Source organism: Lactuca serriola, chromosome 5, assembly GCF_051521515.1.
Source record: "Lactuca serriola cultivar US96UC23 chromosome 5, Lser_US96UC23_V15, whole genome shotgun sequence".
NCBI lineage: Eukaryota > Viridiplantae > Streptophyta > Magnoliopsida > Asterales > Asteraceae > Lactuca > Lactuca serriola.
In genome coordinates this window covers 78190521-78262609 of record NC_136412.1, presented here as the reverse complement: position 1 = coordinate 78262609, position 72089 = coordinate 78190521, and positions in this window count along the sequence as shown.

The window sequence follows — 72089 nt, the reverse complement described above, 5'->3', positions numbered from 1 at the left end:
AAGGCATAAGGATTCCAATCCAAAACCTCCATTGATTCACCAAAAAGCTTGGGTAAAGGGACACTCTGGACCTCCAAGGGTCCAGATCTATGGTCTAAATCGCTTAAGGGGCCAAGGGGGCTCTGGATCTAGCCACAAAAGGGTTCAATAAACCCTAAATCAAATAAACATCAACATAGAAGAGGATAGCTCGAAGATATTACCACAATAATGATGCTCTGGACTCCAAACTCTCAGAAAATGGCTCCCCTTGCTTTCCCTTTAGCTGATCCTCCCTTTCCCTTGCAAGATGACACCTCCAAGATCAATAATGGCCTCCTACTTTGCTCCAAACGCTCACACTCGATTAGGGTTTCACTCAAGGGACTGGTGAGCACAAATGACGGCCATAAGGCCCTTTAAATAGGTCCCAAACCCGAGAAATTAGGGTTTCATTAAACAGCGCGGACTCGCCGAGTCCATACCTTGGACTCGCCGAGTCCAGGCGCGAACCCGCGTCCAAATCGCGATCCTACTCGGCGAGTCTGAGCTCCAACTCGCCGAGTACCTTCACAAAACAACAAAAACTAAAAGCATAGAAGATACCTGGAAATCCGGGCTGTTACAATTCTCCCCCACTAGAACTAGACTTCGCCCTCGAAGTCTCGCTCTATAAATAGCTCCGGATGCTGCTCACGCATCTCACGCTCCAGCTCCCAGGTCATCTCTGATCCTTTCCGATGTTGCCACTGAATCAACACCAAGGGTACCTCCTTGTTCCTCAGAACCTTGATCTTCCGATCTCTGATGGCCACCGGCCTCTCGGCATAATTCAGGCTCGCATCCACCTGAATATCCTCTAATGGAACCACTGCCGACTCATCGGGTATACACTTTCTCAGCTGTGACACATGAAAAGTGTCGTGAATCTGCCCCAACTCTGCTGGCAGATCCAAACGATAGGCTACCCGGCCTACCCTCGCAACCACACGGAATGGACCAATATATCGGGGCCCCAATTTGCCCCTCTTCCTGAATCGAATCACCCCTTTCCAAGGAGAGACCTTCAGGAGAACGAGATCACCGACCTGAAACTCAAGCTCGGATCGACGTCTATCTACATAACTCTTCTGTCGGCTCTGGGCGGTCAACAATCTCTGTCTGACCTACTGAATCTGCTCGGTCGTCTAAAGCACGATCTCTGTACTACCCATCACTCTCTGCCCAACCTCACCCCAGCAAATGGGTGTCCGACACCTCCTCCCATACAACAGCTCAAAGGAGCATACCAATGCTCGAATGATGGCTGTTGTTGTAAGAGAATTCTGCCAAGGGTAAATACGCATCCCAACTACCCCCGAAGTCCAACACACATGCGCGAAGCATATCCTTAAGCGTCTGGATTGTCCGCTCACTCTGACCGTCTGTCTGGGGATGATATACGGTACTAAAATGCAGTTTAGTACCCAACTCCTCATGAAATTTCTTCCAGAATCTAGAAGTGAAACGCACATCACGGTCCGAAACAATCGAGATCGGCACCCCATGCTGAGATACCACTTCTCTCACATACACCTCCGCTAATTTCTCCGCTGAAGAACTCTCACTGATGGCAAGGAAGTGAGCGCTCTTCGTCAACCTGTCCACAATCACCCAAATTGCATCAACTCCTCTGGCAGTCCTCGGCAATTTGGTGATGAAATCCATAGTGATCTGTTCCCACTTCCACTCGGGAACCTCCAATGGCTGCAACTTGACATGCGGCCTCTGGTGCTCGGCCTTAACCCTACGGCAGGTCAAGCACCTCTCAACAAACCATGCGACGTCTCTCTTCATACAGGGCCACCAATACTCCTTTCTCAAATCCAAATATATCTTCGTAGCCCCGGGATGAATCGAAAATTTCGTCCGATGCGCTTCCTCCATCAAAGTAGCACGCGTACCGCCCACAAACGGTACCCAAATCCGACCCTGAAAAGTCATAAGCCCTCGACCATCCGTAACGAACTCTGAAACCAAACCAACAACCCGTTCCCTCTTCTGCATCTCCGGTCGCACAGCCTCGACCTGTGCCCCACGAATGGCATCCAGTACCGGAGCGATCACGGTCAATCTCAAACATACATTCCGCAGTGGAGTGCTCTCCGCCCTGCGGCTCAACGCATCGGCTACCACATTGGCCTTGCCTGGGCGGTACAGGATCTCACAATCATAATCCTTGACCACATCCAACCACCTCCTCTACCGCATATTTAGGTTGGGTTGATCCATCAAGTACCTCAAACTCTTATGGTCCGTGTATATCGTACACCGAACCTCATACAAGTAGTGACGCCAAATCTTGAGGGCGAACACTACTGCCCCCAACTCTAGATCATGGGTGGGATATCTCGTCTCATGAGGCTTCAGCTGCCTCGATGCATATGCTATCACATGCCCCCTCTGCATCAGCACCGCTCCCAGCCCCAAAATCGATGTATCACAATATACTACAAAATCCTCCATCCCTTCCGGGAGAGCTAATACTGGGGCTTCGCACAACCTTTGGCGAAGTGTCTCAAAGGAGGTCTGCTGCTCGGGACCCCATGAGAATGCAACACCCTTCCGGGTCAATCTGGTGAGTGGCACTGCGATCTTGGAGAAATCCTTGATAAATTTCCGATAATACCCTGCCAACCCAAGGAAACTCCTGATCTCAGAGGGTGACTTTGGCACCTCCCAACTCATCACCGCCTCAACCTTGGCCGGATCGACCAATATCCCTTCCTGATTAACAAGATGCCCTAGGAACTGGACCTCCCGCAACCAGAAATCACACTTGGAGAACTTTGCATAAAGCTTCTCCGATCTCAAAACCCCAAGGAACTCCCTCAAATGCTCATCATGCTAATCTCTAGATCTCGAATACACCAATATATCATCGATAAATACAATCACCGACTGATCCAACATCGGCCTGCATACCCTGTTCATGAGATCCATGAACACAGCCGGGGCATTGGTGAGCCCAAAAGGCATCACCACAAACTCATAATGCCCATATCACGTCCTGAATGTTGTCTTTTGGACGTCCTCATCCCGCACTCTCACCTGATGATATCCCGACCTCAAATCAATCTTGGAGAACCAAGATGCTCCCTACAACTGGTCGAATAAATCGTCAATCCTCGGTAACGGGTAACGGTTCTTGACCGTCAGCTTGTTCAACTCCCGGTAGTCTATGCACATCCGGTGTGAACCATCCTTCTTCTTGACGAACAAAATAGATGCTCCCCACGGCGAGCTGCTTGGCCGAATAAATCCCTTCCCCAACAACTCCTGAAGCTGCGAGGATAACTCTTGCATCTCTGGAGGTGCAAGGCGATAAGGCACCTTAGCGATAGGCGCGGCCCCCGGAACCAATTCGATACTGAACTCCACTTGCCTCACAGGAGGCGCACCCGACAACTCCTCGGGAAAAACATCTGGGAACTCACGCACCACCGGAACTTCCTCAACTGAACTCGGCCTCTCGGAAGCCACCCGCGTATCCATCACATACGCCACATAACCCTTACAGCCCTGCTGTAGGCACTGCCTCGCCCCAGCGGCCGAACAAAAAGCTGATCCCGAACGTGTACCCTCGCCGTACACTGAAAGAACTCCCCCACTAGGGTCTCGTATGGTCACCAGCTGACGCTCGCAATCGATAACTGCGCCGAATCGGCTCAACCAGTCCATGCCCACAATGACACAGACATCACCCATCGCAATAGGAACCAGATCAATCGGAAACTCAACCCCGAAAATCTCTAACACACATCCCCGGAGAACCTCCGAGGCACAAATCACTCTCTCGTCAGCTATAGAAACTCTCAGAGGCCGACTCAACGGCTCACAGCTAACACTGATATGCTGACTAAAGGCCAAAGATACAAAAGACCGACTCGCACCCGAGTCAAATAACACTAAAGCAGGTACAGAGTTCACAAGGAAAGTACCTACACATAACATAACATAAACATAATATCTCAACATCAAAATAAATACATGAAATAAAGCATACCTGCCACAACATCAGGCGCAACGCGGACCTCCTCCGCAGTCAACTAGAAAGCTCTCCCATGAGCCCTCGGGGCCTCGGCCTTCACTGGTCGAATCTCAGTAGCCCTGGCAGCAGGTGCAGATCCCTGATGAAGCTGAGGGCACTCGACCTTCCGATGGCCGGTCTGGTTGCAATGAAAGCAAACCATAAACCCCTTGGGGCAATCCCTAGCGATGTGCCCCTCCTTGCCACACTTGTAGCAAGCACCTGATCGACATGTCCCCTCGTGACCCTTGCCGCACTTTCCGCAAGTGCGGCCCTTCGGACTTAGTCCGCTTGGCTGCCGGCTGAGACTGAGTCGGCCGCCGATCCACCCGTTGAGATTCGGCCTCCTCCCTGGCCTGGGTCTCTAACTCGATCTCGCGCTTCCTGGCATTCGCCTGAAGCTCAGCAAAGGTATGATACGTTGAGTTCGACACGAACTCCCGGATATCCCTCCTCAACACACCCAAATACCGGCTCATCCGAGCCTGCTCCGTGGACACCTGCTCGGGGCAGAACATCGCCCTCTCATGAAACTTCCGCGTGATCACCGTAACTGAATCATTATCCTGCTTGAGGGTCAAGAACTCCTGAACCAACCATTCCCTCTCCACCGGGGGAACGTACTCGTCTCTGAACATAGAGGTAAACCTCTCCCACGTCACAGCTGAAATCTCTGCCAAAGTGAAGTTTGCCGTCACGAACTTCCACCAATCCTTCACTCCCAGACGGAGCTGGTTCAAGGCGAACCGTACTCTCAGATGCTCCGGACATGAACAAGTATAGAAGCATCCCTCGATATCAACAATCCATCTCATCGCAGCGATCAGATCCTGCGTCCCGTCAAACTCAGGTGGCTTCGTGTTGCTGAACTCCCGAAACAGCAATGAGTCACCTTCCTGTGGTCTGGCAGCGGCCACAGCTGCGGTAGCTGCAGCGGCTGCAGCCTCAGTCAACGCGGCGTACCGCTCATCAAAGATCTCCATCAAAGTGGTCTTAATAGACCCAAACATCTCCGGAATCTCAGCCCGGATCGCTGCAGCCACCTCCTCATGAATCATCTGACGAATATCCTCTTCGTTCACACTGCTCGTACTCGGTCTGTGGCGTGATCCAACCATGATGCCTCTGAAATACAACATAGAATTATCAGAGACCTTATCGAGCATAATCGCACCCGATAACGCAACCCTACTCAGTTTCCGATACCCAGGGGTTTTTACTTGGGTCGCCCACTGACCCGGTGCCTTCGGTTGTACGCGCCCAATACTACCGACCACACCGCATCAGCATTCATCCCAAGTCCTCCTCCCCAAACCCCGGATCCTGAGTACTCTACTCTTGTTATGCACTAACCACCCGCTCGCTCACAAAGCATCTCATAGCAACAAACTTCCCTAGACTAAGGCATTATAAATCAGGCCACTCTAGTCCTATCATGAATACCTAGTCTTCTAGCATGCATAACAATTCATATCATATCATATCTCTTAACACATCATTGTAAGGGTATTTTGGGGATCTTTACCATTCGGGCGCTGGCTGATCGTACACACTGCTTCATTTTTGTTTACCACAAAATCCTTTATAAAAAATTTATGCCTTTATTTTTAAAAGTTTTCCTCAAATCCTCGGTTTGAGTTCAGTTACGCCCGAAGGTGTACCCGAATCCCTCAAACCTAGGCTCTGATACCAAATTGTTACAACGGAAATTTTACAACAAATTTGTCATTTCTAAAAATGTATTTTCATCCAAGACAAGGCATAAATATCCAACATATCATGTCATAATACAATCATATAAATCCCAAGATCATAAATCATCCCTCAGTGTGTACAGATCACGCCGGCGCCTTCCCACGGTCCTCGCTAGTACCTGAAACACATACACAACAACTGTAAGCATAAATGCTTAGTGAGTTCCCCAAAATACAACTTACGCACATACGCCTTTCCAGGCCCCGACCTTCCGGTCCATGTGTCTCAGGGGACTTCCGTCCCGACTAGGTAAACCTTCCGGTCCTACCTACGTCAACCTTACGGTCCACATCACAACGCCTTCCGGCCCATAACATATTCACCTTCCGGCCCATAACATAATGCCTTCCGGCCCATATCAAGCATATCATACTTAGCACATATAACAATTAACTTTTCACATATAGCACATACGTCTCATAACATATCCGACCTTCCGGTCACACAGTCAAAACCCTTCCGGGTACAGTATAGTGAGAAGACTCACCTCGCGAATATCGATAGCTAGCAAATCCTGGAATCACACGTGCTCGATCCTCCGAGCTACAATCACCCTATGTCATCATACGACTCTTATTAACATTTTTTTACCACTAAGGTTGACTACCCTTTATAAGTCAACACTGGTCAACTCTGGTCAATGGTCAACTTTGACCGGACTCGGCGAGTGCACTAAGGCGACTCGGCGAGTCTAGACACTTTCACCAACTCTCTAGGATTCCCTTTTTACACGTCTAGTATCCCCCCTGACTCGACGATTTCCACCTGGCAGAATCGCAGGGCCACCCCGACTCAACTCGCCGAGTCTCAAGAACAACTCGGCGAGTCCCAGTTCGACTCAGTCCACCTGACCACCCCCTCTAACTCGCCCTGACTCACTGAGTCAACTTATGACTCGACTGGACCACTCACTGGCCGATCTAAGGGCAATCTTCAAGCTACTCGTCGAGTCTGCTCATCGGACTCGGCGAGTCCATGCCATGCAATCACTCAAACTCGCTTCTAAGGTCAGATCTGCTCCAACAATTCATAGATCTGACCTTCCTAGACTGATTCAACACGTAAAGTCCTTATCTTGGTGTTCATAACACACCCCATGGCTCATAAATGGCATTTTGACTTAAGGCATAAGGATTCCAATCCAAAACCTCCATTGATTCACCAAAAAGCTTGGGTAAAGGGACACTCTGGACCTCCAAGGGTCCAGATCTATGGTCTAAATCGCTTAAGGGGCCAAGGGGGCTCTGGATCTAGCCACAAAAGGGTTCAATAAACCCTAAATCAAATAAACATCAACATAGAAGAGGATAGCTCGAAGATATTACCACAATAATGATGCTCTGGACTCCAAACTCTCAGAAAATGGCTCCCCTTGCTTTCCCTTTAGCTGATCCTCCCTTTCCCTTGCAAGATGACACCTCCAAGATCAATAATGGCCTCCTACTTTGCTCCAAACGCTCACACTCGATTAGGGTTTCACTCAAGGGACTGGTGAGCACAAATGACGGCCATAAGGCCCTTTAAATAGGTCCCAAACCCAAGAAATTAGGGTTTCATTAAACAGCGCGGACTCGCCGAGTCCAGGCGCGAACCCGCGTCCAAATCGCGATCCTACTTGGCGAGTCTGAGCTCCAACTCGCTGAGTACCCTCACAAAACAACAAAAACTGAAAGCATAGAAGATACCTGGAAATCCGGGCTGTTACAATTAAACCACCCAGTATTTTAAATGTCTAAAATCAACCCTTATACTATTATAATATTAATAGTTTATATATATATATATATATATATATATATATATATATATATATAAGAGTAAGTCAGTCTTACCGTTAGTAGGACTCATTCACGAAGTTGGTCTATAAGGGGGAGGGGGGGTATAAGGTTACTGCCTATAAAATGATATTTTAATGGGTGTCCACTCTCAACCACCGCCTCCTTGACTGGTGGAGGGTCGTTAGCCGAACAGGTAGGACGGGACATTAATTCTCCCTTCATTAAAAGTATAATGATAAATATACAGTAACTAAACTTTATTAAATTCCCAATCTTGGTTACATTAGGAGAATGTGAATTTGGTGCTAACCCATGAAATTACACTTTGAACCTTGTTAAGTCATTAGTGGAGCGTGTGTGGTTAACCGACACACTAATCTGAGACTGACAAGTGTGGTAAAGGGTAGCTTGATGTTAATCATAGATCAATGGAGCGTGTGCGGTTAACCGACACATTGATTAGGTGGTTGTAACATTGGGTGTACCAAGTTAATTTGCATGGTTATTCACTCCTTGTTTGTGATCATTGACATTCCAATCACAAACTTGAAGGGCACAATCGAGATTTAAACATGTCATTGAAAAGTTCAATGAATCTCAAATGATCCAGGAGTTTCAATTCACTTAAGACCTAAAATTCTTTTTCATTTTTTGTGGTGGAAATTGGTAAATCGTCATATACCTACCATCAAATATTTTGTAGCTTGGATTACAGCATCCCTCTTCCAAGTTATAAAATATTGTGTTGGGTCCTAGCCTTAATATCTCATATTGGGTGTTATATTAAGGATTTAAATCAACTAACTTGAATTTCTCCCATTGTAGATGTCTAGTTCAGACAACTATGATCTTCCCAAATCCCTTAGAATAAGCTTTCCTAATGAAGATGATGTCTCGCGATTGGAACATGGAAATCATACTTCTCTTCCTCTACCTCCTCCAATTATTCTCCCTAACCCACAAGTTCTTGAAAATTTAAAGGACACTCAATCCCTTGGCAAGCCATGTCTATATGTTCTCACATCTTGGAGATGAAATCACATATTGACAGGCTGGGAGAGCTGGGTGTCGAAGTCTCGAGGAAGATGGTTGTTGACTTGGTTCTTTAGTCACTCCCTGATGACAGATCATGACATGACCCTTATCGATCTTACCTAATTTTCTTGTTGCTGCTGAATCAACAAAGATTTGGAGCACTAGTAAAGCAAATTTGATTGGAAGATCTACTTCCCATATATATCCATGGACATTGAAAATGGTAACATTAGAAGTCCAGAAAATCTTTCTCTTCCTAATGGGAAGGGGTCGGCCATGGTCAAGTAGTTTGACCCAATGGTAAAGAGAAATGCTTAGTCTTAGATAGTCTCGTGTACCATTCCCAAATATTCTATATGTTTCTTTTGCTAAAATAAGGGGCATTGGTTGCGAAGCCGCCCTATTTACCTGAAAGTTCATAAAAATGGTAAAGTCAAAAAGTTTGACTCTACTTCGAGGAAAGTCCACTATCTAACTCTATTAAGTTCCAATTTAGAGATTCTTATTACATGATGTGACTAGGTCGCATTTTGCTGTTTTGAAGAATCAAAGAAAAAAGAGGAAGCTTAAAGGAAGAATATGCTGATTCTGATCGCGAAGATGGATTTCGATTGCATGGTTCGATGATCAGAATTTTGAGTTGCTGCTTAAGAGTTATGATAGATTGCTTAGGAATAAATAACAGCATTGTTTTCATTTGTAATTGCATTGTAAGGAAAAGTTCTTCCGCAAATTTTATAAATAAAGGAAAAGTTTTTTATTTTTATTTATTTTAAATATCCTTACAATGACATTTGTGAAAAAATTGTTGTTTATATGATTCCATTGATAACAATATTGGAAAATGGATTTGATTCTTTCATTTGTGGTAATGTCATAATTTACCAAATAAGGAAATGTTCTCATCACCCAAGTTTCAATTGGATAGAAACTTGGAATCATGCAATTTGTATTGTATGATGAATGAGAATCTTCATCTTTAGGAAATTAAGACTCATTCCTTGTTCACATGTATATGTGATTCAAGTGAAGGGCTAAGGGATTGAGTACACATTCTTGTGCACTGGTCAAGGTCCACCACAAAGATCGATAAGACTATTCGTCATGACTTACTAAAGTTTGGTAAATATGGTTATACTTATAAGATTAAGTATAATTCTGAAACACTGGAAAAGTTTCAATGTATGGCAGAACGAATGAGAAGAATCAAATCAGGCAGAAAGATAAAAGTTTCTCAAATCTGAAAAGATGGGAGAGTACTTGAGTGATATAGTCTTAAGAAAGGTTTATAACACTCCTCAAATGTAGAGTAAAATGTTTCTTACTTTTAGACATTTGAAATTGGTAAATTGTGATGTTTTGGATAAAACAAAGACCAACTAAGACCAATTGTGTGAAGTATTTATTTTGATAAGAATCTACACTAACTCTTGAATATTTGTTTTATTAAGGAATGGTTATTGACAAGAGAATATTATATGTCAAGAGGTCAGTGGGAGTCTTAAAGATCTTGAAAAACTTTCAAGAACTAATCAAGAATAAAGCATGTTGTTTATCACTAGCACACGACTTGAGGTTTATAACCTATCGTGTTGACGAATGCTTATTTATGTGCTTAGTGCAGTTAAAAGTTGACTATGCATGTGAGTTCTATGAGTTCTCAATTGTTTTCATAACAATCTGGAAGCAATGGAAGGCCCTTGTGTTGCCAAGTGGCAAGAAGTTAAGATTGCACAAGTTCAGTCCATATGAGTTTGGATTTGTCACTAACCTTGTCTTGTGATTATGGTTTTGACAAATTCACATGGATAGGAACAAATACATCATAAAAATATAAGTGTCATAAGGTTTCTCTCCGATTCACGAAAATGATGGTGAGGAAACGCTTTCACTAAGTAGATTTTAAATAGTTAACAATTGTGATATTTTCATTTCTCCAATTCAATTATGATTACAGTATCCCTTTTCATAATTTGAAAGTACAGTTAGAAACAGAGCGAATACGAAAGTACAGTTAGAAACAGAGCGAATACGAAAGTACAGCTAGGAACAGAGCGAATACAAAAGTACAACTAGGAATAATACGAATACGAATACGAATACGAATACGAATACGAATACGAATAGGAATACGAATACAAATACGAATACGAATACGAATAGGAATAGGAATACGAATACGAATACGAATACGAATACGAATACGAATACGAATACGAATACGAATACGAATACGAATACGAATACGAATACGAATACGAATGCGAATACGAATAGGAATAGGAATAGGAATAGGAATAGGAATAGGAATAGGAATAGGAATACGAATACGAATATGAATACGAATACGAATATGAATACAAATACGAATACGAATACGAATACGAATACAAATACGAATACGAATACGAATACGGATACGAAAGCACACTTTTGGATTCATTCCAGTGTAGGATAACTAGGATATCAGAATACCTAGCTAATACAACAAGTATGCTAGATACTTGTACATTACATTTGGATTCAATAACTGAACTTTACATTTAGGAAAATAAGGGTTTTTCCTGGGATAACAAACTGTTCTTAACTAGACCGTGTAACTAATGGATAACTAAACTAAAACTTATAAGAAAATATGGGATTTTCTTGGATAATAAAATTTTTCGAAAAACCAAAGGAAACTTGTACATTTTCAGAAAACAAACCTCTTATGAACTCACCAGCTTTATGCTGATTTTCAAACTGCTTGCATTCTCAGGTCCATATTAGACAGGTTCCCGCGATCTTTTGGAGAAGTCGGAGCGCTTATCAGACTCGTCTTAAATTTTGTTCATATGATATATATATATATATATATATATATATATATATATATGTATGACACTTGTAACACTTTGATTTCGAACAAATGTAATAATTCTATGTAATGTATTATTTTGTGTATATTATGCTTACTATGTACATTGGTTGCGATATACATGATGTCTTCCGCCCCGGAACGTTTCCGCCTTTGGTTTCGGGGTGTGACAGATTGGTATCAGAGCCCTTGTTTATAGTGAACTAGTATACCAAACCTTACATGGTATAAGACTATAAACACTAAGGGGCCTAAGTGCTCTGAACTAAAAGTATACTTTAAAATATAAGTATTTCCAAAAGTATACAAGTATACCTAACTGTCGAAATCCGTAACTACAAGTAGAACAAAACATAAGTAAATGGGTGTTGTACGTTGCGGTTAAACCTGGGCAGTTATGTAGTCGTGTCTAGGATCAATATAGCCTGGCCAACTATATTCATTCGAGACACGACCAACATGTGCTTGGGGGTGACTGTGGTATGCGGCATGCCTAAAACTTACCCAATACCCAAACAACGAGCCGTCGTCACATCGAATCATGAAATACTATGGGAGTATTTCTCGAGCCAAATCTGTTATAGAAATCCTCATTCCAGCGTTGGTCCTTAATCATTCCTTTAGTGATAGTTTATCTGCTTTGATAATTCATTCCTGCTTTATCGCTTAATAGAATTCTATGTATGTCATAAAGAGATATCCTTTGTTCCATATCTCTTGATTCAATTCAGAGGACTTACCATCCTCTCTTTCCTGATCTTTTTAGATCAAGATGCCTCCAAGAAAGAGACCTAGTACAAAGAACAACAACCCTCCACCACCAACTCCTCCCCAATTTGATCCCGTAATGTTCCAGGCAGCTGTTACTGCCGCATTAGCAGCCGCCATGTCTCAAATGAACCCCGGTGGTTCAGGAGGTGGTCCCCAGCCCCAAAATCAGGAAGGTAGCCAGGGAAACCGGAAGGAGTGTTCCTATAAGGACTTTATGAATGCGAAACCCACATTCTTCGATGGCACAGGAGGTGTCATTGCCCTAACTTGGTGGTTAGAGAAAATCAAATTTATCTTCGAGATCTGTGCTTGTTCAGAATCCGACAAGGTGAAATTCGCCGCCTGCACGTTCATCGATAAAGCTCTGACTTGGTGGAACGGCCGAGTCAAATCCTTAACCCTACCTGTAGCCAATGCTATGGGTTGGGAAGTCATGAAGGAATTTATGTTCGCGGAGTACTGCCCTCAGGGAAAAATTCAGAAGCTGGAGCATGAACTCTGGAACCTGAAGATGAAGGGTTCCGATATCGCCGCTTACACTTCAAGGTTTGATGACTTGGCGCTTCTTTGTCCGGGGATGGTTACCCCAGAGTGTAAGAAGATTGATAGGTTTATCTGGGGGTTGACCCAGCCAACCAAAGGGAACGTTTTAGCTGCGAAGCCGGATACATACGACAGCGCCAAATGCTTAGCGCAAATCCTGATCGACCATAGTGAGGACATAGAGGAAGCAGCCACCACTCCTGAGCCGACAGAGAGAAGTGGTGAGAAAAGAAAATATTGGGAGACGAAGGAGAAAAGTCAGCCTTCACAAGAGTTCTCGAAGAAACAGCAGATAGTGGCAGTCCACGCTACCACTACCCTTGTTGATGTTTCTATCGTCGGTTCCTCTGCCCAAGCACCTATCACCGGATATGCCGGTATTCTCCCATGGTGTAACCGATGCAATTACAACCACCACATCCCCGGTCCCTGTCGTGTGAAATTTTGCAAAAATTGTGGCCAAGAGGGTCACCTTGCGCGAAGTTGCAGAACACCAGCCAATCAAGTCTCCGAAGCAGGTATCAGTGAGGCCTGCTACGGTTGCGGAGAAGTCGGGCATTATAAGAGAAACTGCCCCAAGACAACAACAACTGGCAACACTAGAAGAATCCTAGCTATAGGACAAGGTGAGGCAGCTGTCGATCCCACCGTTGCCACAGGTATATTCCTCTTCGACAACCCTTATGCTTGCAATCCTTTTCAATTCTAGTACTGAAAGATAATCTGTTAGCTATTCATTCAAACATCTTCATAAACATAGTCCTCAACTAGTAACCGAAACGTTTACCGTAGAGATAGCTAACGGTGAGAAAGAGAGCATTAGCGATAAACTTAGTTCCCAGCCTATGTGATCAACGAGAAACAGGAAGTCTGTAATTTTTCCTGATGTCTTTTCCAAAGAGCTCACGAGAATTCCCTTCGGATGCCAAGTAGAGTTTTGCATCGACCCAATTCCCGGAGCAAACCCTATAGCCAAATCTCCACATCAATAGGATCCAGCAGAGATACAGAAATTACCCAGTCAGCTTCAAGTTCACAAGAGTGATGTTCCAAAACAACATTCAGGATTCGATATGGTCACTACGAGGATGTAGTGATGCCCTTCGGTCTAACCATTTTCTTTGGTAACGTAGTAAGTGAAGAAGGTACGATACGTTTTGAAAGGCGTAAAACTTAACCCGAGGAACGTAGGACCATTCGAAATCCTCATTAGGATCGATCCCGTAGCCTACAAACTCCGACTACCCTCAGAACTTAGCAGCATTCATCCAGTATTCCATGTCTCTGTCCTTAAGAAGTGCCTACCCTATGAAACCCTAGTAATCCCTTGATGAGATCAAAATCAAAGAAAGTCTGAACCTCATAGTAGAACCAATCGAAATCATAGATCAAGAGATTAAACGTGTGAAACAAGCCGTATCCCGATAAGTGAAAGGTTCCCTGGAATGTCATGCGAGGATCCGAATTCACTTGGGAGTGCGTATTCCGATGAAACAGAAGTATCTGTAATCTCTTTCCAAATCCGCGAGTCGCATCTATTGAATTTAGGGACGAAATTCCCTCTAACGGGGGGATAATGTGACAACTCGAAGTTCGTTCCGTCGTCGTAACCCGTTCCGTCATTAAAAATTCGTCGTCTTGAATTGTTTCCGTTTCGTTTCTAAATTAAGTCATTAATTTTGAGTTTGCTATTATGACTTAATAATTGTCCAAACACATTAGAAACTCATGAAAACGCCCCAAATTATTATTTAGAAAAATTCTAGTTTTATTCTGTCGAGTTATAAAAAATTAAATCGGGTACGACCAAAAACCTCGCTTAACATCAGTATCGGGTAGAATTCCCCCGTGTCCCAAACTTTAAGCATATATAAAGTTGAGAGAGCCTCATTTGAAGCCTTTTCCACTCTCTCTCTACTCTCTCTCTAACCTCTCTCCTCAAGTCCAAGTTCTTGATCCGAAATCACTCATTTCAAGCTCCAAATCATCAAGGTAACTATCCTAGATCCTAGTATAACATCTTTAGCCTTCAAATTCGTGGTTAATCTATGAAATAGGACCATTAGCATGAGTTTACGGTCCTAGAACAGCCCTAGGCCGTGAACTCACATAAAAGGGGTTTTTGAGCCTTAAAACCCTTCTAAATCACTTTTGGAGCTTGGAAATGACCTAAGGACTTATTTGCATAGACTTAGAACACCTTTAACTCATCATTTAGGGTATAAACATGAGTTTACGGCCCAAGCATATGCTTGTACCGTAAACACCAATTCATGGGTAGTAAACTCCTTTTAAGGTGTTAAAATGCCACTTACACACCTCATAAGCCTTAGAATAAAATCTAGAAGCAACCACAATCAAGTTAAGGGCCTTAAACATGCTAAAACTACCCCCATAGGAGCTTACGGCCATAAACCCCCCCAAGAATGGGTTCTTAGGCCGTAAACTCTTATGACTTAGTCAAATGGTGCCTTAAACTCATCCCAAGGCTTGTATAATGACTTAGAAACACTTGTAAATGACCTAGGACCACCAAAACACTTTAAGACATGGCACATAAGAATTTACGACCATAAACTCCTAGTTTACTACCGTAAACTCCTCAAATGGTCCTTAGGATGTTCAAAACCCATTCCAATGCCTTAAAACCAAGCCTAGCATAAACCCTCAAATGTTATAAGGCCATTTAGCACCATAAAACACCCCACCATGAGTTTACGGCCGTAAACTCATGGGGAATGGGTCATTAGGGCCGTAAACTCTCTTGGGAGTTTACTCTTGAAGAGTAAACTCCATATCCAAGCCATGTACGTCCCTAGATGTCACCCGGGTCACTCCAAACACTTATTTTGAAGTGTTTTCGTGTCTAGAAGTGTATATCCTCAACTAACTTGTAGTTCAAATCCTAATTAGATACAAATGTGTATCTTCTCATATTACATAGGAACCTCACACGCGTTCAAGCCCCGAACTAACGTTTAGCATCCAATCAAGCACATTCTTCAATTGGTGAGTTCATACCCCTACCCTTTTTCAATGTTTTTCAATGTTTTCAGGGGGGAATACAAGCAAAAGTACAAGGAAATCTTGTACTCAAACTTATGATTTTATTTGATCTATTTCATATTTTGTATGCTTTTAACACGGAAAACTGTATTAACCAATCGTTCAACTTGCAGAGTAAACTGTCATGTTATTTGTGAAGCTCGTTTTAAAATGCTATATTTTATATTTCACAAATGAATTTCCATATAATTGTTGTTAAAAGCATGAATCTTAAAGCATTAAAATGTTATTGACATAACTCCCTGTAGATACGAAAGTACAGTTAGAAACAGAGTGAATACGAAAGTACAACTAGGAACAGAGCGAATACGAAAGTACAGCAAGGAACAGAGCGAATACGAAAGTACAACTAGGAATAATACGAATACGAATACGAATACGGATACGAATACGAATACGAATACGAATACGAATACGAATACGAATACGAATACGAATACGAATACGAATACGAATACGAATACGAATACGAATACGAATACGAATACGAATACGAATACGAATACGAATAGGAATAGGAATAGGAATAGGAATAGGAATAGGAATACGAATACGAATACGAATACAAATACGAATGCGAATACGAATACGAATACAAATACGAATACGAATACGAATACGAATAGGAATACGAATACGAAAGCACACCTTTGGATTCATTCGAGTAGGATAACTAGGATATCAGAATACCTAGCTAATACAACAAGTATGTTAGATACTTGTACATTACATTTGGAATCAATAACTGAACTTTACTTTTAGGAAAATAAGGGTTTTTCCTGGGTAACAAACTGTTCTTAACTAGACCGTGTAGCTAATGGATAACTAAACTAAACTTATAAGAAAATATGAGATTTTCTTGGATAATAAACTTTTTCGGAAAACCAAAGGAAACTTGTACATTTTCAGAAAACAAACCTCTTATGAACTCACCAGCTTTATGCTGATTTTCAAACTGCTTGTATTCTTAGGTCCATATTAGACAGGTTCCCACGATCTTTTGGAGAAGTCGGAGCGCTTATCAGACTCGTCTTAACTTTTGTTCATATGATATATATATGTATGACATTTGTAACACTTTGATTTCGAATAAATGTAATAATTCTATGTAATGTATTGTTTTGTGTTTACTATGCTTACTATGTACATTGGTTGCGATATACATGATGTCCTCCGCCCCGGAACGTTTCTGCCTTTGGTTTCTGGGTGTGACAAACTTGGTGTTATAAAATGCATTATTGTGTGTGATTTGATAAGTAAATACAGCAAGCATATGAATCGAAGTTTATCCATTCCTTTTACCCTTGGAGGATAAAAGCGATATATGTGGGCCCCTCGATGATTTAGTGATGACAAACGTAAGTGCCCGGCCGGGCCTGGACTAATTTGATTTGTTCAATTAGTCAGTCGTCATAAATCGGAAATCGGGAAACAAGAGATGGAAAGAGAGAATGAATATAATCAATGTCTCAGTCCATATGATATCTAGAATGGAGGAATATATGATCCCTTATCTAATGGACATGTCATTGACTAGGTCAGAGTTCGACAGCGGATTTTAAGAGCTACGATTGCTAGTCGGGAGTTTGGAGTCATACTTGCAATAATAGTTTTAGACTTATCCAAGTGGGAGACTGTTGGATTAGATGTTTAAGCCCACAAATATTATTGGTATGTACTCGACCCTAGAGTAGCATGGTCCATTTGGGTTGCATATCATCAGGACAATTTGTTAGGATGGACTCTTGAGAGAAAGCTTCTCAAGCTAATCATTATGTGTTACGTGGTAGAGATTTCTTTATAGCTAATATGATATGGTTATGTGGATTGTGTGTGGGGTATGCTCTGGGTCACTAAGCTTTGTACTTACGGTTTACAGTTTTGGTTCCAGGTATCATCGATTTGGAAAAGGAGGGCTCAAATTGATCGCAGTACACACACCTATGATTCCGCAGTGAATGATTTTGGGGTGAACTCTGATAAATGTTTTAATTAACAATGTTTTGGAATGTTTGGAATAATTGGTAACTATGTCTGGGTTAGATTAAAAATGGAATTTTTACCCTTGATTTTTGGGTCGTTACAACTTGGATCTATTTGGAAGAAAATTTAGGTATATGAATTGTATTTTGGATTAGATGTCTAAGCCCATAACTATTATTGGTATGTACTCGACCCGAGAGTAGCATGGACGTCCATTTGGGTTGCATATGATCAGGACAATTTGTTAGGATGGACTCTTGAGAGAAAGTTTATATATGATTTATTAATATATTATATAAGTTATAATATATTAATATGAAATCATATGTTTTAATTAGTATTGATCAAGAATTACTTTGGAATTAATTTAGCGGTCAAATGAGATTAATTAAAACTATGGGGACTAATTATGATAATTAATTATATTTATATGTGTTGGGCTTATGATCCATGTTGGACCAAGTTTATGTATGGATACATAAAGAGTTGGGCCACATGTGTAACGACCGAAAAATTTCAACCAATTTAAACTTTTCAAAAACAACCCGATTTCATTAAATTATTACAAAAAGGTTTTCAATACAATTCATTTAGAGTATTCCCAAAATCACATCACAACATAAATATGAGGAGCGGTACAATCACGCCTTCGCCTTGCCACGGTCTCCTGAAGAACCTGAAAAAAACATTAAACCACAATTGTAAGCCCGAAAGCTTAGTGAGATATCCCCAAAATACCAACCACACATACGCCCTTCAAGGCTATGACCTTCCGGTCCAAATCATAATGCCTTCCGGCCCATAACATAGTGCCTTCTGGCCCATATCATACATAGCATACATAACATAACAGAACACAGAACATCCATGCACTTCGGGTCTACTGTGAGACTAGTCCGCCGCACTGGCCAACAGTCCACCTGGTCCACCCTCCGAGTCTAGCCATATACATCGAGTCTACAGTGTGATTGGTCCGCCCGCATCGGGACTACAACCCACTTGGTCCGATCTCTGAGTCTACAGTATGACTGGTCCGCCCGCATCGGGCCTTCAGTCGGCCTGGTCCACTCTCCGAGCCTTGGCACGTCTGGTCCACCCTCTTGGGGCCTACAACCTATCCGGACCGCTCACTGGGCCTTCGGGACAACCGGTCCGCCTTGGGTATCTTGGCCTACAGCACAAATCAGGTCCCGCCTCAACCCAACTCCAGTCCAAACAACCATGTGCACATAAACATGCAATCATATAAGAATTCACAATCAACAAGCCGATCAAACAGATCACATAACATATCATCATCCTAACCAGGATACCGACCGAACCGGTCACTAGCATAGCATCACCCTACATATCAGGAAACCGACCTTAACTAGGCCTCTAACATATACCATCCTAGATACCAGGATGCAAACATATCAAAGCAATAGCATAACAACAAATACCCGGATCTCAATCCGATAAAGGGCAGGCCTTGGTGCCTTAGACATTGTCGACATAGTGAGGATAACTCACCTCGCACTGCCGAAACTCTGAACTGAAGAGCAGATTCTCGAATCACCAACTCACCGCAAATCCCGAACTAGCCATCATAACAAAATAAACATTAGGCCAAGCATACATCCACTTATCGGGCCAAGGCCAAAGTCCAAATCTTATACAAAGTCCAATATTGGCCCAATTTACCAAATTGGGCCCACCTCACCAAATGGGCCTAGATCCAAGGTCCATAACATAATTAGACCCAAAACACTCTATCCATAATTTCCAGACTTGGCCCATAAACCAACTACCCACAAACGACCCAAACTCTAAGGCCCAATATTAAGGTCCAATCAGGGGGAGTACGCTGGGCGTACCCTCCTTGGTACGCGGGGCGTACACACTGAAACACAGCTGAGGATCGGGCCCTGACCCGCTACGTGGTGCGTACAACCATGTTACGCGGGGCGTAACTTCGCTACTCATAAAGTTCTTATAACCTCTTAATGGCTTAAGCTCTTAAGCCCAAACTTCAGATCCCTAGGCTAAATATACCTAAGATTCATAAAGTCTCAAACTTTATCACTTGGGACGTCCAAAAGCTCTTAATCTAAGGTCTTAATCCATTAAGACCTATATATCTCACACATGGAACAACTACAACCCTTGGGACCTCATTTTTCTCACTCAAGACCTCTCCAAAGGTCTGAAAGGACAAATAATCTCGGCCCACACAAAGCATGAATCAAGATGAGAACTTTGGGACAAGAAAGATGCTAAAACTTCACAACACTTAGATCTATGCAAAATAAATGGCAAGCAAGAAGCTTTATACCTCAAATAAACTTCTAAGGATGATATCTCTTCATATCTACAAGCTCCAATCGTTCCTTCCCTTCTTTGACAACTTCTCCTTTCTTCTTCTAGCTTTTCTTTTGCCAAAATGAGCTTTCCAAGGCCAAACACACCCAACAATGGAGGGAATACGGGTTTCTAGCGTTTCTGAGGTTAAGGATGGGCTGAAGGAGGCTAGGGTATGAACCAACATGTTCCTTATATAGTGGCTGACCCTAATTTTAGGGTTTGGGGTTTCTGAGAGTACGTTGGGCGTACCTCTAGTACGCTGGGCGTACTCACCTTGCCACCCCGCATTTCTCTCCTCCCTTTACGCTGGGCGTACCCAGCCAACTTCATGCATGCATGGGACCTTTTCCACTTTTTCCACAAAGAGCTATAAACAATATCATTTCCAAGACGCCGCAACTCCTCTACTCTAAACCCGCTCCCAATAGACTTTACATTCACACGAGGGTGATGAGAAGCCTTATGCTTCTATCAACATACACCAGTCCGAAACCTTCTTGGATAAAACCCATTTCTCGAAAAAGAACCAGAATTACCCTTCCTCTTAAATCTCAGGGACTCATAATTAAATACTTTAAGAACGGGGTGTTACAATTCTCCCCCACTTAAATTAGGCTTCGCCCTCGAAGCCTGCGACAACTCTACTCTAGGACTACCCCCGCAATGCACCACCTAGCATTCACCAGACCAGGTTCCTTAAGACTCGACCATCGAGATCTAAAACCTAGCTTTACCTTTCTTGCTGACAGGATGACACATGCTTCAGCATAAGAGCAACTCCCACGAGTTCTCCACCGCAATCTCATAACCACACTGAACTGTCCCTGGTGTCCTCGGGTTAGGAAAAACCTGATACACTGATGACACTTCCAAACATCCTTTCGGATGAATTTCCATCACATAAAACAAAGTCTAACTGGAAATCCGAGATTCCATCCCTGTATTCCTGCCGAGCCTCAGCAACCATCCAACCCGTATGTTTTCCCATACCACTGTCGCAATCATGCTGCTCAATGACCATAATTGGACTACTCCAATCATAATTCTGCGCTGCTACTTTCACTTCCGTGAATTTACACTCCCTTATAACATAACCGCTATACATGCAACACACATGCTCTGAATCTGCTCGCAAGGACTCTCGAGTCCATGAACTATCTCCACCAATCAAGATCAATACCCGGGGCCAGACCTTCCAATGTTAACACATCACGACATATTCAATCCTTTCCCTCAAACCGGTCTAACAATACCTACAGAGTCTTCAGCGTGACTGGACCGCCTTAACAGGCCTTCAGCCAATCTGGACCACTCTCAGAACCTTCAGCCAATCTGGACCACTCTCAGAACCTTCAGCCAATCTGGACCGCCCTCCAGGGCCTTCGGTCTGACTGGACCATCCTCCGAGCCTTCGGCCTGACTGGTACGCCTACCGGCCTTCAGTCTATCCGGACCGCTCAACTAGCATTCATCACTCCGAGTTATCTCTCCGGGAAATCCTCCCATGCATACTGTTCTAGCTCTCTAGGGGTTCCGAACTCTTTCCCCATCATACAAACTCGATCCCGGCCTTCCCCAGGCCCTCCACAATCAATTACTCTTGGTCTCTATCCCGCCCCGCATGCCTGACACTTACTCATATCAACCTACGCTCTTGGCTGACAAAACACTGCTGAATCCCAAACAGCTAAACAACCTCACATGCTCATTGATCTTCCGGAGAATTTTCCAGTTCTCCCCCACTTAGGGCACTGACTATCAACCACCGGTCACTATCACCGACCTCCCAAAACAACCCTGCACAAAACCAACACTTACACGCGGACTGATTCCCACTAGCACTATGAACCTTCACAAAATCACATATCAACACTGATTAACCCGAGCTCGAAAGAAACTCAATCTGCAACTAACTACTCCTCAGAATGCTGATGCTAACCATCCCTCAAATCAGACGCCAGATTTCCACTAATAACCCCCATGAATGATAACCAACGAAATTCCCAATACTATCCCATAACCATACCAAAAGTTTCAAAGAACAACGAATACCACACCGAAAACCACACAATAAGACTACCAGATAAACAATACTCCACAATAATCACAATATAAACAACACATCAAGAAAGAAACATACCCGCGGCTGCATCCGACACTGCTCTGACCTCCTCTGCTGTAAGCTGAAAAGCACGACCCTGAGCCCTTGGGGACTCTGCTCCACCCTGACCTCCACCCGTGATCCTCAAAGTGGTCGGTGCTGGAGCCTGCACCGGTTCTGCAGCGAGCTGTGGACAGTTGACCCTTAAATGTCCAACCTGATGACAATAATAACAAATCCTCAAATCCCGAACCGGCGCTGACTGCCGACAATCCCTTGCATAGTGCCCCTCCTTTCCGTACTTGCGACATGCACCACCAGACCTACGAACTCCGGTGTGACTCCTCCCACACTTCCCACAAGTGTGGCTACTCAGATCTCCCACTCTATAATCAACGGTCTTGGACCGTTTTAGCGCCGGCTGCGACTGCACCGGAGCCTGCCTCAGCTCACGCAACTGCAACTCAATCTCTAACTCACGCTGCCTGGCGGCCTCCTGCAACTCCAACAAAGTCTCGCACCTCTGCATAGACACAAACTGTATGATATCCCTCTTGAGTATTCTCAGATATCGAGACATCTGAGCCTGCTCCGAAGCGAACTCAGGGCAGAACATCGCCCTCTCAGTGAACATCCTGGTGATCTCAGTCACCGACTCCGAACCCTGCTTCAGCTCAAGGAACTCCTGAGCCAATCTCTCGCTCTCAACTCGCGGAACATAACGAGTGTTGAACATCTCTCTGAACTGATCCCATGAAATCGCAGCCCTCTGCGCATCCGAATATGACCCCGTGGTCAATCTCCACCAATCCTTCGCCCCGAGCCTCAACAAGTTCAGAGCACACCTCACCCTCTGATCAGTAGGGCATGAACACGTGAAGAAACACCCCTCCATGTCCGATAACCATCTCATAGTAACAATCGGGTCCTGAACTCCATCAAAGGTGGGAGGCTTCGTGTTATCGAAATCCCGATACTAAAAACCCCGACCAACTACTCCCCCTGCCACTGCTACTGCCGTTGTAGCCGCCGCGGCAGCCGTCTTTGTGAGAGCTGCATAGCGCTCATCAAAATACTCAACCATGGCGGTCTTGATTGACCCAAACAGTTCCAGCAACTCAGCTCGGAACAACGCAACAATCTCATCATGCAGGATCTCACGAATCCTCGCATCCAACTCGCATGTGCTCATCTGACCAATAACCTTGGGCGGCACTCACCCGCCCGGAACTCCCTCTCTTACTCCCGATCCTGACCCGGATCCACTCCCAGCATTCCTCGGAATCTCCATACTGAAAAACACCACAAAATCTCAGACACTTCCCACTAACCCGGGAACCAACTCTCAACCCAACCCTAGAGGTCATGGTTTCCCTGATACGCGTATGGGTCCTGTGCTTTTAGTAGTACGGGCCCATACTACCTTCCACACCTACCCATATTTGTATGAAGTACTACCACAACACCCTAGTGAAAACATGCATAACAAAAGCTCAACCCTCACTACTAGAGGAACACTGGAAATCTCCCACAAGGAAACCCTAGACTAACAGGCATAAAAAATCAGGCAACATTATCATGAAATCCTGAAGATCCTTAGCCTAGCACTAGCATGCTGTTCTATCAAAGCTCAAAAGCAAATATCATGTATGGTATTTTGGGGTTACTTATTGGCTCCGGCTGATCGTACCACCGCGTCCTCCTTTTACTCATTTTGAAAACCATTTTAATTACTCTTTTGAAAACCCTCCTCGATTTGAGACTGGAGTCACACGAGTGTTCCTCCAATTCACTCAAACCAAGGCTCTGATACCAACTTGTAACGACCGAAAAATTTCAACCAATTTAAACTTTTCAAAAACAACCCGATTTCATTAAATTATTACAAAAAGGTTTTCAATACAATTCATTTAGAGTATTCCCAGAATCACATCACAACATAAATATGAGGAGCGGTACGATCACGCCTTCGCCTTGCCACGGTCTCCTGAAGAACCTGAAAAAAACATTAAACCACAACTGTAAGCCCGAAAGCTTAGTGAGATATCCCTAAAATACCAACCACACATACGCCCTTCCAGGCTATGACCTTCCGGTCCAAATCATAATGCCTTCCGGCCCATAACATAGTGCCTTCCGGCCCATATCATACATAGCATACATAACATAACAGAACACAGAACATCCATGCACTTCGGGTCTACTGTGAGACTGGTCCGCTGCACCGGCCAATAGTCCGCTGCACTTCGGGTCTATCCGGACCGCTCGCTGGGCCTTCGGGACAACCGGTCCGCCCTGGGTATATTGGCCTATAGCACAAAGCAAGACCCGCCTCAACCCAACTCCTAGGGGTGAGCATGGGTCAGTTTGGGTCGGTTTTGACCTAAAACCGAACCCAACCCAATAAAATCGGTTTTCAAAAAAATAAAAACCAAACCATGAACCCAAACCGTCAGTTCGGTTTGTCGGTTTTCAGTTTCTTCATGGGTCGGTTTCGGGTTTAAACCCGAACCCAATGATAATCCCAATTAAACTGATTTGAGGCTTGATAGAGGTTAACGATTCCTTATATTAAGGGTGAAACATGCGCAACTTTCATACACCCATCGATGTGGGATAGATCAAATTGCAAATTAAAATAGAAAACTTAGGGAAAACTTTGGCAAGAAGCAAGATTCAAACCCTTGACATAATGTTCAAGGGGAAGGCGCTCAACCGCTGGGCCAAGAGTGTGTTTGTATATCTAATTTGTGCCTCAGATATATATATTCTTATGATTACATATAAAAAAACATGGCACTCAACCATTGAGTCAGTTTCTCGGGTTGCGTGCGTCGGTTTTTAGGCAAAAACCGAAACTGAACCCGATTTTTCGGTTTTTAAAAATTTGAAACCCTAACCGTCGGTTTTGCTTCGGTTTCGGTTTCGTTGGTTTTGATCGGTTTCCCGGTTTCTTGGTTCGGGTTTGCTCACCCCTACCAACTCCAGTCCAAACAACCATGTGCACATAAACATACAATCATATAAGAATTCACAGTCAACAAGCCGATCAAACAGATCACATAACATATCATCATCCTAACTAGGATACCGACCGAACCGGTCACTAGCATAGCATCACCCTACATATCAGGAAACCGACCTTAACCAGGTCTCTAACATATACCATCCTAGCTACCAGGATGCAAACATATCAAAGCAATAGCATAACAACAAATACCCGGATCTCAATCCGATAAAGGGCCGGCCTTGGTGCCTTAGACCCTGTCGATATAGTGAGAATAACTCACCTAGCATTGCCGAAACTCTGAACTGAAGAGCAGATTCTCGAATCACCAACTCACCGCAAATCCCGAACTAGCAGTCATAACAAAATAAACATTAGGCCAAGCATACATCCACTTATCGGGCCAAGGCCAAAGTCCAAATCTTATACAAAGTCCAATATTGGCCCAATTTACCAAATTGGGCCCACCTCACCAAATGGGCCTAGATCCAAGGTCCATAACATAATTGGACCCAAAACACTCTATCCATAATTTCCAGACTTGGCCCATAAACCAACTACCCACAAACGACCCAAACTCTAAGGCCCAATATTAAGGTCCAATCAGGAGGAGTACGCTGGGCGTACTCTCCTTGGTACGCGGGGCGTACACACTGAAACGCAGCTGAGGATCGGGGCCCTGACCCGCTACGCGGGGCGTAACTTCGCTACTCATAAAGTCCTTATAACCTCTTAATGGCTTAAGCTCTTAAGCCCAAACTTCAGATCCCTAAGCTAAATATGCCTAAGATTCATAAAGTCTCAAACTTTATCACTTGGGACGTCCAAAAGCTCTTAATCTAAGGTCTTAATCCATTAAGACCTATATATCTCACACATGGAACAACTACAACCCTTGGGACCTCATTTTTCTCACTCAAGACCTCTCCAAAGGTCTGAAAGGACAGATAATCTCGGCCCACACAAAGCATGAATCAAGATGAGAACTTTGGGACAAGAAAGATGCTAAAACTTCACAACACTTAGATCTATGCAAAATAAATGGCAAGCAAGAAGCTTTATACCTCAAATAAACTTCTAAGGATGATATCTCTTCATATCTACAAGCTCCAATCGTTCCTTCCCTTCTTTGACAACTTCTCCTTTCTTCTTCTAGCTTTTCTTTTGCCAAAATGAGCTTTCCAAGGCCAAACACACCCAACAATGGAGGGAATACGGGTTTCTAGCGTTTCTGAGGTTAAGGATGGGCTTAAGGAGGCTAGGGTATGAACCAACATGTTCCTTATATAGTGGCTGACCCTAATTTTAGGGTTTGGGGTTTCTGAGAGTACGTTGGGCGTACCTCTAGTACGCTGGGCGTACTCACCTTGCCACCCCGCATTTCTTTCCTCCCTTTACGCTGGGCGTACGTCCAGCTTATGCTGGGCGTACCCAGCCAACTTCAAGCATACATTCCATGCATGCATGGGACCTTTTCCACTTTTTCCACAAAGAGCTATAAACAATATCATTTCCAAGACGCCGCAACTCCTCTACTCTAAACCCGCTCCCGATAGACTTTACATTCACACGAGGGTGACGAGAAGCCCTATGCTTCTATCAACATACACCAGTCCGAAACCTTCTTGGATAAAACCCATTTCCCGAAAAAGAACCAGAATTACCCTTCCTCTTAAATCTCAGGGACTCATAATTAAATACTTTAAGAACGGGGTGTTGCAACATGAACCATGGATCATAAAAACCGCCTACATGCTTGTTCTTGGAGTTCATGGGTGGTCTTGGGTGCATGGAATTCTCTCTCAAGTTCCACTTTTGTCCATGATGTGTTGTGACTTCATTTGAGGCTTCCACACTATTGGGGCTAAGCTTTTTAAGGCCAAATTCATCAAGTTCTACAAGCTACACAAAGAGGTAAACTTCTAACTAGTATTTTATGTAGTTTATATCATATGTATGCTAGTTGTAGGCTTAAAGATTTTGTAACACCCAAAGTTTTGAAGGCCAAGAAAGGAAAGAAAACCCTAAGTTTAGGGGTCGACTCGGCGAGTCCAAGGAGGGACTCGGCGAGTCCGAGCGGGATCCGAGTCGAGGAGTAAGTGACCGACTCGGCGAGTCGGCCAAGTGGACTCGGCGAGTCTGGTCTGTGCGTGGAAAACCCTAAATTCGGGACTTGGAGCCTATATAAACGTCTTAATCTTCTTCCTAGGGCTCCTTACTGCCTCTTAAGCCCTGTATACCAAACCCTAGCCGCCATATCCTCTATTTGAACCATTTATTGCCTTCAAGAGTGCATTTAGCTTGGAAGAAGAAGAAGAATCTTGAGAGTGCAAGAAGGGGGCTGTAGATCCGGGATTGGGAAGACATTTTTGAGCTTTTGGAGGTATAAACTAGTTCCTGGACCCTTTTTGCATCTAGATTTATGTGTGGTTGTTGGGGCTCTTTAGCCATATTGATATTATGTTGAGTTAGGAGCCGGATCTGGAGTTGCTACTTCAGATCCAAGTGTGTTATGAGCTGGGGAAGCATAAAGTATTAGCCCTTGAGTCGATTTTGAAGCCCTTGGCCTTAAACCCTAGTTTATGGTGCTTTTTGCCTAGATCTCCCTCTCTACACGTAAAGTTTGCAACTTTACGTGGGGGATAGGCTTAGGAAGGGTAGATCTACAGTTTGGAGTCCATGCATGACTCGAAAGTCCTCTGCATGTATGTAGATCTGAATGGACTCGGCGAGTCCTTCGAGTGGACTCGGCGAGTAGCTTGAAGATGAGGAGGAACTCGACGAGTGGGATTAACAGCTTGTCGAGTCGGATGAAGATAGGCATGAACTCGGCGAGTTGGATGAAGATTGTCGTATGCTCGGCGAGTATGTTGTGACATCCCCATTTTCACGGCCAGAAAAGACCGATTTTGTTTATGCTTTATAAAAATCAGAGTACTTCATTTTATAAAAATGTTGCAGAATTTGTTCCCAGAAAAACATGGTAAATACGTTATTAAAACATTTTCGATGAAACGTATTTATTTCATTTTAAAACGTTTGGGATGTCATCGTTAATACAGAAACATAAGCATAAACAGAACTTACAATTATTTACACTAGTGATCTACATCTCTTTAAATCTCTCAGTGTATTGTGACTTCATATCAACACCTGTGATAAAAATAAACTGAGTGGGTCAGGTTGGGAAACCTGGTGAGCACATAGGGTTTTCAACCCACAATAATATAATTATTATTTTTAAACATCAAACAATCAACCCAATTACCCATTCCCGTTATCCTCACATTACGTCCCTAAAACATCTAACACAAGGGACCTAGTCAAAGGACTATCATTGGGATGGAGTATATCTGGTGAGCACACAGTTCACACAGTTCGAATAAACACACAGTTCAAATAAACACACAGTTCGGTTAAACACAAAGTTCGAATAAACACCTACAGGTTGCGAGCCTGTTAGTGTTCCACTGGACTGTCTAGAATAGTCCGTGGTCGTCATCTATACTCCGCTAGATGACTAGATCATCAAGAACATCTATAACGAGGCATCTCATTATTTCATTTTATCACACAGCAACTAATACATCTACCCATGTTTTACCCAACACATTTTGTAGATATAAAATACATATACAGTTTAAATCATTGAAAACATGTATAAAACGTTCATCCAGCATAGATAGCAAGTATACAGATAATATACACACACAGCACGTAATTTATATAAAATACTTCATATCTATGTGTAAGCTGAAAGTAACTATGCACTCACCTGAGAAGGTGGTGACTCGGTACTCGGACAGCGCTTCGTTTACTTTAAAATAATTTCCTTTGACGAAACCTAGTATTATCACCACTAGATTTTAGTCTAATATTACCGTGACTAATTATTAGTCTTATTATTATTATTATTATTATTATTATTATTATTATTATATAAGCGTTTAAACAATACTTTCCAACTACTATGTACAGACAGGGGCCAGACATAAAACACCGGAGGGCAGGACCATTTTGGCGTATAGCACTTCTGAAATCCAACAACCCTATGCGGCCCTTTAAACCAGATTCCCCGTACCGCGAGTAGTTAAAAGATATTATAACGACACTTATATAAGTCATAATAATAGCCCAAATATTTATTATAAATTTATAATAACAATACTAATTTTAAATATAAACTATATTTAAAATAGGGTAAACATAACTTACTTTCAAGGGGATTTTAGCTAGGAGTCGGGCTCTGCAGGGGCAGAACTTCGTCGCTGAATCTTTCTAAGAAAGATTCGTGCAGCGCTTCAGCGCTCACCTTACTATACTAAAACTACAGAAAGAGAAGTCGAATCACGAGGGACCGAAATGCTCGGGGGATAAGGAGAGAAAGACTCTTGAATCAAGAGAATGGTGCAAGAAATATGAGAGCCCAAGGCTCTTATTTATACTAATTGAATTTTCAAAAACTACCCTCCATAATTACTTAATGACCTTTTAGTTATATAAACAACTAAACACCCCTCTATAATACTATTTTAAATCGATTTAATGATCTTTGTACTAAACTAATGTCGAAAGAACTCAACATTAGTTTTATAATAACCGCATCGTCGATACCTTTCTAATGATATATACATATGTATATATATGTGTACGTATACATGATTTATACTTTATTTTAATACGTAAATATACTACTATAATTTGTAACTTGCTCATACGAACTCCGTTTTTGACGTTATTTATATCCACGCGTAGGTGGAGACATACCCTACAACTTTCGTTTAGACTCCGTTGGTTAATTTTGACTTTATTTTTAAAGTTATATTTTTAACAGGCCAGGACAGGATTGGTCCGTTAAAATCTCATAACTTCTTTATTCGATGTCCATTTTCGTCTGTATTTTTATCGTTACGCTACTAATAACGAGATCTTCGATTCTTGTTTAGGTTGTGTCGGCTAAAAATCAATCGATCTAAAATTCGAATTTCGGGCTGTACACCGCTAATCCGAAACTTCGGAAAATCATAACTTCTTCATACGCAGTCAGATTTGGGCGTTCTTTTTATCGATGTTCTTAGTTTAACATATTCTACGACTTTTGTTTAGAGCGCTAAGGCTAAATCTCTATATATCATAAATTTACTATTTACGCTTCCCGGCGCCGTGCCGGTTCCGACGCGAAACTTCGACGGGTCATAACTTCTTCGTTATAACTCGGATTTCAGCGTTCTTTATATGTACGGAAACCTTGTGACATATTCTACAAATTGGTTAAGATTATTTATTCTAAATAATCTTTTTGTCAAAAAGTCGTTTTCGACCCCTATTGCCTCTAAATTGACTAGCCCGGATCTGCGGGCGTTACAATTATCTCCCCCTTAGGATGATTACGTCCCGGAATCATCAACGAAACAGGGCTCGTATAATGACTCCATACGTCATCTTTTCATCCTAGTTAATAATTATAACTTCTATATTCCTTCAAGTCTATCTCTTAGACTCATTGACTGTAAGCAGTACTCGATCGTGCACCTGCTCTCTACCTCGGGCTAGACTTCAAATTATGACCTATCATCATGTGATGCACATTTAGACTTAGGTCTCTTAGAGTTAAATTCTAAAATAGACTATGCCTTCCTTCATGTTCTAATGTGATATAATCACACTTTAACATGTAGCGTTTCTGGCTACCAACTTCTTTAACAACGAACGCGATACTTCTATTGATTGCTTTGATTTCAATCGTTTGGTTTAAGTCGGACGCTACATCAAACTTGGTTCTCTGAACCACGCAACATACTCATCGTAGTCAGACTCAATTCGGTATGACCACTAGGGTCGGAAATCAACAATCTTTTTAGTCATTATCGAAATGATGGTAATGACATACTTGAAAAAAAAAACAGAATCAGTTACTAGCTTCTTGGTAACCTTGTGACTTTCCCTGATCCAAGTGTGAGTCCTGTGCTTCCGGTAGTATAGGCCTCTACTACCATTCACACCTACTCATACTCGTCCCAAGTATTGTCCCGCAGTCTCTCCAAGTCACCATACACGAAAAAAAAAACAACTTAACACATCAGATAACAAAACAAAGGTTTCATATTATTTCTTGAAACGATTACATAGGTGTTCAAGTTCACCCTAGACTATGCCTCTAACAGGCTAAATCATATGATTCTATGGCTACATTATAACTCGATCCTTGGATGTCAAGCCCTCATTCCTGAATCCTCGCATTGTCATCTGCTTCGTCTAGGATCATATGGAATGCTCTTGCCTTCGGTTTTGGCGGAATGTTTGGTTTTTCCGCCTCTTTCTTTTTCGGGCAATCCTTAGCAACATGCCCTTCTTCACGGCATTCATAACACACCCTTTTGCACTCGTTGGCGTAATGTCCGGTCTTCCCACACTTGTAGCAAGTCACTTCTTCGCTACATTTCCCAAAGTGATTCTTTTTGCACTTCTCGCACCATTTCACTTTGTTTCCTCCTCCGCTAGACTCCTTTGAACCAGACTTGATCTTCTTATTGGGCCTCGTAGATTCCTCAAACTTCCTCTTTTCGCCAACCTCAATCTTGTTGGCAGCTCTTCCCTTAATCATATCTTCCACAGACTTGGCAGCCCAGATAGCTGCCTCCAGAGTAGGAGCCTGACGCACTGGCACCGCGTACTCCCATGGAAGTCCCTTTGCGTACTTGTCAATTTTTGTCAGCTCATCCGGAACAAGACGCAAGGCAAACTCCATCTTTTCTGTGAAGTTGTTCGTGTATTCATCGATTGACATGCTTCCCTTCTTCAGGGTTAGAAACTGGTTCTCTAGCTCAAGCAGGTTTTGAGCTGAGCAGTACTTTCGTTTGAATTGCACCAAAAATTCTGCCCATGTCAGTTGCAGGGGCTCATTAGGGCTCAGAGTCTTCCCCAAGGTATTCCACCAACGTACAACACTTCCTCGAAACTGACGCACTGCAAATGTGGTCTATAGCTTCCCTCTGCAACCGCATGTCATGAAGGCTAACTCCATCTCCGAGATCCAATCCATGACCCCGATCGGATCCTCCTTTCCAGTGAAAGTCGATGGCTTGCAAGTCAGAAAATCCTTGTACTTGCATCCATTCCTCTCGACTTTGTCATCTTGGTTGTTTTGTCGAACTATTGGTGGGTTGACTTGACCAACAGTCCCACTGTAGTTTCCTTCCTCAGTCTGCCCTTCGTTCAACTCGGGCTGTTCGATCTGAATAGTGGCTTCCTCACGATTTTGCTGGAGCAAACGTCTAGTTTCCTCCATTTGACGATCCAACATTGCCTGGATCATCGCTTGCACTCCGGCCATCGTTATTGGTCCGGCAGCGGCTTCCACAACTGGTATTTGCTCGATCACGGGGGGTTGGTGTCCGTTCCCATTTGCATTCACGTTTCCACTACGGGTTCTTGCCATCTTGATCTATACACCGAATAAGGTGAATCCAGATCTTTACTTAGGATTGACGGTTAAATCATCCTTATCACTCCGAAACGTTTATATGCTAGTTCTAATATCGTAGTCGTACGTTTAGAATCCTAAACACATAAGGTTTCCAGATCCGGTCGGCAACAGACCATAGATCCGAACAACTAACAGCATATCAGGCACAAGTATTTAGCACATAAAAGCATTTTAGGCACAATTCCTAAAATAAGCTAGTGCTCACACCTCACAATCATCGATTAGCATTCTAAGTTTAAGTCTAGAAATAAATCCATATTCCTAGTTCGCTTAAACTAATGCACTGATACCAACTGTGACATCCCCATTTTCACGGCCAGAAAAGACCGATTTTGTTTATGCTTTATAAAAATCAGAGTATTTCATTTTATAAAAATGTTGCGGAATTTGTTCCCAGAAAAACATGGTAAATACGTTATTAAAACATTTTCGATGAAACGTATTTATTTCATTTTAAAACGTTTGGGATGTCATCGTTAATACAGAAACATAAGCATAAACAGAACTTACAATTATTTACACTAGTGATCTACATCTCTTTAAATCTCTCAGTGTATTGTGACTTCATATCAACACCTGTGATAAAAATAAACTGAGTGGGTCAGGTTGGGAAACCTGGTGAGCACATAGGGTTTTCAACCCACAATAATATAATTATTATTTTTAAACATCAAACAATCAACCCAATTACCCATTCCCGTTATCCTCACATTACGTCCCTAAAACATCTAACACAAGGGACCTAGTCAAAGGACTATCATTGGGATGGAGTATATCTGGTGAGCACACAGTTCACACAGTTCGAATAAACACACAGTTCAAATAAACACACAGTTCGGTTAAACACAAAGTTCGAATAAACACCTACAGGTTGCGAGCCTGTTAGTGTTCCACTGGACTGTCTAGAATAGTCCGTGGTCGTCATCTATACTCCGCTAGATGACTAGATCATCAAGAACATCTATAACGAGGTATCTCATTATTTCATTTTATCACACAGCAACTAATACATCTACCCATGTTTTACCCAACACATTTTGTAGATATAAAATACATATACAGTTTAAATCATTGAAAACATGTATAAAACGTTCATCCAGCATAGATAGCAAGTATACAGATAATATACACACACAGCACGTAATTTATATAAAATACTTCATATCTATGTGTAAGCTGAAAGTAACTATGCACTCACCTGAGAAGGTGGTGACTCGGTACTCGGACAGCGCTTCGTTTACTTTAAAATAATTTCCTTTGACGAAACCTAGTATTATCACCACTAGATTTTAGTCTAATATTACCGTGACTAATTATTAGTCTTATTATTATTATTATTATTATTATTATTATTATTATTATTATTATTATATAAGCGTTTAAACAATACTTTCCAACTACTATGTACAGACAGGGGCCAGACATAAAACACCGGAGGGCAGGACCATTTTGGCGTATAGCACTTCTGAAATCCAACAACCCTATGCGGCCCTTTAAACCAGATTCCCCGTACCGCGAGTAGTTAAAAGATATTATAACGACACTTATATAAGTCATAATAATAGCCCAAATATTTATTATAAATTTATAATAACAATACTAATTTTAAATATAAACTATATTTAAAATAGGGTAAACATAACTTACTTTCAAGGGGATTTTAGCTAGGAGTCGGGCTCTGCAGGGGCAGAACTTCGTCGCTGAATCTTTCTAAGAAAGATTCGTGCAGCGCTTCAGCGCTCACCTTACTATACTAAAACTACAGAAAGAGAAGTCGAATCACGAGGGACCGAAATGCTCGGGGGATAAGGAGAGAAAGACTCTTGAATCAAGAGAATGGTGCAAGAAATATGAGAGCCCAAGGCTCTTATTTATACTAATTGAATTTTCAAAAACTACCCTCCATAATTACTTAATGACCTTTTAGTTATATAAACAACTAAACACCCCTCTATAATACTATTTTAAATGGATTTAATGATCTTTGTACTAAACTAATGTCGAAAGAACTCAACATTAGTTTTATAATAACCGCATCGCCGATACCTTTCTAATGATATATACATATGTATATATATGTGTACGTATACATGATTTATACTTTATTTTAATACGTAAATATACTACTATAATTTGTAACTTGCTCATACGAACTCCGTTTTTGACGTTATTTATATCCACGCGTAGGTGGAGACATACCCTACAACTTTCGTTTAGACTCCGTTGGTTAATTTTGACTTTATTTTTAAAGTTATATTTTTAACAGGCCAGGACAGGATTGGTCCGTTAAAATCTCATAACTTCTTTATTCGATGTCCATTTTCGTCTGTATTTTTATCGTTACGCTACTAATAACGAGATCTTCGATTCTTGTTTAGGTTGTGTCGGCTAAAAATCAATCGATCTAAAATTCGAATTTCGGGCTGTACACCGCTAATCCGAAACTTCGAAAAATCATAACTTCTTCATACGAAGTCAGATTTGGGCGTTCTTTTTATCGATGTTCTTAGTTTAACATATTCTACGACTTTTGTTTAGAGCGCTAAGGCTAAATCTCTATATATCATAAATTTACTATTTACGTTTCCCGGCGCCGTGCCGGTTCCGACGCGAAACTTCGACGGGTCATAACTTCTTCGTTATAACTCGGATTTCAGCGTTCTTTATATGTACGGAAACCTTGTGACATATTCTACAAATTGGTTAAGATTATTTATTCTAAATAATCTTGTTGTCAAAAAGTCGTTTTCGACCCCTATTGCCTCTAAATTGACTAGCCCGGATCTGCGGGCGTTACATATGTTCTTAGACTCGGCGAGTCAGGTCGCGTAGTCCCAAACCCTTCGAGTTAAGACTCGAGTCAGCGAGTCGATCAAGGACTCAATGAGTTGGTCAGGACAGGATTCGGGAATCTGTAGACTCGGCGAGTCAAGTTGCGATTGGAAGGACTTTGAGCATAAGAACTCGGCGAGTCAGTAAGTGGACTCGGCGAGTAGGGTTGATCTGGAAGGTTGACTTTGACCAGGACTTTGACTTTGACAAGAGTTGACTTAGTTGACCTTTGAAGGTCAGTTAGACTAAGTGTTATGTTGATATTGGTAGCTCGGGGAGCTAGTGGAGCAGCAGTCCGGAGTCAGTGGTCAGGTAGCGGTCAAAGGAATTAGCAGCAGCAGTTCAACAGTATCAGGTGAGTTTCCCTTTGTATGAATGGGTCTACGGCCACAACGTCGGCCCATGTAGTTATGAGTAGAAGACCCAGGGGTTAGCCCTAGGCCCAGTATGCTAGTATGATATTCGGGACGAGGTGCAATGATAGAGGACGGGTGCCCAAGGAATGGTTTATGTGATAGTTTATACTTGTTGTCTGTGTGATACTTGTATGTGCCTGGTAGGGAGGTGAGCGTGGGCGAGGTCCCGTATCTCACCAATAGCAGAGTGTGGATGGTGTTCCACATCTCAGTAGCAGCAGAGTAGGGGCGAGGCCCAAGTCAGGAAAGGAGTGAGTGTGGGCTGGGCCCGTATCTCACTACTAGTAGGAGCATGGACGGGGTTCCGTGACTCATCAGTAGCAGGTCAGGGGCGGGGCCTAGAGATAGGCGAGGCCTTAGGACAAGATCCGTTAGTATGTGTTTAGCTTATGTGAGATGTTTATGTGCTATTATATGTTAGTGGGCGAGGCCCTGTGATAGGCGAGGCCTACGTGAAACATATATGTATCCGAGCGGGGCTCGAAGCCAGGCGGGGCCTGGAGCGGTGGGGCCGTTGTAGCGAGCGAGGCCCGAGGTAGGGGGCGAGGCCCAGGATAGCGGGCGCGGCCCAGTATGTGCAGTATGTGGTTATGCATGGTATGTGGTAGGGTGGGGAACTCACTAAGCTTCGTGCTTACGGTTTTCAGTTTTGGTTTCAGGTACTTCCGGTAGCGGATGATGGAGCTCGGGATGATCGCATGGCACACACCATAGCTTAGACAGTCTGGGAATGTTTACTCTGATAACGAATATGTATTTTGGAAACTAATACTTTGTTTATGTATGAAAACGATGAATTTGCTTAACGTAATGTTTTATTAAATGAAATTTTTAGTCTTGAATTTTGGGACGTTACAAGTTGGTATCAGAGCCTTGGTTTGAGGGATTCGGACATGCTCTCGAGCGTGTCCGAACTCAAACTGAGGGATTGGTATAGAAGTTTTCAAAATGAAAAGATAGTTTTGTAAAAAGAGAGTTTTGGGAAAGAAAACAGTTTTAGAAGGGCAAAAATAATTCAGAAAGAAAAGAACTTTGAAAAGAGAAAAAGGGTGTGGTGCATGCAATCAACCGAGCTCAAGTAAGTACCCCAAAATACCCATACAAGTTTATGTTATGATTATCAGTTGATAGAACAATATGCTAGATTAGGACTAAGGATCTAGGAATGATGCCTTATGTGCCTATTATATGTGTTTGAGCTGCATGATAGTGCTGATTAGATAGTAGTAGGATAGCCTGTTTAGGTTATGCCTGAGTTTATGAGTTTGTGTTGCATGCTAGTTCATATTCTTGCTATGTGGATATGATTGCTTGAGTATGTTATGGTTAGATTTTCCCTTGTCCGAATGCTGCTTGCTTTGTGCATTGTGGGATTTTGAGTGATGGGAGTTAGCCATTAAGTGGATACGCCACGTCACATGTGATCAGGGTTGAATAATCTCAGAGTGCTGGATTTGGCCCTATTGCGCAGCTCTCGTTTGAGTCCAACCGTTGTAGGGACGAGTCCTTTACTTGAAGGATTATCTGAGCCTCGTCACATGTGATGATATCCAGGTGATGGCTAATTGGCATCACAAGGAGACCCTCAACAGCTGAGGACTGGTTGAGTTGAGTCAGAGGTTTCCCTAGGGTAAGCCTAGGATGAGATAGTGCTGGGAGCAGTAGTAGTGGATAAGGGACCTGGTGGAGCCAAAGCAATTCCTGAGGAAAGTACGGATAGATGTGGAAGGTAGTATGGGCCCGTACTACTGAAAGCAGAGGATCCGTACTTGATTCGGGAAGGGCCAAGACAAGACCAGGGACCTAGTAGGGGGTGTGTTTGGTCTCGCAGCAGTGATGAGTTTTCTGATAGTGGTTGTGTTATATGTTTCAGCATGGTGACGTTGCGAGAGAGACCAGCGGGCGGATCAGGCGCCAGAGAGGGATCAGGCTCGGGTTCAGGGGCCGAGCAGCTCGAGGAGCGGATGAGAGAGTTGATATCAATTGAGGTTACGTGCAGTATCCTAGCTCAGACTCCTGTGATCTTTGGCACGGTCAAGGAGGGTATATTGGATATCTTGGATGAGAGGTCGGGAGCCTTCCGTACCGAGATTATGGCATTGTTGGGAGCGCGTACCTTGACATTTCGAGAGTTCAGGGCTTGCGGGGCACCAGATTATCATGGGGCTAGGGACCCCATTGCTAGCAGCAGATGGTTGGCTGATGTTGCCAACGCTTTTCGTACGAGCAAGTGTCCCGAGGGGGACAAGGTTAGGCTCGCCTCCTGTCTTCTGAAGGACAGAGCAAGGGATTGGTGGGAGGAGATTGGTCATGCTTTGGGGGATGATGCCGCGTTGGACGTGATGACTTGGAGCGATTTCTCGGCCAGGTTCAGGGCAGAGTTTTCGCCGATTATTGAGGTGCAGCAGCTGGCACGAGAGTTTCAGGATTTGACGCAGACTACTGAGACTGTGGCGAAGATCACCGCCAAGTTCAGGGAGAGGGCTCTTCTTGTACCGCAGTATGTCGCAGATGAAGAGATGAAGAAGGCTCGGTACCATGAGATGTTGAGGGATGACATCAGGGAGTTCGTGAGCAGATCCAGCTGTAAGACGCTTGAAGATATGATTTCTCGGGCTAGAGAAAGGGAAATTGATTTGGAGCAAATCCGGAAGAGGAAGTCGGATGAGGTTTAGGTAGCTGCGGGTTCGGGCAAAAGGTCCAAGGGATCAGATTCGAGATCGAGGGATCATTAGGACTGCAGTCGGTGCGGAAAGTGCGGCAGGGCGCACGGGGGCGCATGCAGGAGTGGTAGCGGTGGTGAGTCTGGCCGTTTCAAGTGCGGTCAGACTGGTCATTTCAGCAGGGATTGTACTGTTACCGCCGCGTAGGGATCAGACTTGATATGTTTTCACTGCAACCAGCGGGGCCACAAGAAGGCCCAGTGTCCCAGTTTGTTTTCAGCAGGACGGGTGGTGGCACCCACCCCTGCAACTTTGAGGATCACAGATGGCCGTTAGGGCCGGGTAAAGGCACCTGCGGCAGGGAGCAGGGCTTTTCAGATGACGACCTTGGAGACGCGAGCAACGCCGGACGTTGCAGGTATGCAATTTTCCCATTTTCAGTTCTTTTATTTGTGCATGATTTTATTGTTATGTTTCTGCATCATTATCGGTAAAAGTATTTTATTTTGAGTGGTTGATTGTGATCGAGTTATATGCCATCTGCATACCTTGGATATTTGTATGGTAGTTAGGGGATGTGCTCTAATGAAGAAGGTTTCGAAGGATGCAGTAATTGTAGCATGCTTGGGAGAGATTTGGTATGTCTCGCTAAGTTCGGAGTGGTACAACGATTGTGATAGATTGGCTAAATCCCTAGCTATGGCGGGCTTGGGTTCCTCAGTAGATGGCTTATGGAATGGTAGAAAAGATCGGGATCTCTTTTGAGTATTGAGCAGCAAGGGGTAAGCAGGATCGAAGTGGGGGGAGAATCCTCCGGGTGTGCCCAGAGAAGAGCACGCAGACCCAGAATGAGTACGTGACCTCCGAGAAGGAAGAGAAGTAGTTCAGCGTTTCATGGATTGAGGATTTCAGGGTTGGGAGTTTGAGAAACTCCCCATCAGCTAGTGTGTGTGATGGTAATGGTTAGTTATGGTTGAGAATTCAGGTTGTGGATCGCCCGTAGGACTCGAGGGAGTCCGAATGAGGATCTTGAGAGCTAATGGCACATGGGTGCCTTCGTTCTAGCAGTCATCAATGGATGGTGATGTAAGACTACGGGTAAGCCGTAGCATTCCTTAGTAGTTTTGTTAGCGGAGTTGGGGCGAGGCCCTTATCTCCTAGTGATCAGATGGGGATCAGGGATGGGTAGTGGACGAGAATGATATGGAGTTTGTCTGTATAGCCCTAGAGGGGTGAGACCTTGGGAGAGGCCGCTCCAGGATATAGTTGGGTGAGACCCGTGGGCGAGGCCCGTATGAGATTAGCAGTGTAGATGAGACCTGGGAGCAGGGTTGCTCAGTAGTATGGTTGGGTGAGACCCGTGGGCGAGGCCCGAGCGAGAGTGATTAGACTAGTGGGAATAGAAGGATAAATGCGGGTGGGATCCGTGGGCGAGGCCCGTGAGTTTTAGCAGCACAGCTGGGACCTGGTAGGGACCTTAGTGTCAAGTTAGGGGATCGAGAATCCCAGGTTTGTAGTGCCTGAATGGCAGAGTAGATTGAGCAGTTATAGGTGGTCGAAGTTCTTTGGAAGTCGTTGGGAGCGACTAGTGTTGGTGTTGGGACTAGCTACCGGTAGGAGCCGATAATCCAGTCATTGATAGGTTGGTAGGGACCAGGGTGGTCTCAGTTCATCCGGAAGTCAGAAAAGGAACAACAGAATTGTCAGGCAGTGGCAATGCGAGCGTGCAGCGCATGGTGGAATTCAATTAGTTGATCGTGGGGTGCTCTGCACCAAACCATAGTAGAAAGAAATACCCAGTGGATATTGGCGATAATGACCCGTACTGGTAAGCGGGGGTGATGGAGTTGGTGAAGGATAGGGCCTTCACAGTGATAGAAGGAATAGTTGGTTATGGAGCATTGCCTTGGGGAGGCAAGGAAATCGCACAAGGAAGGAAGTGGAGAACCCCTATGGGTTCAGTGCAGTACTCGGTGAGTACCAGAAGGATTGTCGGTTGGGTAAGTTTTGTTTCTAAGTTGTTCAGGATCAGGTTTGACCCGAGGGTTAACCGCGAGGTTTATGTTAGTCAGAATGACCAGGTGGAAGACCAGCGCAGGTAGGCGGCTGGTGTTGGGATAATTGGTGGGTATTGGAGGCGGATCGCAGGCGGTGGACCATGGCAAACTTCGGGGACGAAGTTTAATTTAAGTTGGGGAGAGTTGTAACACCCAAAGTTTTGAAGGCCAAGAAAGGAAAGAAAACCCTAAGTTTAGGGGTCGACTCGGCGAGTCCAAGGAGGGACTCGGCGAGTCTGAGCGGGATCCGAGTCGAGGAGTAAGTGACCGACTCGGCGAGTCGGCCAAGTGGACTCGGCGAGTATGGTCTGTGCGTGGAAAACCCTAAATTCGGGACTTGGAGCCTATATAAACGTCTTAATCTTCTTCCTAGGGCTCCTTACTGCCTCTTAAGCCCTGGATATCAAACCCTAGCCGCCATATCCTCTATTTGAACCATTTATTGCCTTCAAGAGTGCATTTAGCTTGGAGGAAGAAGAAGAATCTTGAGAGTGCAAGAAGGGGGCTGTAGATCCGGGATTGGGAAGACATTTTTGAGCTTTTGGAGGTATAAACTAGTTACTGGACCCTTTTTGCATCTAGATTTATGTGTGGTTGTTGGGGCTCTTTAGCCATATTGATATTATGTTGAGTTAGGAGCCGGATCTGGAGTTGCTACTTCATATCCAAGTGTGTTATGAGCTGGGGAAGCATAAAGTATCAGCCCTTGAGTCGATTTTGAAGCCCCTTGGCCTTAAACCCTAGTTTATGGTGCTTTTTGCCTAGATCTCCCTCTCTACACGTAAAGTTTGCAACTTTACGTGGGGGATAGGCTTGGGAAGGGTAGATCTACAGTTTGGAGTCCATACATGACTCGAAAGTCCTCTGCATGTATGTAGATCTGAATGGACTCGGCGAGTCCTTCGAGTGGACTCGGCGAGTAGCTTGAAGATGATGAGGAACTCGACGAGTGGGATGAACAGCTCGTCGAGTCGGATGAAGATAGGCATGAACTCAGCGAGTTGGATGAACAACTCGGCGAGTTGAATGAAGATTGTCGTATGCTCGGCGAGTTTGTTCTTAGACTCGGCGAGTCAGGTCGCGTAGTCCCAAACCCTTCGAGTTAAGACTCGAGTCAGCGAGTCGAGCAAGGACTCAGTGAGTTGGTCAGGACAGGATTCGGGAATCTGTAGACTCGGCGAGTCAGGGGCTGACTCGCCGAGTCAAGTCGCGATTGGAAGGACTTTGAGCATAAGAACTTGGCGAGTCAGTAAGTGGACTCGGCGAGTAGGGTTGACCTGGAAGGTTGACTTTGACCAGGACTTTGACTTTGACAAGAGTTGACTTAGTTGAACTTTGAAGGTCAGTTAGACTAAGTGTTATGTTGATATTGGTAGCTCGGGGAGCTAGTGGAGCAGCAGTCCGGAGTCAGTGGTCAGGTAGCGGTCAAAGGAATTAGCAGCAGCAGTTCAACAGTATCAGGTGAGTTTCCCTTTGTATGAATGGGTCTACGGCCACAACGCCGGCCCATGTAGTTATGAGTAGAAGACCCAGGGGTTAGCCCTAGGCCCAGTATGCTAGTATGATATTCGGGACGAGGTGCAATGATAGAGGGTGGGTGCCCAAGGAATGGTTTATGTGATAGTTTATACTTGTTGTCTGTGTGATACTTGTATGTGCCTGGTAGGGAGGTGAGCGTGGGCGAGGTCCCGTATCTCACCAATAGCAGAGTGTGGATGGTGTTCCACATCTCAGTAGCAGCAGAGTAGGGGCGAGGCCCAAGTCAGGAAAGGAGTGAGTGTGGGTTGGGCCCGTATCTCACTACCAGTAGGAGAATGGACGGGGTTCCGTGACTCATCAGTAGCAGGTCAGGGGCGGGGCCTAGAGATAGGCGAGGCCTTAGGACAAGATCCGTTAGTATGTGTTTAGCTTATGTGAGATGTTTATGTGCTATTATATGTTAGTGGGCGAGGCCCTGTGATAGGCGAGGCCTACGTGAAACATATATGTATCCGAGCGGGGCTCGAAGCCAGGCGGGGCCTGGAGCGGTGGGGCCGTTGTAGCGAGCGAGGCCCGAGGTAGGGGGCGAGGCCCAGGATAGCGGGCGCGGCCCAGTATGTGCAGTATGTGGTTATGCATGGTATGTGGTAGGGTGGGGAACTCACTAAGCTTCGTGCTTACGGTTTTCAGTTTTGGTTTCAGGTACTTCCGGTAGCGGATGATGGAGCTCGGGATGATCGCATGGCACACACCATAGCTTAGACAACCTGGGAATGTTTACTCTGATAACGAATATGTATTTTGGAAACTAATACTTTGTTTATGTTTGAAAACGATGAATTTGCTTAACGTAATGTTTTATTAAATGAAATTTTTAGTCTTGAATTTTGGGACGTTACAGATTTGGAAACCATTTGCATGTATAATTAGTGAAAACATAGATACAAAGCTTCTAGGGTTGTATGTGCACCATAGGATGTTGTAGTATACAAAACCCAACATTGTATTATGATGATTGAACGTTGAAGAACAAGCCATACTCAAGAATATATGAAGATGATGATGAGTTTAATTGAAAGTGATTTTGATCTAAAATTTTATATATATAAGATGAATTTGGTTTGTTGATAATTGATTTCAATTGTCACAATGATTGATGAAGTTACTGTTGATGGTTTGATTCGAATGATGATTAGATAAGTCGGTGGTTTGGTGATTCAATAAAGAAAAAGAAATTCAAAGTTCGTGTCAAAATTATGAAGTCAACAAATTTATTTTCTTAAGCATCGAAACGGAAGTGTATTGTTAGTGTCAAATTTGTTGTAATGTGTCGAAGTATATCTTAGCAGTTTCAAATAGTATGTTATTTATTTACTAAGGCATTTTATGTTTCGAAGTCTAGATGCTTAGTCCTTGGTATTTTTTGTATGCTTTATTTTTCTCCTATAAATAGGAGTTGTTACTTAGAGATAGATAAGGACTTGAAGTCTGATTTTGTCTATTTTTCTCTCTGCAACTGTGAAGCATAATATGAGCTGAAACAATATCTTATTTACTCCTTGTGTTCTTAGTTCTCGTTACCCTGATTTTGTTTTCATTTCTCGATTCAATACTTCATCAATTGGTATCAGAGCAGAAATCATATCTCTGAGATATGATTTTCATTCTAAATCAAAAGGTTTTGAATCAATTCTGGATTCAAAATTTTCCGCACCTTTAGTTTTGAAAATTGTTCTTGATCTACAGTTGTGATTTGATTCTGCAACTGATTTGTTGAGTCGAGTGTTCTACTTAAAATCTCTTATCGTTTCACCTATTTGTTTCAAAAATCTCTGAAGTTTTTCTGATGGCTAATTTTACCATGAATTCAATTACTTCTCATTCTCATTTACTAGGATCTTCGACGAAGATTCCTATGCTCATCCTTGAATATTATGATCAGTGGGTTGATCATATGGAAGACTACTTGAATGGGCTTGATGACGAGTTATGGTCATGTATTACTGGAAATGGTATTCCTCCACCAAATGTTCAAGCAATTGGGTCTTCATTTGGTACTCCAAGTGTTGCTGATCAATCTGATAGACTTAAGAAGAATGAGAAAAGATGTATGAGGGAATTGTGTGGTGCATTGCCTCATGTGGTTTACAACTATGTCAGAAGCTGTAAAACTACAAAAGACATTTGGATCGCTCTCAAAGAAAAGTTTCAAGGGAGTGAGAAGACTAAGATCAATTCTGTGAAACACTGCTTGATTGAATTGAAAGAATTCAAACAGAAGGACGGTGAATCGATTGAAGGATATTATGATCGACTGAACGAATTAATCTAAAACTACAATCGCCATGGAATTACTTGAACAACCATGGATTTCAATTTGACCTTCATCATGGGTTTGCGTAAAGAATAGAGGAATGTGACACTAATTGTGAAAACTCAGCAAAGCTTCGACACATCAACATTAAATGGCTTGTATAATCTGCTAAAAACTCATGAAGGAGAAGTAAATGAAATTGCAGAGGAAGCGAAAATGAGCCTTGGAGGACCATTAGCTTTGATGTCGAAAGTTAATGAGAAAGAATCTGTTGAAAAGGAAGATTATGATAATGAAGGATTGTTGATAAACTCTGACGATGAAGCTATTGCATCTTACTCGAATAATAGGGTAAAGAAGTCTTCAAGAAATCGTTTAGTTCAAAGTCGAAAACCGGTGATGGAAAAGGAAAGTTTGTTACAAAAGTTGGAGGAGAAGATAAAAAGAAGAGTGAGAAGAGTGATGTAAAAGAAGAAGAGGTGAAAGTTGAGAAGAAGCTTAAAGGAGACTCCGAAATCGATTGTCACTATTGTCATGGTGCAAACCACATGGCATGTGATTGTGTGCTTTGAAAGAAGGAAGAAAAGAAAAACAAGGTGAAAGACGAAGCATACTATGTTGAACATTTAGAGGAAGTTTGGGCTAAAGCAAAAGGAATTTCTCTTGTGGCGAAAGGTGAGGATGATGATGAAGGGACTTACCAAATTTGGTATTCGGGTTTAGATGATGAGGAAATGCGTAATGCTACGCATGGAGTTACGTATGCGAAGTTTGAGGAGGATGATGACGAAGTGGTGACTGGTCGCTGTTTTATGACAAAAGGAGGAGACAAATCACCAATGATAGTATCATCAAACGCAATCAATTCAAAATCATAAACATTCAAAGGAATATTGAAAGATTGAAGAATAGAATGTACATTTGTGGTCATTGGTGATTTATCTCCTCCTTTGGTCAAGAAACAGTTACCAGTCACCACTTCGTTATTTTCTTCCTTATACTTTGCATACATAGCACCATGCGTAGGATTACGCATTTCCTCATCATACGACCCTGACGACCAAATCTGGTAAGTTCCTTCATCATCATCCTCACCTTTAGCCACCAGAGAAATTCCTTTCGCTTTTTCCCATCCAAACGCTCAACATAGCATGCTTCATCTTTTATCTTGTTTTTCTTTTCCTCCTTCTTACGAAGTTGACAATCACTAGCCATATGATTTGCTCCACGGCAGTAGTGACAATCAATGCCAAAATCTCCTTTAAGCTTCTTCTCAACTTTCAACTCTTCTTTCTCCACATCCTTATTTTCACTCTTCTTTTTCTCTTCTCCTCCAGCTTTCGTCACAAATTTTCCTTTTCCCTCATCAGTTTTTGACTTAGAATTGAATGGTTTCTTGAAAAAATTCTTTACTCTATTATTAGAGGAAAAAAGCAACAGCCTCATCGTCTGAATTTATAATAAAACCTTCTTCATCAGAACTCTCTTTTTCAATTTGCTCCTTCTCAGTAACTTTCTAAACTAATGCCAATGGACCTCCCAAACTTAGTTTCGATTCTTTAGCTATCTCACTCACCTCTCCTTTGTGAGTTTTTAGAAGATTGTAAAGATCATTTAGTGTCGATGTGTCGAAGATTTGCTGGGTTTTTACCATCAGTGTCACATTCCTCCATTCTTTACGTAAACCCACAATGAATGTCAGATTGAATTCCATGGTTGTTCGTGTAATTCCATGATGACGACACTTATAGATTAATTTATTCAGCCGATCATAGTAGCCTTCAATCGATTCACCATCCTTTTGTTTGAATTCTTTTAATTCAATCAAACAGTGTTTCACATAATTGATCTTAGTCTTCTCACTTCCTTGAAACTTTTCTTTGAGAGTGTTCCAGATGTCTTTTGCAGTTGTACAAATTTTGACATAGTTATAGACAACAGGAGGCAAAGCACAACGTAATTCTCTCATACATATTTTCTCATGCTTTTTTAGTCTATCAGAATGAGTTTCAACACTTGGAGTACCAGAAGAAGATCCAGTTGGTTGAACATTTGATGGAGGAATTCCATTTCCAGTTATATGTGACCAAAGATCCTCATCAATCCCGTTCAAATAGTATTGCGTGCGATCAGCCCACTGATCATAGTATTCAGGGATGAGTATAGGAATCTTCGTTGAAGATCCTAGCAGATGAGAATAGGATGTCGATGAGTTCAATTTGAAATTATCCATGAACGTATGAATGAATTTTTCAGAAAAAAACTTAAGAGATTTTGAAAGCACATTGCTGAAACGATCATAGATTTCAAGTAGAACACTCGATTTACTAAATCAATTGCAGAATCGAATCACAACTGTAGATCAAGAAAATTTTTCAATACAAAAGGTTCGCAAACTTTTGAATCCAAAATTGATTTAAAAACTTTTTTATTTAGAATGAAAATCAGATTGCAAAGATATGATTCCTGCTCTGATACCAATTATTGAAGTATTGAATCGAGAAACGTAAAGTAAATCAGAGTAATGAGAATTATGAACACAGAATGTAAATAAGATCTTGCTTCAGCTCGTATTATGCTTCAAGGTTACAGAGAGAAAACTAGACAAGATTAACTCCAAAGTTCTTATCTAACTCTAAGTAACTCCCCTATTTATAGGAGAACATTAAAGCATACAAAAAATTACAAAGGACTACACATTCGGTTTCGACATATAATGCCTTTGTAAAATAACATTACATTTTCGACATCTTACAACATAAATTCGACCCTAACAGTTGGTTGTACAGTGGTATTGCAAAAATGCATAAGTAACTTGATGTATAAAATGTAGTGTCATGTATGATTTGGTGAGTAAAGGATACAAGCATATGAGTCAAAGTTTTTTCGTTCCTTTTGCCCTAACATGAAAAGCAATATCTTTGGGCCACTCAGTGATTTGGTGTTAAATTATAGTGTTGGGCTAAGCCAGGACTAAATTGATGTGTTCAATTAGAAGTCTTATGAGTTCATCAAAAATTTGGAGATCAGGAAACAAAATTTTGGACAAGATATTGATTTTAATCCATATCTCATGTTCATATGATATCTTGAAGACCGAATGAATATTTGATCACTTATCTCAGGACTAATGTTTGATTAGACTATAAACTGGAGTTTATATGGGAAGCACCCTCTGTTGTTAGTTTAGAAGTTATACTGGCAATTGTAGTTATAGACTTATCCAAGTGGGAGACTATTGAATTAGGTGTCTAAGTGTCACACCCCCAAACCAGAACGGCGGAAACATTCGGTGGCGGAGGATGTCATATTCAGTATCATAACAATTGCATAGTAAGGAAAGTACACACCATATATATATATATATATATATATATATATATATATATATATATATATATATCAAAAGGTTTACATGATTGCAATCAGTTACATGTTTCAAACAAATTACAATATGATGAAAAAATGAGTTTTAAACTAACGCCTTAGCGTCACTTCTCCAAAAGCTGATGTTTACCTGTATTACTTAATCCCTGAGAAATACAAGTAGTTTTGAAAGAATGTCAACAATTAAGTTGGTGAGTTCATAAGTATTTAACGTCAAGGTTTATATATGTTTGAAAACCCCTAGAAAATCTCATATTTCCTACTAGTATAAAAGTAGTCTTCTACCAAGACCCGACTGTTTTGAATGTTTGCTTCTAGAAATCCAAAAATTTTCCATAAGTGTGTGGTAGTTTAAAAGTTCCAAAACTGTAATGCAATAGTGTTTTTCATGCCTAGAATAGTAGATTTATGTATGTATAAAATCACTAAGACATTTGATAACCCCGTAAATCAACGTGTTTTTAATACTCCATGTGAGTTTTATAACCATGCTATTGACCCAGACAGCCTGTAACAACGTTCTTCAGCCGTTGGAATGTTATGACGTTTATCACCCCAGACCTGCTGGTCTAACTGTAGCTAACAGTTTAAGTGCAGTATTGTCAATCACGTATAGATCTATACATAAGTATCACGCTCTCCCTACAATAGATTATGATATATAATACAGGACTTTAACTGCATACTTGAAAGTACGTGAAGTTGAATGGCTTACCAAACTTAGTATCAAATAGATTTACGTATGAAGATTTCATTTGTTATTGTATATGAAAGTATTTCCTTGATCTAGTACTTATAATATGTAAAATCTCATGATTTCTTTGTAAACTATACCTATTATAGTTTTTCCAAAAGTGTTTCGTTTGTATGGTAAACCCTAGTGTAGTGTCGACTTTGTATGTAAAGTATAACATTTGTAATAACATTATTGAACATTTATACTCAAAATATAAATAAAGTGTAACAACGTAAATTTCAAAACCATTTTTTTTATTTTTCATCAACCAAATTTGTATAAAACATTCTCAAATATTTCCAACCGTAGTTTTTAAGACATAACATATCCCAAGATCATAAAAATAAACTCTCTCTCTCTCTCTCACGTGTGTACGAGTCATGCCGGCGCCTTCCCACGGTCCTCGCTAGTACCTGAAACACATAACACAACAACTGTAAGCATAAATGCTTAGTGAGTTCCCCAAAATACCGCATACAACACATACGCCACTTGAGGCTATAATACGACCCTCCGGTCAATGTGTCTCAGCGAGACCCTCCAGTCCCGTAACTCGTTGGACCCTCTGGTCCGGTCATAGCTCGTTGGACCCTTCGGTCCGGTCTATAATATCATACAACATACATATATCACATAGCACATAATCTCATACGTAACATGTAAGACCCTCTGGTCAACACATAATACCACTCTAGGTAACGTATAGTGAGAAGACTCACCTTAGGTGTCTCGGTAAGTCTATGACTCGGTAGAAATGTGATCTAGCCTCCGCCTAATCACATAAAGTAAATACTCTCATAAATATAACTATACTCAAACCTTTCTTAACACCCTCAGAAGGGTAAAAGACCATTTTACCCCTCTCTTGGCTTAAAGGCCTCACTGTTGACCAAACCCTAAAAGTCAACAAAAGTCAATGGTCAAACTTTGACCCAACTCGTCGAGTGCACTTGGGTGACTCGGCGAGTCTACATGTGTCCACTGACTCTCTTAGTCCCTCTCTTGGCACGTCGAGTCCTTCCCCTTACTCGACGAGTTACACCTGGCATGAATCGCGGGGCCACCCCGACTCAACTCGCCGAGTCTCAAGAACAACTCGGCGAGTTCCGCCTTGAACTCCAGTCCCCTAACTCTCCCTGACTCACCAAGTTATTTCCCCAACTCGGTAAGTCTACTCACTGAGTGATTTACGGGAAACCCTCATCCTACTTGCCGAGTCTGATCTTCGGACTCGGCGAGTTCATGTCATGCACAAACTCCATAGACCTCCTGAGGTCAGATTTGTTCCTTAAATTCATAGATCTCGCCTTCCCAAGCATAATAATCACGTAAAGTTCAGACCTTGACACTCATATAACATCTAAATGGTCTAACTTGGTGATTTCGCCCCAAAAATGACATCCCAAGCTCATGACTCTCAAAATAACTCATAAAGTTCCAAGGGTTAAGGTCTCTGGACCTCTTTGGGTCTAGGTCCAAAGCATAGACTCGAGAAGGGACCAATTGCTCCACTTATCCATCCTCTAAAGGGGTTAGAAAACCCTAACTCTAAGAATCAACTCCAAAACTGAAGAAGGTCCGAACAAATACCTCAATATGATCTATATGAACTCAGAAGTCACCAAAATCGCACCTCCTTCAGCCTCCTCTTGCCTTGGTCACCTCCTTCTTGCAAATACACCAACAAAAGGATCAAGAATGGCCTCTCCTTCCTCACAAACGCTCTAGATATCTTAGGGTTTCTCTCTGGGGTTTGGTAGCCGCAAATGACGGCCCTAAGGGCCTTTAAATAGGTCCCAAACCCAGGAAATTAGGGTTTCATTAAACAGCATGGACTCGCTGAGTCCACTCATGAACTCGCCGAGTCCGGCTGTGAACCCGGATACGAATCCGCGACCATACTCGGCGAGTTTAAACACCAACTCGCCGAGTCTCCTCACAACTTCCAAAAATAAAGGAATAAATATTATACCTGGGAATCCGGATGTTACATAAAGTGCTTGATATTTATATAACAACATGTTTTATTCCAAAAGGACAGGGTGTTATCGTGATATGTTGCATGAGAATGTTTTCGTATGATAGTTATAAATCACATATGATTGATTATATAACAAAAAGTATAGCAAAAGATTGATGTTTTTCACACGAGAATAACTGTGTGTTTACTTGTATTTCCCCCCTTAAAAGTGAATGAAAGTATTTAAAAAGCATTTGAAAACATAGTTGTAGGGGTATGAACTCACTTGGTAGATATGGCGGTTTGAAGAAGACGAGACTTGACTCGTGCAGCACTTCGACTAGAAAGAAGTCGATTTCTCAGGAATTTCGGGGGCATCGGGACTCACATCGTGTTCCAGGAGTGTTACCGGGGCTTCGGGGTGGTTTAGAAGGGCTTAATAGTGTGTAGAAGTAGGAGAGAGGATGGGGTTGAGCAACCAAACTTGGAAGGCTTATATTTCTTTATATAGTCACAATTTTGACTCTCACCTCATGAGTTTTGCATAACACACGTCGTGAGTTTGGTCCCAATTTGCTCATGGCATGCGTCACTCGTCAACTTGCTCTGGAAGGGTCAGTCTGGTAGCTCACCTCGTGAGTTATTTGTTCACCTCGTGAGTCACCTGACAGCATGGGGTTTCGTGACCCGAACTTCAAAATTCATATCTCTTGCATACGAGCTCCGTTTTTGACGTTCTTTATATCCACGCGTAGGTGAGAATATACTCTACAACTCTTGTTTAGACTTCATCGACTAATTTTGACTTTATTTTTATTTAAATATTTTTAATAGGCCGGGACATGAAAAGTCTGTTAAAAGTCCATAACTTCTTCATCAAATGTCTGTTTTCGTCAGACTTTTTACCATTGTGCAACTATTGTTGAGATCTTCAATTCTCGTTTAGGTTGTTTCAGCCACAAATCTCTCGATCTCTATTTCAAGTTTTTAGCTGTCTACTGCTATTCTGAAACTTAGAAAAATCATAACTTCCTCATACGAAGTTAGATTTGGACTTTCTTTTTATGTTCGATCACGGTTTATCATAATCTATGACTTTCATTTAGCTACTTAAGGCTAAAAAGCATTTTATTGAGATTTTGCATTTTACAATAAACAGTGTTTTACCGGACTTGTCGCGGATCTTTGATTGGTCATAACTTCTTCATTATAACTCGTATTTTAGTGTTATTTACATGTTCGAAAACCTTGATACGATTCCTACCACTTTATGTAACCCAAATAAGATTTTAGGAAAGTTCAATTTTGACCTAAATTTGACTGGTGTTACATTATATTGACATGAAATATCGGGTTGTTACACTAAGCAATAACTAAACTGGTATACTTGAATTAAAAGCGGAGTCCTTTTGGGGTGCCCTCAACCTAGTAACTGAATATAACGACTTTTAGTGAGAGATACTGATTTATTAATTTATTATATGATTAATAAATTAATTAGAAATTAAAAGAAATAATTTTTCAATATATTATGAGAATAATATATTAATTATAATATTATTATTTAATTAATAATCAATCATAAATTAATTGGTATTAATTTTGGGATTAATTAGATTAATTAAAGTATAGGGATTAAAGGTGACAATGTTAAAAGTTAAGCATTGAGGAATTCCATAACCATCCCATAGCACGGAGGTTTTGCAGGAGGTTCCAAAGGGTTATTGGAAGCCTTAGGGAGCAAGTAAAGGGATAAGGGTTATCCAAGGAAAACTGCCTTATCCTAAGCTCCTTATACACCTATATAAACCCATTTACCTCTTCATATTTTTGGCCATCTCATTCCTTAGGAGCATTTCCGAAAATTCTTCCCCCCGTGTCCTCTCTATTTAAGTTCCTAGATGCTAGGGTTGGGTGTGAACCATCAGAGGTACGAGATTTCTGGTGCTAGCTTCTACGAGCTCTTAAAGAAGGTTTTAGTTAGTTATTTGTAACAATAACTAACAGGTATGTAAACCCTAACTTTTATTATGATTTTTAAAAACCATAGGATTTCCATAGGGTTCTTTGATGTTCATAGTTTATAGCATTCAATAGTGAAAACATAGATCCTTCTAGGTTGCATGTAAACTTAGGGTTTAAGTTTTTCTGCTAAAATAATATTTTTGTAACCTATAAAAGCTATCAGTTTACATACCTTATCAGGAAACTTGGCATATACAAAACTCTTTGGTTGAATCATGTAGACATCCTTAGATAACCTCCCATTAAGGAAAGTAGTTTTAACATCCATCTGCCAAATTTCATAATCATGAAATGTAGCTATAGCAAGCATAATCCCAATAGACTTTTTCTTACCTACTGTTGAAAAGGTCTCATCATATTTAATCCCTTGGGTTTGAGTAAATTCGTTTGCAACCAGCCTAGCTTTATAGGTGTGTAATTCCCCATCCATGTCAGTCTTCTTCTTGAAGATCCATTTGCACATGATTGTCTTTCGACCATGTACATGATCAACCAAGTTCCATACTTTGTTATCATACATGGGCTGAATCTCACTTTCCATTGCCTCCTTCCATTTAGAAACTTTAGGGCATGCCATTGCTTCCTTGTAGTTAGTTGGTTCATCCAAATTTACCAGTGTACGATCACTGACAAACATGTCACCATCTGTAGTAATATGGAATCCATAAAACTTAGGTGGCATGCTACCCCTACTGGAACGACGGAGGGTAATGAGTTGTCAACTGGATCAACTGGAATTTTTTCCTTAGGTTGAGTGTTAGTGTTCTTTGAGGTTCCTTCATTGGATAACTCTTGAATTTCTTCAATATTAATAGCTCTCCCACTGTCCTCTTTAAGCACTCTCTCTCTCACGAAATACTCCTCTTTGAGCTACCAATACCATGTTCTCACTAGGTCTGTAGAATAAGTCTCCAAAGAACTTCTGTGGGTAGTCAACGAAATAACACTTCTCGGCTCTGGGTTCAAGTTTTTCATGATTCTCTCGTCTTACGAGTGCTTTACAACCTTAGACATTGATATGTACAAGCGAGGGAGCTTTCCCTGTCTATATCTCATGAGGTGTTTTGGAAACTTTCTTTGTTGGAACAAGATTCATGATATGGGCGACTGTTTCTAAGGCATACCCCCAAAAGTGAAAAGGAAGAAAAGCTCAAATTATCATGGAACGAACCATATTTATCAAGGTTCGATTACGCCTCTCAGCCACACCATTGAGTTGTGGTGTTATGTGAGGAGTCAATTATGAAATAATTTCATATTCCTTAAGATAGTCGTGGAACTCGATACTAAGATACCCACCACATTTGTCATATTTGAGCATATTTATCTTCCTGCACAATTGATTCTTGACCTTGTTCTTAAACTCTTTGAACTTTTCAAAGGTTTCCAATTTATGTTTGATCAGGTATATATAGCCATATATGCTATAATCATTTGTAGATGTGACAACCCGAAACTTTTATTCTGTACGATTGGTCAATTTTATCAATATTAAACTCGATTCCATTACCTTTTAACGCCGTTTAAGGGTTCTTTTAAGTGTTCTAAGCCCGAGTACAGCTGGGAATGAGATTAGGAATGAGTCAACAAGTCGTTCAGGGTCAAAATCGGGCCATACACCCTCTTGGGAGGTGTGTACGGCCGCACACCCACCCCTCAACCGCACACCCGGGGTGGTGGGTCACCCACCCCTATATATATGAGCAGACCCCCTCTCTTTCATTCTTTTCTTCCTTTGACTGCACTCTACTACTTTCTCTCTCTAGAATCTTCATCCAAGAACACTCCAAAGGCTTCAAAAACGTAAGTATTCCATCATCTAGCTTGTTATACTTGTAAGACTTCTTAATCTAAGCCTTAATTCATCAAGTTTCATCATGTTCTTCATTACTTGAAGGTGTACGGCTGCACAGCTTCATAAGGTGGTCGTACACACCTTAAAGACTCTCCAAAGTGAGAGTTTGGCCCCCATATAGTAGCTTGAACTTGGTATTAACCTTAAATCACCTAAAAATCGACGTTTTGAGCATAAATGAAGAGTGTACGGCCACACACCCTTATGTACGGCCGCACACCCCAATATACGGCCACACACCCCTATGTAAGGCCGCATACCCCTCTGTACAACCGCACACTCCTATGTACGGCCATACCCACACTCTTATGGCCTTAAACTTTCAAAAACCACTAAGTATGGGACCTAAAACACTCCTTCGATGCTTGTAGAACATTGGAAACACCTTAAAAACACTCCCCATCATGAGTGTACGACCGTACACTCATGGGTCGTACACCCATGGCCGTACACACCCTTAGGGTGGCCATACACCTCCCTCGTTTGATCAGTTATGGTTCTAACACTTAGTTTAAGCATTTCCAGGTGTGTATGGCTGTACACTCCTATGTACGGCCACACACACACTCTTATGGCCTTAAACTTGCAAAAATCACTAAGTATGGGACCTAAAACACTCCTTGGATGCTTGTAGAACATTAGAAACACCTCAAAAACACTCCCCATCATGAGTGTACGGCCATACACTCATGGGCCGTACACCCATGGCCGTACACACCCATAGGGTGGTCATAAACCTCCCTCGTTCGATCAGTTATGGTTTTGACACTTAGTTCAAGCATTTCCAGGTCCTTAGGGTGGTTTCCCGTCATGTTTAGTCATGGAATACCCTAATCTAATACATATATGTGTTACTATATGTTAATAGGATCCACTTGCATACGAAACATCAATTGACATTCAGTACTCATACCGATCATACATTCGGATCCTACGTTAAACTGTGAGTTCATACTCCTATGCTTTTTCCGAGTTTTTCATGTTTTCAGGGGGAATACAAGCAAAAGTACAAGGAAACTTTTGCTCAAAGTATATTATTTTTAATATAATTATATGTTCAGTATGCTTTTAACATGGAAAACAGTTTTACCAAACGATTAAGAAATCAACTCGTAGAAACGGTTTTCAAAACTAAACCAATGAACTCGTGAATCATATCGTAAAAAGTGTTATTTTATAAAGGATTCATGCAAACCATAAACAAGATTTTCAAAATTTTTACTTGTAAATTTGTTAATCTAAAGTTGTAGACACGTCTTTGGTAACACCCCCTCATAATCAGGGTGTAGGATTAGCACTTGTAACCAGAATCTCTTGTAGGGAGAGCGTGACTGTTATGTATAGATCTATATGAGACCGACTATCCCGCACCTTACTGCTAGCTACAGTTGGACCGACAGGTACAGGGGGTGACAAAGTCATAAAAGGATACTGGCCCCGTTACTTGCCATATCAAGTCTAAGTACGGTTATGACACTCACAACCTAGATAACAGTAATTTACTTTTGTAATAATCAAACAGGTGAACTAACCTCAAAGTAAAAACCGATTTGATTACTAGAGAGTATTAATAATACCCTTAGGATTTAGTTCACCGCGTATTTATTAGTTTTATTTATGTAATGAGGCTAATACACCTCCCAGGGAGCAAACATGCTTTTTCAAGCAAACTACGTCTAACGATATAAGTATGGTAGATACTTGTACACCTCAGACTAGAACAGTTAACCAACCATCAACTTTTAAAGGAAAATATGGTATTTTCCCGGGATAACTCGACTTTTCATAAACAGATTGTTCAACAAGTAACTAATGGATGTTCAAACATATTTTCTATAAGAAAATATAGGATTTTCTTGGGAAATACTTTTCACCAAAATTAAACTCTTATGAACTCACCGGCTTTATGCTGATACTCTTTCAAACTTCTTGTATTCTCAGGGCAAAAATAGATAGGTACTCTTGCCAACTTTTGGAAAAGACGGAGCCTTTTGGGGTTGCGTCTTTTACTTTTGATATACATGGTTATGTACAAACTATGTTTTTCAAACAGATGTAAATAATCATAATGTAATGTAATGGTTGTGTTTACTTTGCTTGCTATGATACAACTGTTGTGATACTACGCATGATGTCACCCGCCCCTGGACGTTTATGCCGTTGTTTTTTGATGGTACGGGGGTGTGACAGTAAACATCATGTAGTATCGATTAATATCCCGTGTGGTAGATCTGAATGGGTTACACACATCCATATAGATTAGGTCCAACAATCCTTCACCTCTTTCACATGTTATAGTTTTTTAAGGTGATTTTTTCATCTTTCCCAAGAGACAAGATTCACATTCATCATCTGTCCTAAGTTCAAATGATTCCAACATTCCATCCTTTTAGAGTTGGATGATGCACTTCTTGTTTATGTGCCCAAGACAACAATGTCACAAATATGCCTTATACACACCATTGGACGAAACAATATGAAATACACTATTTCTTAAGTCATCAACACAAGTCACATTTTCATACACTCCATTACAAGGTAAAGCTCCAAACATGAAAACACCATTTTTTTAAAGCATGAATTTAACCACTATCATTATCAAAAGAATATTTAAAAGCATGTCTAAACAATGCATGAAAAGAAATAAAGTTCCACGTCATGTTTGGCGAATAACAACAATCTAACTAATCAATCCTAACATCACTACTAAGCACAAAACCATATGTCCCGATCTTGGTAACTGGTGCAGATTGCCTATTCCCCATGATTAGATTGTGCTTCCCATGCTCCACCTCCCCACTTTCACTTAGACTCTGCAAAATAGAACAAATATGGAAACCACGTCCCATGTCAAGGACCCAATAATGAGAAATTTGTATGTTATTATCTTGGATAATGTAAATACTTGATAAGGATGCCTTGATCTTTTCATCCTTCAACTCCTGCAAGTATTTAGGACAACTTCTTAGTTAATGACCCTTTTGTCACAATTTAAGTAAGTGACCTCTTTTGGATCACTAATTGTATGGACATCAAAGTTAGGTTTCATATTGGACCCACTGCTAGACCCTCAAGTATGTGCCCTCCCTTTGATGTTTGATTGGGAAGGAGCCTTCCTATTTTTCCCTTTGTTAGATCCAATGGCCAGGATAATAGAGCTTGTTGCAAAAGGAGCATGATTCTTCTTCATCCCTGACTCAAGAGTTTGCAACACGTTATGGAGTTGGGTCAATGTCGTCTCTGTGTTGTTCAAATGATAAGTCAAAACAAATTGATCATAACTATTAGGCAATGATTTAAGACCATGTAAATAGATAAATCCATGTCAAATGACACATTGAGCCTTTATAGTTGCTCCACGTACCTTTGCATCTTTTGTACGTGAGCAGATACAGAGTATCCCTCCTTCAGCTTGCATGCCATAAGAGACTTGACCATTTCTGTAACACCCCAATTCTGGTATGTTATTTAAATAATTATTTTTCAAGTTTTCAAGAGAAAATCGGCGAGTCAGTAGCCCGAATCGTCGATTAGAGACGAGATATTGAGCACGTTTAAGTTGGCGACTCGGCGAGTCCGCTAGTCTGGAAGAAACCCTCATTTCAAGGGTTTGCACCCTATTTAATCAACTTTTTGGGACCTCAGGTCAGCCCCCATCACCCCCAGAGCATCCTCCTCGAAACCCTAACACTCTCTTATCATTTTGTGTGTTTTGGTGTGATTCTTTGAAGATCTTGAGAGAAGAAGGAAGGTAGATCAAGAGGAGAAGAAGGAGATCCAAGATCTTTGTGGCATTTCAGAGTATAATGAGGTATAACTCAACCCTTTTCTGTTTCTATGCTTAAATCCCCATTGGAACACCATTAAAGCTATTCTTGAACCATTTCTTGGCTTGGTAGTAGCATAGAGGACACATTGAGATGAATAGCCTTCAGATCTAGCTATGTTTGAGTTCCAGAAGCCTAGATCTAATACCTTTATGGAGCCATATTGCATGAAAGCCCTAGATCTACTCTTATAGTGTGCTTTGAGCCTTAAAACCTTCATTTGGTGTTTATTTACACGTAAAGTTGGAAACTTTACGTGTTAATCAAGCCCTAAGAACCCAGATCTATGAATGGAATGAACTGGATTCAAGCAGAATCCAGTATATAGTGATTGCATGTATACGACTTGGCGAGTCGTTCTTCAGACTCGACGAGTCGAGTCGCGAGTCCCCTGTTTTCCCCTTTTCGAGTAATGTCGAGTGGAACCGGTGAGTGAGAGATGGACTCAGTGAGCTGGAGGTTAGACTCATTCATGGAAGGACTCGGCGAGTCAATTCCCAGACTCGGTGAGTCCAAGGCAATCTTCATGCCTCAAGAACAGACTCGACGAGTTGTTCATACAACTCGGCGAGTCGGATGCAGATTGACTGAGTGTTAGCATCGAAGAGGAACTCATCGAGTCTATGCCAAACTCGACGAGTAGTAGCGAGCAGAAGCAAGAAAGTGAGAGTAAGGACTCGACGAGTTGGTGACCCAACTCAACGAGTCAGGTCAACTGAATGTTGACTTTGACCAATAGGTTGACTTGAACAGGGGTAAAATAGTCATTTTACCCTCAATATAATTATCAGTATTTGATTGAGGGTACTTATGGAAATTGTAGCCGGGGTGAAACCGGAGCCGCGGCAGACAGATTCTGGAGCAGTTCTTTCAGCAGCTAGGCTACGAGGTGAGTTTCCTTCCAGTAGGAACGGGTCTACAACCACAATGCCGACCCGTCTAGTTTGTAGTAGTTTCCGGACATCGATCCGATGCAGTAGTTCTGTGTGCTTGATGTCTTTGTGATTCAAGCATGTTTTTGTGTTATGTGTCCGGACTTCGGTCCGATGCAGTATGCAGTATATGTGTTTATGCCAGTAGTTGTGATTATGTCATGCTATGTTCAGTCAGTTTTGGACTTCGGTCCGATGCAGAGGGCAAGGCCCTGGTTAGTTCTGGACTTCGGTCCGAGGCAGTTTCCGGACTTCGGTCCGATGCAGTTTCCGGGCTTCGGTCCGATGCAGTGGGTAAGGCCTAGTAGTTGTTTATATGTATTGTATGGTATGTGGTAGTTTGGGGGAGCTCACTAAGCTTCATGCTTATAGTTTCAGGTACTTCCGCAAGTAAAGGGAAGAGCTCGGGATGATGTCATCGCACACACCACAGCTTCAGTCTTTATCCTGGGAGTTTGTTTTGATTCATAGTTTGATTTGACACAATTGTTTCATGACATTTTATTATGAGTTGAGATATTTGACGTATGGTTTCATGATATGACGATTAGTATATGATTTTTATTATTATTAAAACAAAATTTTTTGGGTCGTGTTGTTGGATGTTACAAGTTGGTATCAGAGCCTTGGTTTGAGAGATTCAGGCACACTCTCGGGTGTGACTGGACTCAAACTAAGGAAATGGTAGAAAGATTTTCAAAAGTGTTTTCAAAAAGATTTTTGAAAAAGAAAACCTAAAAAGAGAAAGAGTTTTGAGAAAAGGAAAAGGGTGTGGTGCATGCGATCAGCCGAGCTCAAGTAAGTACTCCCAAATTACCCATACAAGTTTATGTTATGATTATCAGTTTCAGTTTCAGTAGAACAACATGCTAGAATAGGACTAAGGATCTAGGATGATGCCTTATGTGCCTACTATATGTGTTTCAGCTTTATGAGAATTGCATGCTAGTTTTGAGTAGACAGCAATAGGATAGCCTATTTAGGTTATGCCTGATAGTATGAGCTTAGCATTGTATGCCAGTATAGTTTCTTGTTATGAGGATAGAATTGCTTGAGTAGTCTCCTGTGTCTGAATGTTGCTAGCTTTGTGCTTTGTGGGACTCTGAGTGATGGGAGTTATCCATTAGGTGAATACGTCACGTTACATATGAACAGGGTTGAATAATCTCAGAGTGCTAGATTTGGCCCTATTGCGTAGCTCTTGTTTGAGTCTAACCGTTGTAGGGACGAGACTTTTACTCGAAGGATTATCTGAGCCTCGCCACATGTGATGGTATTTAGGTGATGGCTAATTGGCATTACAAGGAGGCCTTCAGCAGCTGAGGACTGGATTGGGTAGAGTCAGAGATTTCCCTAGGGCAAGCCTAGGATGGGAGTAGCAGAGATTAGTAGCGGTAGTAGTGACTTGGTGGAGTCAAGGCAATACTTGAGGAAAGTACGGATAGATGTGGAAGGTAGTATGGGCCCGTACTACTGAAAGCAGAGGATCCGTACTCGAATCAAGGAAAGCTGAGATGAGACCAGGAAACTTGTGGTAGTAGTGATCCCTCGAAATATGTCTATGTTCTTGAAGTTTATTATGATGTGTTTTTAGAATGGTGGTATTACGCCCTAGACCAGCAGTCGGCAGTTCAGGTGCCGGAGGGGGATCAGGATCAGGCCCGGAGGCCGGGCAGTTGGATGAGCAGACTAGGGAGTTTCTCTCTTCAAAGATTAATCGCACCATACTTGAGCAGACTCATGTGATCTTCGATTCGATCAAGGAGGGTATCTTAGAGTTGATGGAAGAGAGGTTGGGCACTTTCCGTGCTGAGGTAGCGGCCATGATGGGGTCGCGCAAGCTTACTTTCAGGGAGTTTCGTGCATGTGGAGCTCCAGATTACCACGGGGTGTGGGACCCCATAGCGAGTACTAGATGGTTGGCGGATGTGGCCAACGCTTTCCGCATGAGCAGATGTCCCGAGGGGGACAAGGTCAGACTGGCGTCCTGTCTTCTGAAGGACAGGGCACGGGATTGGTGGGAGGAGTTCGGACATGTCATTGGAGATGACGCAACTTTGGATGCTATGACATGGGCTGACTTTACTACCAGGTTCAGGGCTGAGTTTGCATCGGTTATTGAGGTGCAACAGTTGGCCAGAGAGTTTCAGGACCTCACCCAGACGACAGAGACAGTGGCAGAGATCACCGCCAAGTTCAGGGAGAGAGCACTTCTCGTTCCTTAGTACGCAACTGATGAGGAAATGAAGAAGGCTCGGTATCATGAGATGGTGCGAAGTGATATCCGCCAGTTTGTGAGCCGGTCTAGCTGTAAAACGCTGGATGACATGATTAATAGTGCTCGAGAGAGAGATTTACCTTGAGATGGAGAGAAAGAGGAAGTCGGAGGCGGCTCCAGGTTCAGGGAGTTCGGGCAAAAAGCCCAAGGGTTCAGATCACAGAGCTAGGAGTCAGCAGAGCCATGGTCGGTGTGGCAAGTGTGGGAGATTACACGATGGGGCGTGCAAGGCAGGGAGTGTTGGCTGCTACAAGTGTGGCCGAACTGGGCATATGAGCAGAGATTGTACAACCACTACTACCTGAAAGTCCCAGTGTCCGAGTTTAGCTGTTGCGGGGAAGGTGTCAGCACCTGCTCCTGCTACTTTGAGGATTACGGATGGCCGTCAGGGCCGAGTTGAGACGCTGGTGGTGAAGAGTAGGACTTTTCAGCTGATGGCAAAGGAGGCGCGAGCGACTCCTGATGTGGTGACGGGTATGTATTTCTCCCTTATCTCTACATTTATTATTTAATTGTTTCTTATGGTTATATGTTTTGTATAGGGTCGTTCTCAGTGAACGAAATTGCAGCTACAGTATTGTTTGATTCGGGGGCTACCCGATCATTCGTCTCTCTTGCGCTTAGTAAGATGTTTAGAAGAGCTTCGATCAACTGAATGTTGACTTTGACCAATAGGTTGACTTGAACAGGGGTAAAATAGTCATTTTACCCTCAGTATAATTATCAGTATTTGATTGAGGGTACTTATGGAAATTGTAGCCGGGGTGAAACCAGAGCCACAGTAGACAGATTCCAAAGCAGTTCTTTCAGCAGCTAGGCTACGAGGTGAGTTTCCTTCCAGTAGGAACAGGTCTACGGCCACAATGCCGACCCGTCTAGTTAGTAGTAGTTTCCGGACATCGGTCCGATGCAGTAGTTCAGTGTGCTTGATGTCTTTGTGATTCAAGCATGTTTTTGTGTTATGTGTCCGGACTTCGGTCCGATGCAGTATGCAGTACATGTGTTTATGCCAGTAGTTGTGATTATGTCATGCTATGTTCAGTCAGTTCCAGACTTCGGTCTAATGCAGAGGGCAAGGCCCTGGTTAGTTTCGGACTCCGGTCCGATGCAGTTTCCAGACTTCGGTCCGATGTAGAGGGCAAGGCCCTGGTTAGTTCCGGACTTCGGTCCGAGGCAGTTTCCGGACTTCGGTCTGATGCAGCATCCGGGCTTCGGTCCGATGCAGTGGGCAAGGCCCAGTAGTTGCTTATATGTATTGTAAGGTATGTGGTAGTTTGGGGGAGCTCACTAAGCTTCATGCTTACAGTTTTAGTTTTGGTTTCAGGTACTTCCGCAAGTAAAGGGAAGAGCTCGGGATGATGGCATCGCACACACCACAACTTCAGTCTTTATCCTAGGAGTTTGTTTTGATTCATAGTTTGATTTGACACAATTGTTTCATGACATTTTATTATGAGTTGAGATATTTGACGTATGGTTTCATGATATGACGATCAGTATATGATTTTTATTATTATTAAAACAAAAATTTTTGGGTCGTGTTTTTGGATGTTACAATTTCGTAGCGTGCTTTTCTCTCTTTCTTGTGGAAAATTTTGGCAAGGTCGAGACTCATCTCATATGGATAGTAGCCCTCGTAGAACTTGGCCAGCTCAAGTACGATAGTGGCCACCATGATGCATGCAACCTTGGTGGCATCATCAAAATGTTTGTTGTAGGAAGTAATTTCCTCAGGAGTAGCGGTGGAATGATCGATTTTGATAAGAGGATTTTTGAAGACATATTCTTTTCCCTTGTATCAAAGAGTCATCTTCAATTTTCTCATCTGGTCTATGTAGTTGGGGCAATGAGCTTCTTTTTCGACAAAATAGAGAGTATGGAGAAGTTTGAGTTTGAGGGTCTGGTTTGAGTAGCAACGAGTTCACCGTTTCTAGACATCTATATAAAGAGACATAGTTTTAGTTGGTGATATAATTCCTTAATATTGTAATCCAAAATAAATATTCAAGGCTAGGATCGTATATATAATTCACAACAAAGAAGAGGGATGTCATAATCTAATTATGAATTTATTAATATAAGTAATACAAAATTACTAATTTCAATCTAACATGAAATTCATATATCGCTTGAGATTCATTGAATCTTATCAATGTCATTTTTAATATCATATTATGCTCTTCAAATTTGTGGCTGAGATGTCGAGGATCACAAACAAGATGTGAATAACCATGCAAATCCGCTTGAAAAATTTGATGTCATTTATCATCTCAAATTAATGTATCGGTAAACCACACACGCTCCATTAACAATAATAATTTTTGATTTTTCCATCACTCAAATTCATAGTCCCAAATTAGTGTACCAGTTAACCATGCATGATCCACTAACGACATATAAAGAGTGATGTACGTTTTCATCGATTAGCATACATTTCAAATTTTGTCCTAAAGTAACTAAAGTTGAGATTTTAATAAAAGGTTCTAGTACTTTAATTGCATCGAAATTTTATGAGGTTATGTCCTATCAACTTGTTCGACTAACGACCCTCCACCACGCAAGGAAGCAGTGAGTGACAATGGACACCCATTCAACAGTCATTTTATAGGTCATTTCCTTATACCATCATTATAGCATGACTTCATGAGTGAGGCCTACTATTGATTAACTGACTTGTCTTATACATATAATATATTAAATATTTAAACATACATAGTATAAGGTGTATGTTAAAACTTTTCAAAATATTAGGGTTTTAAATCAATTTTCGAATTAAACCTTTAATAATTAATTAATTTTAATCTATTAATGATTTACCAATTATCCTTTAATTAACCAATTAAATTAACTAACTCGTTAAGGATTTAAATGATTATATTCAATTAAATGATATAAAATAATTCAATTTAAACCATTATGGATTAAATAACTATCTTTAATTAACGATTAATAAATAATTCAAATTTAACCCTTATCCTAATAACCCTTCAAATTTTCGAAAACAATGGATAAGGGTTACTAGGTTTTTAATTATCCAAATTTTAAGACATTTAAAAATGGGTAGAATTTCGTATATGCTCTTTCTAAACAGCTAAATATCGTATTTGTCCGACCTAAACCATAGATATCATATTTGTCATTCCTAATATTTTATAATATCATATATATACCAAAATCTATTTTTTTGGTTATTTTTATCGACTTTTAATTCCTTTTCATGATATCAAATCATTATAATTAAAAATACATTTTAAATGGAAAATAACGCCCCTTGATACTTATGTGCTCATATATGTTTTCCCAATCACTATTGCAGTTTCAGACTCCAATCCTCCATCGGCATGAGATCACATTCACAACATTAGGTAATCGTCTCATGTTTTCGCTTCAACCATATTCCTATTTCATTCTCTCCAATTTCGTTGTTGTTTATTGAATTGTCGACGTGAAGTTGTTTATATTTATTACCAAATGTGGTCAAACTTATCAAATGTCATCGCCTCCTCCTTTAAATGCTCATGTTTGTTTGTGTTCTTGATAATGTGTGATTGTGTCACCAAACCTGCACTCCAGGTATTCGATGAAAAGCCCAAACGAAATAGTTATATGTATGTTCACTTGTGACACCAGACATTCATTACCCAAAGTTATAAAATTATTCAATTTACAATCATGGGAAGGAATGGAATTATTAATTCCACTAAAATAGTTTGTCCTTATTTAGGTTTTAGAATGAGGGTGAATTCTACGTTGCTTATTGAAAATGTTGTGAACACTAATTGCAGGTGACACTTTTGAGAACATCTGGACTTTTTTGGTCATATGCTGAGCACAAACATAAATATGATTCATATAGGTCACCTTCATAAGTAGATTCTTCAAGATGACATGTGTCTATGATCATCTGTATTTGATAGGTTTCTACACATTCACTTATATAGTTATATATATGAACACTCTTCATGTAGACAAATCAATCAACAACAACAAAATCAACATAAACGAAATTAAAACTATGGAAAATGGGAATAAGGTAGAAAGCAATTACCTTATGTGTGTCCGTGATGTGTGTGTGACAGCAGGAGCCTGCTGTGATCGTGAGGACGAAGCAACGATTGTGAGGAAGAAGCAGGTTGTGAACGTGATTAACAAAAAAAACGTGATTGTGTAACAAAAAAACGTGATTTGTGTATTGAATTGGAATTTAGAAATAAGGGCAATATTGTCCATTAAAATGTTGTTTTAGTTTTAATGATTTTAAAATGGTAAAAGAAAATAAAAATCAATAAAAATAATTTTAAAAAATAGACTTGGGTATATATGATATTATAAAATATTAGGAAGGGCAAATACGATGTTTAGGGTTTAGGTCGGGCAAATACGGTATTTAGCTGTTTAGCAAGTGTATATACGAAATTCTGGCTTAAAATTATAATTAAGGAAACTATAAACCCTAATGGATCCTATCAAAATTTGAAAATAATGGTAGATGCTAGGGTTTCAAGAACCCTAACCATTATTGAAAATCTTAATCCTGTAGGGTTTAAATTTCATAAACCCTAATTTTGATCAATTCATTTATATGCACAATCAATTAGAAAACTAAGGCTCTTATACCACTCATGAGTTTTCTAGGTTATAAAAAAAAGTTCATGTGATGGAAAACCTCTTAAACTCTTAAGTTCACATGCAACCTAGAAGGATCTATGTTTTCTCTATTGATAGCAGTTAACAATGAATATATAGAAACCCTAGAGAGATAGAGAGAGAGAGAGAGAGAGGCTATGAAATTGAAAATCACAACAAGGATTAGGGTTACATACCTCTTGATTATTAAATCAATTAATCAATAAAAAATATTCCTTGAGTTCCTTGGAAAGCAAGCACCCAGAGCTTGGATGCATCTAATGGCTTGTACCCAAAACCCTAATAACTAGAAAACTTGAGGAGAGGGGAGGCTTAGCAAAATATTTTTTGTCTATATGAGGCTTAGGGAAGTGGACGAAAATGTGAGACCATACGGGTCATATTTATAGCCGATAAGGAAGCATTGGATAACCCTAATTTGAATATAATAATATTTCAAATATGGTAACTATCAAACTCCTTACTTATCAATAATGAGAATTCAAGAAACCCTAAAAGGCCATTGCAAAACCAGCCATGCTAGGGGGGGGGGGGGGGGGTTCTAGAATCCATCTCTTGTTCAACTATTGGACACTTACAACTTTGTCCCTGCACTTCCAATTAATTATAATTAACCTAAATTAAATCCAATTAATTTTTGATTAATTCTTAATTAATTATTATTATTTATAATTACTATATTAATCATATAATATATTAACAAATCATTTGTTACGATTTATTAATCATATAATAAAATATAAAACTAGTCTCTCTCTCTCTCTCTCTCTCTCTCTCTCTCTCTAAAAGTCATTCTATCAAGTTATTAGTTATGAGGGCAACCTAAAAATGACTTTGTTTCTAATTTAAGAATACACCAATTTAGTTATTGGCTTAGATACCTTAATCCAACATTTTTTTTTTCATATTAGCCATTTATCGGTCATTGAGTAAGTATTTTAAAATGTAATAGCTAAAACCGAAAAAGTTAAAGGCGTTGAAGGCAAGAGTGGAAACCGTGACTTCTCCTTGAGGGGTGGGACATGTTAGCTAATACGTCAATGACTCTTTTTTGTATTACCGGTGTATTCTATATTTCACATATACATGTATTATAAAATGAAGGAAAAGACCTAATGTATGTCTCAAATCCAAGACATCTAATAAACAATGCGACATGCTAATCTTTAACTCGTGTAAGAAACAATTGACTATTTCTAATGACATATTTGTTGAGAAACCAAATAAATGAGATGGGAGTTTTAAAGGTTAAATGCAAGAAATAACATTTTTTCCTTATTATAACTTTGTACCTTCATATATATATATATATATATATATATATATATATATATATATATATATATATATATATATATATATATATATTACATGTACTTTTACATTAATTTCTATTCATGCATTGTATTTTGATACATATTCTTAGTATGACAATAGGTAACATGTTGGTTCAAATTATGATGACTAAGTGGTAACACTCCTAGCATATTGTCGCATCATTTTTATGCTGCCATGTCATTTTTTTTGTTGCCACCTTGCTAGCATCTTTTTTTAGCATTTCACAGGGAGTGGTAACACCCATAACACACTTGATTTTTTTTCAATCATAAATAAATTATATCTATAAAACACAAACATTTAATATTAAATATAAAATGTTACAATACATTAAAACTTAAAATACGACTACATAGATTAAAACATGACTTGACTTAAAACATAATTAAAAGCTATATTTAAGACATAAATCCTACTTCTTATCCAAATTACATTATCTTGCAATTTCTGCCTTTGTACTTATGAAAATCCAATCCTCTTCAGACAACTCCGATCCACGTTTTAAAAAACTTTAGCGCACGATTCCCTTCTCTTTCCTTTCCCACTTCCAAATACTACATGTCTACTTTTGACTTTTGAAGTATTTATTCTTCAACTTTGACCTTAAATATTTTTGTTTTTAATATATAATACTTGATGCAAAATATATGAATTGTGTTTTAAATGTCTTTTAATTGTTATAAGTTTCATCAAGTAATACATAACACAAATAAAAATAGGTCAAATTTGATGAATAAAGATTTCAAAAGTCAAAAGTGTAGATGAAGTATTTTTTAAGCTTACCGTCCAACACTTGAATGTCATTCCTTATCTTATCCACTTCACTTGATGAACTTTGAATACCTTTTAGCTTTCTTTTTGCTCTATCTCGTCCCATAGGATCAGGTGGAACTTCATAAGGATCTTCGTTGTTGAGGTCAATACCGACATGCGCATCAGAAGATTAACTATGAGTTGACTCAAAAGTTCTGATTCGTTTGGACATACCCACAAAATCATCAACACTTTTTAGTGCAAACCATTTTGGTTTGTTATTCATAACTCCCCAAAATGACTCATTTACAAAAGCTTTTCCGAATTTTTCCTTATAAATTTGACAACATTTTGCCATGACATCCACCTCATTTACACTATTTTGCGGGTTGCGAGTCGCGTTCATGTAGATGCCATTGGACTCTATTACATTTTTGTTGACGGTCCTCCATTTCAAGTATACTTGACTAGTAGTGTGATACTCCTTACTCATCCGGGCACAAAAGCCCTTCCAAACTCTAAATTTAAAAGTTGTCGAATTTTGGTTGTCCCTTGTCGACGGTTCCTCCGATACATCTAGCCATACTTGCCCCAATGTCTTCTCTTCTTTATCCGTCCATCCATGGCATATTTCCTTTTCTCTACGTTTTCCATTGGGGTCAACTTCGGGCTCTTGAACTGGTCCTTCATCAGAAGAATTAGTAGACTCATCGACTAGATGGTGTGGTTCGTATTGAAAATTAGTTTAAGGTTGGTTTTGGTAAAATGACATGAGTTGAGAACGGAATTGAGAAGAGTATGCATGATCTAGTGAAGGTCAATAAGAAGTTGGAGATGAAACCTATTGAAGGTTTGAAGTGTTTTTTTAAGGGAGGGGGGGGGGGGGGGAGTTTTGTTTTGGCTAGGTGAAAACATTGTGTCTGGTGGATGGAGAATTTTTTTTTCAAACAAATAACGATATTGTATGTATGAAATGCTAAGATTTGAGTGTTTATTTATAGTTGTTGGATTAAAATGTGAAAATATGAGTTTTTTTTAGTTAAAAAACAACTATTTTTTATAAAAAATGAAAGATTTTGTTAAAAAGATGATCAAATGTGGTTTGAATTCTAGTCAAAGGTGGAAAACCCAAGCACTATTCAATCTCTCTCTCTCTCTCTCTCTCTCTCTCTCTCTCTCTCTCTCTCTCTCTCTCTCTCTCTCTCTCTCTCTCTCTGGGCTTATGTCGAGGACGCGGTGGCGAGCTCCTTGGCGCAAGGGGGGGGGGGGGGGGGGGGGGGAAGGGGAGGGGAAGGTGTGTAGCGAGCCCTTCTTAGCACCCGATTCCAAGTAGCATAATAGGTTTTCATGTGATAACAAAAAAACCTTTAAATCACCGGCTAACATGTCCTGCCTTGAAGGAGAAGTCACGAGTTCGATTCTTGTTTTAAATGTCTTCTTGTTTTCATTTTGAGCACATTTTAAAATACCTATCGATAACAGATCCATGGCTAAAATAATTGTTTAAAAAATAATAATCAAACGAACATAACTTTTTGGTGACCAATCAAAGATGGAAAAATAAATTATTTTGGAAATACGATGTGATACAAGAAAAAGAAAAGTTAGGTTGAAGAGAGCAAGATTAATACAATATAGGGAAGGGTGTGTAGCGAGCCCTTCTTAGCACCCGATTCCAAGTAGCATAATAGGTTTTCATGTGATAACAAAAAAACCTTTAAATCACCGGCTAACATGTCCTACCTTGAAGGAGAAGTCACGAGTTCGATTCTTGTTTTAAATGTCTTCTTGTTTTCATTTTGAGCTATTACATTTTAAAATACCTATCGATAACAGGTCCATGGCTAAAATAATTGTTTAAAAAATAATAATCAAAAGGACATAATTTTTTGGTGACCGATCAAAGATGGAAAAATAAATTATTTTGGAAATACGATGTGATACAAGAAAAAGAAAAGTTAGGCTGAAGAGAGCAAGATTAATACAATATATGGGAGCTGATAAATCTACTAATTTTTTTTATCTATCTACTTAATAAATTTGAAGTTTTCCCTTTATGCCATTACGATCCATGATGCCTGCCTTTATTTTAATTCTGTAGCCTATTTTTATTTTCATTTGTATACATGGAAACCGACGTCCCTTTTTTCCAATCCGACCCTCATTTTGAATGTAATTTTTGTTTTATTTTAATTTATATATATATATATATATATATATATATATATATATATATATATATATATATATTTCAAATGAAAACCTAAAAATGTTAAGAACCATAAGAACCATTTTTTTAAATGTTATTATTCATGACATTTTGAACAAATTCAACATTTATATTGTATTAAGTAAAAATTTTCAATTCCTAGCTTACAACTAGTTAAACTTGTCGTCGGACCACCGTCAAACCGTCGTTATATCGCCGTCGGACTAACATAAATTCAGTGACATTTTTTGGTCGGATTCACAGTTTAATAGATCAAACATTGTAGCTCTTATTTGATTGGTAATACTTTATAACACAAACATTTCATTTTTTGCAACCAAATATCCAAAATTTAATAATAAAAATAGAATTGTCTTGATAAATTCACTTTTTTCTTTCCTAAATGGAAGATTTCTTTAAAAAATATTTTGTTTATAAAAATATAGTCACAATTTTAAACACTAAATTCATAGTTTAATAAACATATTAATTCACTAATATACAACTATATATTTTTATGCATACATTCATTCATATTTTAACATAGATATTATATAAAATATACAACTTAATACAATTATTTATTAATTTAATAGGTAAAATTCATAGCATAATACAATTCATTATACAATGATTCACATATTCAAAAAAGTCAAACCTAAACTTTACAACCATCAACTACTAAACGTCACCACTAACCACTTGTGCCACCATCGTAATCATTCGTTCAAAATCAGATTTGTATATAAAATCATTAGTTGACAACTTAAATATTATATTCACAATTTAATAAACCAATTAATTATCTTATTTAGAGTTTAATGCAAAATAATTATAAAAACTAATACATTCTTAAATATTTATACAGCACAAAAAATTAATATATTCTCAAAAAATTAATACAAACATTCATATATAAATCATTCATATTTTAATACAAAACTCATTAAAAATTCACTGCTTAATACAATCATTTCACAACTTAATACAGTCAATTTACAGTTATGTGCACAAAATTCACAACTAAATATAAAAAATTCACAGTTTAATGCATAAAAATTATACACTCACACCTATATTCTCAATTTAAAACTTACATATATACCTTCAGATATATACACTAGTGCTTATTTCACAGTTTAATTAAACAAATATTCACAATTTAAATTTTGCTTACTTTATTTATAATTAGATTAAATTTTACATACTTTAGCAAACAAAGAATTAATAAAAAAACAACAGTTTAATACAGTCAATTTACAATTTAATATAATCAATTCACCACTTAATACAGTCACATCATAATTTAATACACAAAATTCACAACTTAATATAATACATTCAAAGTTTAATACACAAAAAATATACATTCACAATCATATTTTCAACTTAAAACCTACACTTCTAGACTTTAATTCAGAATTTAGTAAAGTAGTTTAGGTCTCTCATTCATAGTATTGAAGCTTGAAAATATAATTGATTTTGTTGAAACATTTCATCAAATACCTTATATACACCACACAAATTCATATTTTAATATAGTATTTCAAGATTCTCATTCATAGTTTAATACAACGGTTTAGGGCTCTCATTCATAGTATTCACAAC